The following is a 70,091-nucleotide window of genomic DNA, read 5'->3' on the forward strand; positions in this document are numbered from 1 at the left end:
GTACAATAATAAATGCTGGAGAGGACATGGAGAAAAAGAAACTCTTTTTCACTGTTGGTGGGATTACACATTAAGACAACCACTGTGGAAATCAGTATGGAGTTTTCTCAAAAGACTAGGAATGAAACCACCATTACCCAGGTATATCTCCCCTTGCTATTTATCCTAAAGAATTAAAGTCATCTTACTACAGTGATGTGTGCATATCTGTGTTTATAGCAGCACAATTCACAATAGACAAACTATGAAACCAGCTTAGGTGTCTATCAATGGATAAATTTTAAAAAATATGATATTACATACACACACACACACACAGGAATTTTATTCAGCCATAAAGAAAAGTGAAATTATGTCATTCACAGGAAAATGGATGGAACTAGAGATCATTATATTAAGCAAAATAAGGAAAAATCAGGTCAAGAGTTTTCTATGTTTTCTCTCATATGTGGAAGCTCTTGCGGGGGAGAAAGTTGTGTGTGGGAGACATAAAAATCAAAGGGAGATAAGTAGAGGAAAGGGACCATGATATGGAAGAATTCAGCCATTGATTAAAAACTGTGAGTGAATGTTATGGTTTAGATATGAGGTGTCCCCCAAAAGTTTATGTGAGACACTATAAGGAAGTTAAGAGGTGAATTGATCAGAGTATCTAATCAGTGCATCAATACCATTGATAGGGATTATCTGTAGGTAGGTAAGGTGTGACTGGAGAAAGAGGGTCACTGAGGGTGTGGCTTTGGGGTTTATATTTGTCTGTGATGAGGAGGGCTCTCTCTCTCTCTCTGCTTTCTAGATGCCATGTCCCCAACTGCTTTCCTCTGTCACACTCTTCTGCTGTGATGTTCTGACTCATCTCAGGACCTGAGGAATGGAAGCCATCTGACTTCTGAAACCATGAGTCCCCAAATAAACTTTTCTTTCTCAAAATTGTGCTTGTCAGTTCTTCTGGTCACAACAGTGAAAAAATGTTGAAAAAAGTGAAAAAAAAAAAGCTGAATAAAAACAAGAACAGGAATAATTAAATTTAATAGAGATGGTATAATATGAAAATCAACAACAACAACAGCACACAAGAGTCATAGAATACTCCCCACTGTGTCAAATTCAACACAATTTCCTTAAAAACACAAGAAACACTTTTAGAGATAAGACCTTTTCGAGATACTGTGGGAGTCACAGACTTGTGGAATGCAGGGCCTGAAATGAAGGAACTCATGTTCTAAATGAGCAAAAAATAAGAAAAAATATATAATCAAGATAACATCTTTCAAAAAAAGATGTACTCAGCTGGGAGGAGTGGCAGGCATGGTGGGGCATGTTTGTAATCTCAGTGGCTTGGGAGGTTGATGCAGGAGGCTCACAAGTTCAAAGCCAGCCTCAGCAATTTAGTGAGGCCCTTAGCTAACTTAGTGAGGCACTATTTCAACATAAATATATTTAATATGTCAACATAAATATATTAAATATATGTGAAATATATTTAACATATTGAATATGTCTGTTGACATATTAAAAAGTGTTGGGGATCCTAGAAATGGACATTATTTAGGCAAAGGGTCTATATAAAGCCTTCTGAAAAAATGAATTTTTTTTAAGTTAGTGGCAATTATGACATTTAAATCTAAGTAGACTAAATGTTAAATGGATCATTTCTTTATTAATAGAAAGAGGAATAATGAAATGAAATATACAGAAATATGTTCTAGATCTGGAAGTGTAAATATTGACAATACAATGAAGTTTAGAGGTGAAATAATCAGAGTACCTACTCAGTACATCAATCCACTCATAGGGATTAACTGTAGATAGGTCAGGTGTGACTGGAGAAGGAGGGTCACTGGGGGTGTGGCTTTGGGGTTTATATTTGTCTGTGATGAGGAGAGCTCGCTCGCTCTCTCTCTCTCTCTCTCTCTCTCTCTCTCTCTCTCTCTGCTTTCTGGGTGCCATGTCCCCAACTGCTTTCCTCTGTCACTAATTCTGTAAAAATATATAAATATTGACAATAGTCTTCCAACTTTGACCTCATTTGAGACACATTTCAAAAGCAAAAAAATGAGCACAAGGAGTTATAGTGAAGATTATTTAAAATATAGTTTTGTCTAATGTGAAAAACCTTTTGAAATATAGGCCTCATCTGTTGTTTGTAATAATATTATTGCAAATGAGAGCTTAAAACCTTCAAAATTAAAGAGGCACTTAGAAACTCATAATGTAAAACTTATTTATAAACCTCTTGAGTATTTTTATTCAAGAGAAAAAAAAACTCAGAAAGTTATCAACACAATTTCTTTGTAGCTCTACTGCGTTAGTGAGAAACCTTACTGTCATCATATTTAGTTGTGCAACATGTGGAAAAAAAATGGCTCACACAACTGCTGAAAAAGTTATCTTTCCAGCATGTTTGGATATGATGAATACAATTTTTGATGATAAGTCAGCTGATAAATTAAGGACTATACCTAGTGACAGCAAAATATCTCTTTGAATTTGTACCATTACAGAACATTTTTTGTTGATTTTTAAAATCAACACATTCCTGGGTTACAATCTAGTATAGTTTTTGCAATCCAGCTTGATGAAGTCACTGATATTGGAAGCTTCACAGTATTTTTAGTTTATATCAGATATGTATGGTGGAATGATTTTATGGAGGATTTTTACACTTTTAAAATTTAACCTCGGGGCTGGGGTTGTGGCTCAGTGGCAAAGCACTTGCCTGGAATGTGTGAGGCACTGGGTTTGATCCTCAGCATCACATAAAAATAAATAGATAGAAATAAAGGTATAAAACAATTTAACCTCATATCTAAGTGAATTAGATATTTTTATAGAATTAGTGCATTGTGAGTCAATATACATTTTACATTTTACTTTTTGCTTTCTATGTCTCATGTCTTTTTGTTCCTCTATTTTGCTTTTATTACATCTTTACATTGAGTGAATAGTTCCTAACAGCATTTAAATTTCATTAGTGATTTAATAGATAGTGGTTGCTCTAGTGCTTTTCATGCACACACATACACACATACACACATACACACATACACACACAAACACACACATATATGTATATTAACTGTTGTGCTATAATTGGCAAATATATTACACATATATTTCCCTACATTATAGATATCCTCCTACATTATGTGTATGTTATTTTAAAACCAGTTATGGGAATAATCAGGGAAATATGTATTCATAGTGTCTTTTATAATTGCACAGGTACTTTTGTAGAACTCTCTGAATTCAAATTATTGTCTCAAGTTTCTTTCTTTTACCTGAGGCACTTTCTTGTAAGAAAAAAGTATATCTTGTAGGTCTAGTGACAAATTCTTTCAATATTGGTTCATCTGGAGAAATCTTGATTTTGCCTTCATTCTTAAACACTAACTTTGTGGCTATAGCATTCTTTGTTGACAGTTATTTTCTTTGAGCACTTTGATTACGTATTCAACTGACTTATGGCTTTCTTTGTTTCTGCCAAAATCAGCTATTGATTTTCCAGGAGTTTTCTTGTAAGCCATGAGTCATATTTCCCGCTCCACCCCCTGCTTCCAAGATTTTCTCCCTGTCAGTGACTTTTAGTGTTTTCACTACAATATGCCTGTGTGTCTCTGTTAATTTATTCTATTTGGAGTTCCTTGAGCTTTCTGGATTCTGTTAATATTAAATAGCAACTCTGAGACAGATTATGCAAAACAAAGTCTATTTTGGAATGGCAAGCGATTGCTCTCTGGGAAAGGGGAAGCCTTCAAACATAAAAGAGAGAAGTGCACATAAATTATTTTGAAGCAAACAGAATGTTGGTTACAGGGGCTTACTGTAGAAATTGATGTCAGTTTATTAGTGAAGATAGTTGTCAGGTGAATGCTTTTGTGAAAATGAGTGCACAGCTGTCTTTGTGTGACTCCTGTAGCAAGCTGTAGTTTGGCAAAAACTTTCTGATTATTTTGTGTATAAACCCAGTGCAGGAGTGCCCCTCATGGCTTCCAGTTCCTTTTCATTAGAGTTAGAGAAAATGACATCATTTTGGTGTTGCTAACTTTCACAGTTTGTAGGATATTTTTTTCAATAACTTTAAGAAGGTTTTCATTGTTATTTTTTAAATCAGTTTTTGCTTTCTCCATCTCCTCTCCTTCATGCACTCGCATTACATGTATGGGTGCATTTAATAGTGTTCCATATTTTTTCTAAGTCTCCATTCACTTTTCTTCATCCTTTTTTTCCCATTTTTGACTTGCATGGTCTCTTATTGAGTTCAATAATTCCTTTTTCTGCCACTTCAAACCTACTGTTGAATCCCCTTAGTGAATTTTTATTTTGACAATTGGCCCTTTCAACTCCAGAATTTCCACTTAGCTCTGTTTCATACCTTTCATATCTTTATTGATATTTTCTTTTTGATGCAGACCTTCCTTTACTCCTTATCATTCTCTTTTTTAGGTCTGTGAACATATTTTTTATGTTGGAAAAAAGGGTATATTTAGAATCAGATAGTTGAATTCTGATTAGATTATCCCAATTTTGTTGGCAACATCCAAAGCATCATAATCAGGAGACAGTTGAAGGTATGCTTTTTTCTCTCCATCAGGCCTGATCAGGATGTTAACCTTGGCTATATCAATGTCATAGAGCTTCTTGACAGCTTGTTTGAGCTGGTGTTTGCAATCTTCTTCACGGCTGACTCAGCAGAAGGGGGGGAACTTGATGATGGCACAGTGGTCAAACTTGTTTCTCCTGGGGGTGCTCTTCTGAGGATATATGGGCTGCCTCTGGAGCTGCAATGTCTTGGGTCAGCAGAAGGTAGGTGATATGCAGATCTTCTTTTTGTGGCTGTAGATATCCCTCAACACTGCCTTCTTGACCTTCAAAGCTTTTGGTTTGGCTTCAGCTTTGGGAGGGGCAGGAGCTTCCTTCTAAGCTTTTGGTGCCATCTTGGTGAAAAAGGCCTGTAAGCATATTTATAATGAGCACTTTGAAGCTTTTTTATATTAAATCCATCATCTGGTTGTTATCACAGGCAGTTTTTGTTTGTTCTTGTTTTGGGGTGTATTGCTCATACTTTCCTGATTCTTTGAATGTCTCATCAGTTTTGCTAAACCTGAACATTTTAGGAAATATAGCATTCTGGGTACTGAGCCTCCTTCCCTTGCTTGTTATTTGCTTGTTTATTTGTGTAAGGATTGGCTGGGTTGTTTCTTTTTTTAAAAATTATTTGTTCTTTTTAGATATACATGACCGTGGAGTATATTTTGGTGGCTGGATTATTTCATTGATATTTATTTTCTTCCTCTCACCCCACATTGCTGAACCTCCGAGTTGCTCTTCATGGAGGCCTGGCTTTGGCGATGCCCACAGTGACCCTGGAATGGGCGTGGTACTGGTAGGACTCTCTTCTGCTCTTCATTTACCATGCCTGTCTGGTAAACTTCACTGTCTGCCATGTTTTCAACAGTGCCCTGGGGCAGAAATTCTTCCATAAACTAATCCAATAAAATTGTGACGCCTATGAACTAATTTTTCTGAGGTGTTTACTAATTGTCCTGAGTCCAGGAGGGACTAGCCTATAACTAGCCAACCTATAAAGTCCAGGGTGTATCCTCATAAGATACCTTAATCTCCTTCCAGCTGGCTTTCACCTCAACTTCTCTTGCTCTTGAGAGTGCCTTTAGGTTCAGATTTCTCCAAGCTCTATTACAAATGAAGTCACTTCCTTTGGGAATATATCAGAGGTTATCTATTTCAGAGCCTGCAGTTCCTGACCAAGCAAAATCTCTAAGTCAAAGTTTAGGCACTGGGCATTGGGACAATGGTAAGCTTCTCTAAGTGACCACCTGACTCTAGTAGTTGAGCATTTGGCTGAGAGGATGGCCACCAGCCTGTAGTTCACTCAGCCTGCCTATCCTGGGGTGGAGCCACCACCTTACAAAAGGAGGAAAGAGTTGTAGGCCCCCAGAATCCTTAGCATGCCACACCCAAGGTAGACCCTTCATTCCTCAAGTGAGGGTTCGGCAGAAGAGGGGAACTCTGACTTCTCCAATGCACTTAGCCTCAGCAAAGGGCTGGCAGGTAGCTGGGGCACAATGAGAAACTGTGAAGGCCTGCTCCTCCTAATAATAAGGTTCCATGGCTTGAAGCTGGGGGCAGAGGGAACCTTGTGCTCAAGGCTGCAGCAGTCTAGAGCAGAGTCTGTCTTGCTGAGCTGAGAGGGAGTGAGAAGACTTGGCTTCGATACCATAGAGCCTGATTTTCTTACTAAGTTTTCGTAGATATTCTTGAATAGAGGCTTCACTATTTGCTGTTTGCCTTCAGGATAATGTCAAGAAGTGGCCAGTGGTGCTCCTCACACTTTCATGCCAAAAGTCTACTTCCTTACATGATATTCACGAATGCAAACACTACAGAAATAAAGAACAGTGGTTTCCACAGGTTTAGGCAAGTGTTGGAGCAAGTGTGGGGAGAGAAGTAACCATGGCTATAAAAGGGCAACATAAATCTTGCAGTAATGTTCTGTATCTTGACGATGTCAATGTTAATATCCTGGTTGTGATTTTACAGTGCAGTGTTGTCATTTGGGGATGTTGGGTACAGGGTACATAAGATCTCATTGTATCATTTGCTACAATTGCATGGACATCTTCAAGCATTCAAAATAACAAGTTTAAATGATGTAAAATGTCTCCAATATAGCAATAAATTATAAAATAAAAATAATAATATATTCTTTCTGAATGCAGTTGTCCCTAGGGAATTGGTTCCAAGACCCTCTGTGTATACCAAATCCACTGCCCAAGTCCCTTTTAGAAAATGGCACAGTATTTTCATATCAGCTACACATACCCTCCTCTATAGTTTAAATCATCTTTAGGTTAGATATAATTCAGTGTAAATGCTATATATACAGATGTTACATTATACTATTTAGGGAAAATAATGAGGGAGAAAAGTATACATATTTAGGACAGGTGCAAATTTTTCTGAATATTTCTGATCAATGGTTGGTTGTATCCCACTGAGATGGAGGGTTAACTATTTATTAAAAATGAATATTTATAGAAGCATAATAGGGATGGGGGAATTATTTAAAATACAGTGTTAAGTAACCTGTGCAAGATTTAAAAAATCTTATATAAGTTCACTTTTGTAAAAGCCAGAGATGTATATTTTAGAAAAAAAGACTGAAATATGCATTAAAGTGACCTCAGTGATTGTCTCATAATGAAGACTTCCAATTTTCTTCATTGACCTGACAAAAAAGTTGTGTGATTATTTTCATTAAAAAAAAATGTGACTCACTGTATTTTTTCTGGCCTTGGATTTTATATAACAAAAAACTCAAATATCCAGTAGTCTCACTGAGAGAGAGCAGTTTATTGACAACTATTGTACATGATAAATTCTCTAAGAAGTCATCACTAATTCCTGGTTACATAGAATGTATATGAATATTTTATCCTGGAGCAAGACATAAGTTATGAAATAGAACTTTATCACTTGGCTACTAACGTTTTCTTCCCAGTGTTGAAGACGGAAGATCACTTGGTCTCCTTTTGCCTTCCTTCACAGGTATTCCTTTATTCTTGAGAGATCTATAGAAAACTTCAATAAATCCTATGTAGAATTGTTCCTGTCTGCATAAGGAATGACCCACTTTCCCAACTCCTGATTCATATGTAAAACAAGGATTTCTACTTTTCTGCCCTTACCTGGGAACTGGCAAGTCTAGATTATTTCAAAGTTGTCCACCTGTAATTAGGGGCACAGGCACCATGCCAGGCTTTCTTTTTTTTTTTTTTTTTGCTTATGTGTATTTTTTTTTATTGGTTGTTCAAAACATTACAAAGCTCTTGACATATCATATTTCATGCATTAGATTCAAGTTGGTTATGAACTCCCAATTTTACCCCAAATACAGTGTTTGCCTGGTGCTATCAGGGGGCTGACTAATAATGCCACATACATGGTCATTAATCAGGGCATGAGGGGGGGGGAAGTTAGTGAATATACAGTGATGAAAACTAAACTACAAAATTTATAGTCTAATTTCTAGAAATTATACTTTCTATCCAAAGAGTAGAATCCAAGACTCCCTGTGGATACCAAGGTTTCCATTCCATAATTCTATATTAAGTGACTAAGAGCACTAACAGTGTATTGGCAAGCTCCTGAATTCCAGTGACTTAGTTATGCCTAGAATAACTTCAACAAATAATGGCTTTGCCTTGCTTCCAATATATACTTGGAAAAGAATCCACTACTGGGCAATTTTTTAAAGTTAATATTGTTTAGACATATTGAGAAATTAGTTTTCTCTGGGATAATTAAATGTTTTTATTTATATTTTTGGTGAAATGAGTTTTTCAAACCATTCTGTTCCACTTTCTGTGTTTTTATTATAGCATTGTAGTTATATATAATATTAAAGTTTATTTTGACAAAATTATAGAAACATGAACTAAAATTTCTCCAATTCAGTCCCCAGTACTTCCCCTTTCCCTTTCCTCCTCCCTCCTTCCCCTGTGCCTTTTCCTCTCTTGAAACTTCTTCTATTTAGTTTTTTTTAAAATTAGTGCTTATGGATATACACAATGGTGAAATTCACTGTGGCTTATTCATATATAAAATAGGAAAGTTTGGTCAGATTCACTCCAGGGTTCCATTTCCTGTCTCTCTTCCCTCCCCCCCCCCCCCCGCCTCAATCTCCTTCCTTTACTCCACTAATTTCTTTTTTATTTCCATGGGACCTCCCCCACCCATGCTTTCTCCCCATTTCTTATTAAAAAACATTTGACTTTCTGGCTCTGGTTTATTTCACTTACCCTGATGTTCTCCATTTCCATGCATTTGTCAGCAAAAACCATTATTTGATTCATCATGTGTGTTCATTATTAAACACAAAATAGAGTTTAGCTTAGTTTAGTTTAGCTAATGTATATGTATATATATTATATGTATGTGTGTGTGTATGTGTGTGTGTGTGTGTATATCTCACTTTTTCTTTATCCGTTAGTCTGTTGATGGGCATGTGGCCCATTTTAGTAAAATAAAAATTAATGCTGATTAATATTTATCATGTTCCAGGAAACAGCCAAGTATTAACATAGGTGTTTTCAACACCTCCATTTTGGTGATGAAAAAATAGTTGATCAAAAGAGTAAATACTTGACCAAGGTATGGATTAGGGCAAACTTCTGATCTTATGACCATGAACATAGGGTTCTTTGAATTTCATTATATAACTGTTTCACTAGTTGAGCTCTGGTGTAACTCTGATCAGATTTTTTTTTCTTGGAGGGGTATTGGAAGAGGAAATATTGCATTGAGTGTTTGGAATTCATAGAATGAAGGCCCACTAAACTTTTATTCAGATACTCTGATGATCCCAGATAAATAAATATTTGAAATTCCTGGTCTTAGCACTTAGGCAGAACTGGGTTTAAATCTTAAAAATCTCTTGGATTTATTAAGGTTATTAATTCTTAGTGTACTACACACTTATTAATTAATTTGACAAATATTTATTGAGTGCTAATAATTATCATAGGTGCTGTAGACCGGCAGGTGATAAAAATGCAAGTCTATTATTATCACAATTAATTGCTCCTGGAGGTGTTGCTTTGCCAGAGCAAAATAATCAGTGAATAGTAATATGGCTTTCCCTCAAATTGTCCTGTGACAATCAGCAGGTGTAATCATGGATTTTTTCAGTTTCCATCTCGTGCATCACAGGTACTAATGCATCACTAGCAGGGAGAATCCAGCACCAGAATTATAGCATCAGAGTCATTTCCTTCTCTTTTAAAGCTGACCAGGGACTTCCCACAGACGCATAAAAAATATCCCCCGGCTAACATCAAATACTTGGATCCTTATTCTTCACTCAGCTTTGCAACCTCAAAATGTGACTTCTTGGCTCTCTGTCTGTTATATCTTATTTCTTTCCATAAAGCTTCATTGCCAACAGCTGTCCTGCTCCTTATACCCTTTCTCCTCAAGTCCTGGGATCAGACCATCGTGGCAAATATGTCTGCAGGAAACAAGTGATGCTGCTCCACTCTCCACCCTTATTGGTTGAACAGAAATGTTGATGAAGAAATGGGGATTTCCAGAAAGCTTTTATTTATCAAAATGCATCAGTGCAAAGAGCTGGAATGCCTTCCCAAATAGGAATTAGCCTGAAATGAAACCAATGAGACAGTTTCTGGATTTGAGGATTGAACCCGCATGTGCTGTCTCTGAAAAAAGAGAAGGCATATTTCTTCTAAAAGGATCAGTCTTTCCCATTTCCTCAAGAGATATTTTCTGGTACAATTATGAGAATACTAGTGATCAGTAAATCCAAACCCTCCACTCTATCATCACTTCCTAGCCTTATGATTACACTGGAATTACCCAAATGATATCCTGGTTGATTTTCCATCTTATCTCATTTGCCTTTGTGGGTGGTTCTAGTCTGTACATTTCCTCCCATTCCTCAAAGAAGGCAGGACTCCTCTCCTTGGGTGCATCATTTATCCTTTGATGCTCCTGTAATATAATTTCATTATCTCTTCTTTGCCCCTTTTGTTCCCTTAATCAACCTGAAACATTTTCCCTTTTGATGAATGATACTATCTCTAACATACACAGAGAACTCAAATTTTAATTTTTAATATTCTTATGGGATTGTAAAACCTTTAAACAATTTTGTCAACCTTTGGAAATTTATTGCCCCACCAATTTGTGCTCTTATGTTGCCTTTTAAACACTTTTATTACAGTACTTGTTGCATTGTAGTATAGTAAGTTTATATTGGCTCTGAACTGCTAGGAAATGAGATATACAGATTCCATTCATACTTGTAATGTCATCATCTTAAAGAATGCTTTGTATAATTGTTGTATTAATACATTTGAAAATAAGTTTATATTCTCCAAAGAGAAAAAATAAACGTGTTTTTCTTTTTGACCTCAGGATATGATTTTCATGTTCTTATTATCACTTCCAAAAATGGTATAGAATGTTATATGAAGAGTTGTTATAAAGAATAATGAGATAATTGGAAAATGTCTAACCCAGGACCTGCAACTATTGATTTTACTTTTCATCATTGGCTCTGCACTTCCTTCTGGTAGCCAGCAGGTGGGAGATGATCCTCAATCAATCTCTCTTTTCTTTAAGTCTTCTCACCACCAAGATTTAATTTTCTACAAGAAATGATATACTAGCATCATAACAATTTGCCTTCCATTTAATTCTGGATAGGGGTTTTCCAACTATGCCTGAAAAGGAACAAACTGATTCTAGTACTCCACACCCATCCAAATCATGCTTGAAAATGAAGAGGAGTTTCGGCACTCACATAGCCATATCCTGTTCCTTCCTACAAACTCCAGATATTAGCTCTTCTTCTCACTGCATAACTCTTAAACCATCTACACCATGTTCTCACAGGCTTAAAACCAGACATGCTGAGGTTATTTTTTTCATGCTGGGGTTATTATAACACTGTTATTTTCTGGAAATGATTGAATGACTTCACCTTTGTAGAAAGGAAATGGAAAAATCACAGAGATGTTCATAAAGTGCCTTTGTTCAGAAAACTGACCTGCTTCAGTCTGGGCCTAGGATAGAGAAATAAGCTGAGGATTAAGGATTAAATCAACTCGTCCAATAATGGTACTTTGCATGAATTTGAAAGGGTACAAGGCTTTCAATACTACCAGACTTACCAGTAAATCACAATAACCCCCACCTTCAGTCTTGATGCTCTTCCTATACCTATGTGACACCTGTACCAGTACTAGTCAGCTTTTCGTTATTATAATGAAATGCCTGACACAGGCTACTTAAGGGAAAAAGCAGGTTTATCTAGCTCACATTTTTGGAGAATCAAAGGCATGGTGCCTACACTGCCTCAGTTCTTGCCAAGTCCCCATAACAGTTAGCAGGTGGTTGATGGCAATGTTGGGAAACCATGTCTCAAGCCAAGAAGCAGAAAGAGAGAGAGAGGGGTACATGGGCCAGGCTTGCTCCTTTTATAACAATTTCTCACAAAGTGGTCACATGAAAACTGCTAAAGGTCACAAAAGAGTTGATTTTGCTGTTTTTTGTTTGCAGATTTTGGTTCACAACCTTCCTACAGAAGTCATTGCCCTGCCAGATTCTCAGCCTGTAACACAGCAGGCCCTCCCTGCACGTCTTCCCTGTCCAAAACCATTCTGCAGTCTGTATGTTCACATCCATCAATTTGGGCATCTTAGACTAAGCCACCTCACCATCCCTCCTGAACTGCTCTTGCTCATGTGGTTCCTGCTGGTTCCTTTCCTTCTGCTCTGCCTTTGAATAATGTCTTCCTCTTTTCTGCTTCAAGTCTCACTTCCTCAAATAAATGAGCAACATTTTCAAGTTTTCTCTAAAACTTCAAGCTACATGAATATATTCTTTCTCTCCTTTTCTTAAATTTTGTTACTTTTAAATGATTCCATTTGTATTTTTATTGTAATTTGTGTGTATGTATAATGCTGAGGATTGAACCCAGGCTCTGGTGTATGCTAGGCAAGCACTCTACCACTGAGTTATATTACCATTGTTATAATTTTTAAGTGTCTATATATTTATTTAATGCATTATTCATTAAGTCAACAACTATTAACATTCTATTTTATGAACCAGCTATTTTTTCTAGAAACTGAGGAGAGATTAGTACACAAAGAATATAAAATCTCTGATGTACAGAGTTTGTGCCCTGTGTGTATTCCTTTACTTCCTGGTGGGTATTGATATTATGAGGTCTATTCATGCTGTATTCTCTGCCTCTGGCATGCTTTTTAGAACACAGTTGGTGTTTGGTAAGCATTTGCTCTGTGAATTCCATCTGTTATACCCCATGCTTCTATAGTCCTTAAGGCTATTAATATAATGCTTGGCATTCACATGTGATTGGTGAAGATTTGCTGAATTGAATATTTTCAAATTTGAAAATATTGCTTCAGGAGAAGACTAAGATTGACTTTGAAAGTGGTGATTAGAGAAATAACTTATCATGCCACGGTCTCTCCTCTCCTTTGTACTTGCTTCCTGAAGAAGATGATGGATGTCTGTCACTTTGTGAAGCCCAACTTATTCTAAGTTGATGTCAATTTATTCTAAAGAGATAAAATATGACTTAAAATACAAGAAGGAACAGATTAGTGACCAAAAAGACAGGAACTGGAACTGTATACCAGACCTACCAACCCAGTTTAGTCCTCACTCCTTCCTCTCCTTCAATTTCAATAAATATTCATCAATGTATGTGCTGCTCTTTCCCAAATTTGCCTGCTCTTTCCCCTTCTGTGACTTTCAAAGAATCCGAGGGTGTGGTAATTTGTCATTTTTATTTCTGTTTTTCCTAGCCCAAAATATCAGAGCCCAGCTAGTGAGATGTTCGTGGCATCTGTGTGATAGGCTCATTTTTGGTCCTCATCAGAAACTTTGTAATACATTCCATGACACTCACTGGCATGTGCAATAATTTTTACTGTACCTGTTTAAATATGTTATATTGTGCTGATTAATTTTTTAATGAATTTTGGATTCTGTTTTAAAAAATCTTTCTCTATTTCAGGATCATGAATATACTCTCTAATATTGTCTTATAGAAATTTTATTGTATTGATTTTTATGCATAGATACACAATTCTACTAGATTTAATTGTGTATAGGATATGAGATATGCAAACAGATCCAGCAGGATTGATTGACACACCCATCCTTTCCTGAAGGCTCAACTGAAAACAATTAATCATAAAAGGAAACACTATGTATGATTCAACATATGTAACATTACTAAGCAGGGTTAGAGTAAAGATTAGGCAGGGAAGGTATCCTGGGAAAAAGGGAAGTGATTGCTATTAAGGTCTGGGCACTGAGTTATCTTGGTGGGAAGGGACAGAAGCATGGATAGGAGGAGACTGTGTGGGCTTCTGCCTTTGTTTAGGCTGTTCTGAACCTGGCTGGTGTTTCCATGGATGTTGGTATTATAAGAGTTGAGCTTACATTTGTATTTTATATGGTCTTCTACCTGTGCGTTGTTTTAATATATAGTGTTAAAATATGAAATATTTCATTTCCTGAACATAGCCTCATAGTCAATATTTTTTGAGTACCACTGAATACTCAGTACCACTGAGCGAGCAGTGTTTTTTAGTGTGCCAGGGATGCAGAAGATGGCTGAAATGTACGATACCTACACCCACTACAGGGCTATGAACAGAATTAAATAAGTTATTTGGAAGTGTACAACTCAGTGTCTGTTAAAAAAACAAAAGGAAATTCATTATTTGATGTTACCTTCACTTGTCTTAGCATAAACCCATGGCAGTCAGAGTTGGGATACCAGAGCTCTTTCAGAGTCCCCATCTGTATTCCAAGAGGAATAAGAGGGAGCTAGCAAGCTTTTTATTTGTCCTTTTAATGAGCCAGGACTTCCCACTCAAGTGTGAAAACCCAGGTACCAGGTCTCCAGCACTCTAAATGCCCAGCTCCTCAAAGCCTTCACTCCACATTTTTCATTACTCTGCAAATGCTCTTTTCTCACAAACCTCCTAATTTATTTTGCTATGGAAGTTTCCAGCCATTTTTTTAAATCAGCAATTAACTTAGTCATTCTCTTCTATTCTAACTTCTCTCCAAATCTTTACAAAAGCCTGGCTGGTCAGATGTATCTGCTAGAGATAAGTGATGCTACCTCACTCTCCATACCCATTGGTTATAGAAAAAAAAAAATCATCTGAGGAGCAATGGGGATTCCCAGTAAATCTCTTCCTCTTTTTTTTCACCAAAATATCTCACCCAGAAGAAAAGAAATAAAATAGAGACTGATAGAAGGATTGATCCCCTTGGGTGCTACCTCCCAAAGGAAAGAAATTACATTCCTTCTAAAAGACCTCCATTCCTCCCTCATTTGTGGAATACAAGTTTCTAAAGCACATTTGAGAGCCCAAAGGAACATGGCAATCCTCCCAGACATTCTTGTGGTCGCCATATTGATCTCTGTGTCTAATCCTTCAAAACTGAATTGTGAAAATATTTTTTTTTTCTGCTTCTATTCCAATCTTTCTGAAAGATGCAACTTCTTGGACACATTTTCAGTGCTTTTCCTAATGTACTCTAACTCTGAACATCCAATCAGATCTCCCAGCATTATTTAAGGAGGAATTTTAAATCCAGTCAATCAGATTCCTCACTATTCACTACCTCCTCACCTTCCACCTCTTATAGGTTTTTCATTCCTGTTTCTGCTCTCCAGCTAGTCTCTAATCAACCAGAAACATAAATCATCCCCCACATTCTGAATATCACCTCCCCTGGAATTTATATCTTTATAAATAGTTCTTACTATAAATATAGATGTATAATTAATTTTAACCATTTTGTTTTGTCTTGAAAGTTAATTAAAACAATTTGTATTTTTCATAGATGTCTTGATTATAGATCTGTCACATTATTATAGATTCTATGTCTATATTTACTATAGAATGACTATATTTAGTATACTGTCTATATTTACTAAGTATAGTAAATATATCTGTATTTAATGTCTATATTTACTATACTATGCCTATATTTACTATACTATCTTCTTGTTTCTTTGGAAGTAAGACCTAAATCATATTTATCTTTGCGTCCCCAGAATTAGAAAAATCCTTTGCACATAGACAGCACTCAATAAGCTTCTTGTGAGTTGACTATCCAAACTAGACTGCATATGTATGTACACATAAATGGGCTAGATCCTCAGTTAAAGTCACTGAATGGTGAGTGTTGTCAACACTCTGAAGCAGAAGACATGAAAAATAGATAATAAAAATATTTTTCTTACTACATGAATTTAGATATAGAAAATATATGAAAGAAGGATAGTACCTTCCATTCACAAAACTCTCTTTTCACCAAATTACTGCTTAACATGACTTCCTATGTGACTCCAACAACAACTTCTCCTCTTATATAGAAAAAGGTAACTTATTCCCTCTAGAAAATGGAAGGATGAACTGACTAGTGACCAAGAGGGTTAATTCACAGAATCATGTCTCATATAACACCCAATTGTCATAATTTAATGATCACTCTCAGAAGATCTGGACTGGTTCTTTAGGTTTTCAGGAGATTATTTATACTGTTCCCCACTTCTCATATATCCACTGTCCATTCAGAGCTGGAGCCTGATATCTCATAGAATTACCTGTTCCAGATCCTCTGGAGATCCGCCTCTCATTTCCTCATTTCCCAGATGCTAGAGTCCACCCAGTGAGGAGAGGCTGGCATCAGCCATGTGCTCAGTTAGGGACTCCTGTCCAGAGTTTTCCTAGAATATCCTGTGGGAATTTGTCACTTAGCCCCCAAATTTTCCCATTATTTGGTGTCTCTATTCAATGCTGCTGCTGAGACATAGCTTCTACCTCTGACAAAGCTAGTAATTCTAGCCCAAAGCTCCATTTTAGTTAATTCTCTGTATCTTCTTGTTCATTTATGACTCACATATGCTATGTCCCATGAACCACGTGTTTGTCGCAGAGCAAAATGTTCAACTTTCTCCCAGGTTCTGCTTTGGCTCCCTAACATCTGCTATAATCACAGAAACGTTTCCTCCTCATTGCCCTTTTCTATATGCACCTCATTTTTACTCTTCCAATATCTACAAAAATATTCTCAGTTCTCTTGAGGTCTTATATATATTTTTTTTATTTTATTTTTTTTTAGTTTTCGTCGGACACAACATCCCTGTATGTGGTGCTGAGGATCGAACCCGGGCTGCACGCATGCCAGGCAAGCGCGCTACCACTTGAGCCACATCCCCAGCCCGGTCTTATATTTTTTCAAAAGTACATTTTTAAGTTACTTATGTGTGTATATATATATATATATATATATATATATATATATATATATAAAGAATTTATGTATATGTTTACTTATTTATGCATGATTAGGGATAAATGTGAGAATAGCTCTGTCCCCTAACCCTACTTTTCTATTTGGCAACAATATAGATGAGACCTCTACACTGGGGTGGGAGTCAGTGAAAGGAGGGTGGATCAGCACAGCTGGTGAATAGACACAGGCTCAGAAAACATCCAATTTTCATTCTACATCCTCCATTTCTGCTTTTGGTACATGTCTCACCTCAACTATATCTCAAGAAGTTATTTGAAGGTTTATTCTGATTCTCTCCTATGTTTTATAAAAAAATAATTTTATTTCATTATTTTGACAAAATATAATTGCATATAATGATGAAGTACATAGTGATGTTGTGATAAATGTATGCAGGTGGAGTGACTGGACCAAGCTAATTAACATATCCATTACTTTAAATACTTATAATTTCCTCTTCTGTGCTATCTGCAATTTTGTATCATTTGGCCAAGATCTCCCTATTCACCTTAACTCATTCCTCTGATAATTACTATTCTGCTCTCTGCATCTATAAGTTTGGTTGTTTCAGATTCCACATATAAAAGAAAACATGCAGTATTTGTCTTATTTCACTTAGAAATGCCTGTCTTATTTCACTTACAATGATGTCCTTCAGGTTCATCTGTGCTGTTTAAAATGACAGAGGTTCCTTCTAAGGCTGAAGAATATTCCATTGTGTGTGTTTGTGTGTGTGTGTGTGTGTGTATGTGTATCACATTTTCTTTATCTATTCATCTACAGATGGACACTTAGGCTGATTCTACAATTATTTATGGTTATCATAAATAATGCTGCAATAAACATGGGAGCACAGAAATATCTTCAACATCTGATTTCAAGTTCTTAGGATTATATACCTAGAAATGAGATTGTTGGACCATATTATAGCTCTATTTTTAGTTTTTGAAGACTCTTCATATAGTTTTCCATTAGGGCTGTATCAGTTTATATTCCCACCAATAGTATGCATTGGGTTCCCTTATCTCCACATCCTCTCCAGCACTTTTCCCTCCCTCCCTCCCTTCCTTTCTTCTTTCTCTTTCTTCATAATGGGGAATGAACCCAGGGCAAACACTTCCTCCTATTCCATAGGTTGACTCTGTACTTTGTTAATTTTTCCTTTACTATAAAGAAGCTTTTTACTTTGATGTAATCTCTTTAATTATTTTTGTTTTTGTTGCCTGAGGTTTCTGGATCAAATCCAAAAAATCATTGAGTGGAGCAGCATTAAGTACCCTTATATTTCCCTTTAGTATTTTTAAAATTCCAAGTTTTATGTTTAAGTCTTTAATCCATTCTTCATTGATTTTTATATATGGGTGCGATAAGGGTTTAGTTTCATTCTTCTGCATGCAGCTATTCTATTTTCCTAAGACTCTTTATTGAAAAGACTGTCCCTCTTCCCTTGGCAACTTTGTTGAAAATCAACTGGTCATGAATGAATGAGTTCATTTTGGGGATCTCTATTCTGTTTCTTTGTTAGATATGTTTGTTTTTATGCCAATAGTATGCTGTTCCAATTACAGTAGTTTTGTAATGCAGTTTGAAGTCAATGTGATACTTCTAGCTTTGTTCTTTTTTGCTTAAGATTGCTATGGCTAGAAAGGTTTTTTTTTTTTTTTTTTTTTTTGTGTGTGTGTGTGTGCATGTGTGTAATTCTATAAGAATTTTAGGATGTCTTCCTATTTCTGTGAGAAATGAATTGGAATTGGATACAGATGGCACTGAGTCTCTAGGTTGCTTTGAGTAGTATGGACCTTTTAATAATATTGATTCTTGAAATCCATTAACATGGAATATCTTTCCATTTATTTTTGTATTTTTTTAAAAATAGTATTTTAGTTGTAGATGAACACAATATCTTTATTTTATTTATCTATTTTTATGTGGTGCTGAGGATCAAACCCAGGGCCTTGCACCTTGCACGTGCTGGGCAAGTGCTCTGCCACTGAGCCACAACCCCAGTCCCATTTGTGTATTTTTCAATGTCTCTCATCAATATTTTGTGGTTTCCAATGTTAAGATCTCTCATTTCTTTGGTCAAATGTATTCCTAAGTACTTTATTTTATTTTTTTTGTAGCCACTGTAAATGATATTGCTTTCTTGATTTCTTTTTCAAATAATATGCTGTCAGTATATAGAAATGCTATTTATTTTTGTGTTTTGATTTGTATCCTGAAACTTTACTGTACTCATTTATTAGTTCTAAATTTTCATAACACACAAAAATTGCATCCAAGATAGGTCATATATTAAGCCACAAAACAAGTCTGAACAAATTTTAATGTGCCTAATACCATTTTTTTGGCCTTAGGCATTATATCCCACTGCAGACCTCCAGAACTTATAAATAAAATGAAAAGGAAACATTCAGAATTGTAAAAAACTTATATGTGATAAGGAGTCAATTTTCTAACTATATAAGGAATTCTTAGAACTTAGGAGCAGAAAAGAAATTAAAAAAATAAAACAAAAAAAACCCAAACAAAACAAAACCAAAATAGAACAACCACCACTAACCAAACAAAATCATGATTTAAGCATAGGCAACAGACTTGAACATATAGAAGACGTTAAGATTGAATATTTGTATCCTTCCCAAAATTCATGTTAAATCCTACCCCCAGTATGATGGTATTAGGAGGTGGGACCTTTAAGAAGTGCTTAGGTCATGAGGGTGGAGTCCTCATGCACAGGATTAGTGCCCTGATAATCCTAGAAAGCTCACTCAACTTTTCTATTGAGTGAAGCCACAATGAGAAGACTGTGGTCCCTTACCAGACATGAAATGTGTGAGAGCCTTAAAATTTGACTTCCTAGACTCTCAAACTGTGAGAAATCAATTTTTGTTGTGTAAGCAATCCGTTTGATGGTATTTGTCATAGCAGCCTCAATGAGCTAAGAAAAACAATACAAATGACCAAAAGGTATATAAAAAGATGCTCAACATCATTAATTAGCAGAGAAATATGTTCAAGTCTATAATTTGATATCATTTTATATCTAGTGTGGTTATGTTTAAAAAGTATTAGCATGGTTATGGAGAAATCAAAACTGTTTTACACTGTTGGTAGGAATGTTAAATGGCACAACAGCTATAGAAAACACTTCCAGCAGAAGTGTTGTAAACAATTGAAGTGTCCATCAACAAGTGAATGGATTATGAAAAGTGTGGTACTTACATATAGTAGAATATTATTCAGTCTTTTGGAAAAAAGGAAAATCTTGCCATTTTGTGACAAATTGATGAATATGGGGGGATTTATAGGTGAAATCGTACATTTTTTTGTCATATAATCTCTTATTTATTTTACTATGTACATTTTGGGAAGGCTTTTTTTTTTTTTCTTATTGAGTTTCTCTATTTTTACGTAGAACAAGATTTAATTGATTTTATTCACTGGGATAAAAGACCAAACAGTTTACTGTATTTAATTTTATGGTTGTTTATTTTTAAAATTATAAAATATAACACTAAATACATATCATTTGATAGAGAAAACATAACCTCCCCTGTAGGAAAACAGATTAGAAGAAGAATTTTCTTATTTCTAGATACTTAATGCTATCAAGGTTCATAAACTTTGTGAATAGGAATTTAATTCATCTGTTAATGAATTAATCTCAGACATATACAACCCAATAATTGTTGTGTTTTAAATTTATATATCATATTGAATGTTTGGCTTTGTATTACTTTAAAGTGCATACCAACATAAATGCAATGTGATACCAAAATTAACTTACTGTATTGTATGAATTTCATTAGGAAAGAAAATTATCATATTACCTCATCCTTGGATAAATAGATCATTCTGTGAAATGTCTCCCCTGAATTATATTTTCATTTCACATGCTACTCTTTCATCAAAGGATAATAAAAGATGAGGCCATTTTTAAGTATTTCTATTACATCTAGAAAACAATGTGTCATTCTTCCACATTTATGTATTATTCATTGAGACCCATGAAAAATTTAAATTACTGTCATAAAAATTAAATACCTCTTGAAGAACTAACATATTTCTCTTGATAAGAGGAAATTAATAATCCATCATACTTTCCTATTTTGTTTGATCCCTAGAGTTTCAGAACTAAAAGTAAAGTTTACACAGTAAGTCTACTATTTTTGGTTTCATTAGTCTATAATTCTTCAATCATAAAATCAATACATGTTCACTGCAACATTTTATTTTTGGTGCCAAGATTGAACCCAGGGACACTTAACCACTAAGCCATGTCCCCAACCCTTTTTTATTTATTTTTTTCTTTTGAGACAGGATTTCACCAAGTTACTGAGGGCCTCACTAAGTTGCTGAGGTTCCTTGCAATAATTTAAACAGATCAGGAATGTATGGTTTCTAATCAGCAAGCATGGCTATTAGAAGGAGAGAGTGTCCTTTCAGATATTACATACAATGCACCTAAAGCCCCTCATCCAGCAGAAGTGTTGTAAAAAGAGAAATTTAAATCTTTAGTTTGACATTTTCATAATGAAAGCAAATCATTTTTAATTTGTGACACTTAGAAATGTTTATGCTGCTTTCCTCATTTTATCCCATTTGCTTTCATTGTACATAAAAGATTTATTTTCCCATGTTGCTTCCCACTCCTAGACTTTTTTGACTTTTTCTCCAACAAGTTCTACATTATATAAGCTTAGCCTCTCCTGCCAGATACTTCCAGCATCCTCTGGGTTGCAGCCCATTGACATTTTGCTTGTTTCTCTCAATTTCTAGTGCCGAAAACACAAACCTGATTTACAATACTCCCAAGACATTTGGAGATGTCTTGGGAGTATAGGTAAATGGAATGAGAAAGAATGATGAAATTCTCTTTCAAAGACAGAGTTCCCAGGCTTAAGGGCAACTTCTCAGTAAGTGGAGATGTTTCATCTGGCATTAGCAGAGTCAGTTCTGGGATCAAGGCCCCTGCCTTTGATCTGTGAAACTCATAGATCCACACAATTAAACAAGTAACTTTCTGTTTAAGTTTCTATGCTGTAAATCACATTAATTAGTACTAAAAGGATTTGGAGGAAAATCTGCTTTCTTAAAGAAAATAATCCGATTAAGCTGTTTAGCTGAGATTCATAAAGTACTATTTGCTAATAAAGAGAAAAAAAATCTGTATAGTTGCAGAAGTCATATTATTTGAGGAAATAGAATCAACCATGAAAGGAAAGTTAATTCTCCAAAAAGAGCTTTAAACGGTTAATGAGTTTTTAACTTCAGCTTTTTTTTTTTTTTTTACTGAGTGGCTACTACAAAATATTTTGGTCATGGTTAATGTTTTAATATTCTATGTTTTTCTAACAACATCCTATTATTTTATCCTCCAAAGATCCAGTTATGAATTATAACAGGATATTAAACTTGTAAGATGCATAATTATTCCTGCTTTTTTTTTTGAGGGTAGAGACACTTGGATAAAATTTTAAAAATGAAACACTAAGGGAAGGTTAAATTGTAAGTTTCTGTGACAATGGCTATTCAGGTTGGTTAAAGTTGCTTGTTTTTTTTTTTTTTTCTCTGATGACATCTGGCATTCAGGGAATGGTCCACAGAGGTGTAGAATGCAGTCAGGAAATGCTATAGCTGAGTGATGTAAGTATTTGCAATTCCTTCTTTTTTTCCTTTTGCAAGTTTGTGACTTCTTTACTAGAAATGGCAAGATGACATATTTAGGCCCAAGTAAGATCAGCTTCTCTACTCAACTCTTTGATAACACAAGAGTCTTAGAAAGCTTAGCACCTTTTATATACACAATTTATATATTTTTATTGTGTATTTAATAATATAGCATATTGAAACTCCACAGGATATTATTTATATTGTATTATAAGTTAATATATTTAAGATTTATCCCGATTATTTATCACTTTATTTTAATTTCTCATCTTAGACTTTCTATCTGAGGTCACTTTCCTTATGGCTAAGGTACATACTTGAGAATCTTTTACCTTGGGATAGCAAATGAGTCCCTGGTCACTGGCTGATCCTGTGAGGTCCACAAAAATCAAGCCTGGGAAACATTCCTTGCCAAAGGTGAAAATGTTAACAGCTTTGACACTCAGCTCTGATACTGTTATCAGACATTCCAGTACAATGGACTTGGGTGCAGCAGGGTAATAGCAGGATGTTCTCAGCACTGTAACAGTAAGATAGCTGCACAAATGTTTCTAGCTCTGTTACTTTTTAGTGCAAAAAGAAGCCTCTCAATAACTCACAAGCCTTGAACAATTTACAATGCCTCTATAGTTTTAACTTCCTGATTTTGAGACCTTATGTGATAAACTTGTGGAGCTAGTTCTGGGTCACTGTTCCTTCATCAGAGTGCAGTGTCCCACTTGGCCCCAATTTCACTTGAAAATGTCACTGTATTTTCTTTGTCTCTGTTTTTCTCCATATCCAGTCACCCCTACTCGAGATCCTTTGTTGACGCTGCGTGGGTCATGGCATTTCATTAAAATCTGTTAGTGGAATATGACTTGTGTATTTTTATTATGCACTATTAAAAACTTATTAAAAATGACTAACAATAAAAAATACATTAGTGGCAAATGATCTAGGTTTTGTTGTTGTTGTTGTTGTTATTGTTGTTCATCTGAAAACATTTTCCTCATTCTGAAAGAGACAGTTTCTGGGTATAAAATTTCAGGTGAATAGTTATTCTTACTGAGTTGTTGAAAATATCATTGCATTATTTTTGGCTTCCATTATTGCTGCTGAGAAGTTAGTACTTAGTTTAACTTTCATTCTTTGAAAATAAGTGCATTTTCTTCGCTGTGTTTGCTTTTAAGAAAATTATTTTTGTCTTAGGTATTCTATGGCTATATCAGGATATATCTATTGTTTTTTCCTTTTTATTTATACTGCTTGGGATAGTTTGAGCTTCTTTAATGTGCGAATTGGTGTTTTATCAGTTCTTGAAGCTGTTTTCAGAAGAGATAAGCAGTATATTTAGTGCTCATAAACCATTATAACTGTTTCCATACCTGACACTAGCATCTGAATGGATGCAGCTTCAGTTTTCACTAAAGGGACAATTGACCTCTTACCCACAGGTGTCTCCCAGTGGGATTATGCAACTTACATTACATAGTGATTACATTTGGCTATAGAATATCTCAATAGCAGACTTTTGTGACACTGGGATGGCTCATGGCTCATTTGGGGGATGGCATTATAATGACTAATGGTAACTATATTGATTTTAATGGCTATTTATTTTCGTATTTGTCACTTCCACTATTGTGAAAAGAACAGCATATTGTGACTAAATTACTTTTGGGTTGCAGCTCATTTATAACAAACACTATCAAAATATATGATCTCCAGAGCTCCATCTTGGGATGGGAAATTGAAAATGATGCTAAAAGTCAACTCTCAACTTCATACGTGCCTCAGGAGCTGAGACCAGATTCTGGAGACACTTATATGAAATGTTCCTTTTTGCACAGGGCTTCTATAGGTATGTAACCTTTAATTATTACTCTATTGTCAATCTTATTAACCAATTTTGGAATTTGGAGATAATACTCAGACATAGGTAGGATAATGGTGTACATGCCAAGGATATTTTTCATCCTAGTGATCAGAGTATATGGAAAGTTGATGCTTAGTTTCCATTGAACTTATGCAGAGGCAACTAGAGGGCATCTAAAGGACATAACAATAGTACCTGGTCTCTACAGGAGCTCCATGTGACCCTGCACAAAGATTATAGGGGCATGGGATGGTTGAGGTATATCATTTAAGCAACATTTTCATGAACTTTTTGGGAATTGCATCAGATTGCAACTCCGGAATGTTTCTGAGTTTTTACCTGGGCATAAATTTCAAACTTAGGTCCAATACAGAGAAGATGATCAATTTGTGCCCCATAAAGTCATCATGCATTTTCCCAATTTTACTACATTCACAGGAAAATTTGTACAGTCATATTTCAAACACTCCTTGATTGGCAAAACTGTGGTGAACTCAAGTATATTTCTCATTTTCCCAAGAGAGTTCATATTTCGACTTCATAGGTGGTGTTATAGCAGTGATTTTCCAGAGTTGTGCTAAAGATTTCTGTATGCCACAAATTTCTTCCAATATTTCATGGTCTACGTGATCATTCCCATCTAGAATTTTACAACTCACTTAATGGTTTGTTCCTATAGGCACCTTTGGAAGCTTATCAAGTTACACAAACCAGTGCATTGCCCAGATGGGAGTACAACAAGTTAGTCTGTGAGGTTCTGAAGTCACATAGCTATAAAACTGTGGGTGAAAACACCATGGTCAATATGAATGATATCACACTCAGTATCAGCAATTACACTGAAGGCAACTTTGACAAAAGACTACTGTTTTTTCTGTTCTGGAGGAAAATGAACCAATGCTATGCTTTTTGTTTGTTTGTTTTTATTTTTTTGCCTACATGAGGAATCAGTTGCCCTTAGGATTATTCTTATTATGCTTGTGTAGTTTTTTTATAGCTTCAGAAATTGTAGAAGCAATACTTATGGAGAAGCCTAAATTTTCTGTCAGTCCTCATGCTATCTTCTGCTGTGATTATCAAAAAGCATTTTTATCTCTAGTTAATGATGTAGCCACAGTTTAGGTAATTTTTAAAAATTATCTTGCACCTTTCCTCTTATATTTTTCTTTCAGACCAGTCCCCCAGTCAGACCTGTTGATGCTGACTTTAGCACACAAATCATCTTTAGAATCTCTAATTGAAAGAATTAGTCTACAAATTTTGCTGTTTTATGTTGCTGTGTAAACTATGGAATGAACATATGATCAAAATAGGGATGTTGGCAATAATTAGTTTGAATTAGGTAGAAAGTTGTACTAAGTTTCTCAAGATTACTCCACAATATTGTAAGAGTTGTTTTGTTTGATAGGTCATATAGAAGGAGGTGTGAACCTTACCCTTGCAAAACCTTTTGTAAAATTCAAGTTGATTTTATCTAGGCAAATCTTGTAAATGTAAGAAAGTGCTAGTAATTTTAATGTTGTCAGCTTAGTGGTGGTTGCCTTCTGAAAACTTCTGAGAATATTCTGAAAACATATGAACATTAAAAGATATTCTGTACTAACTGTGGCCAACTGAGCAAACTTTTAAAATGTCATTTTAATTTCTTTTTGTTTTTATTAATTGGTACATTCTAGTTATATGTGATAGTGGGGTTCCTAGAGGCACTTAACATAATATTCTTCATTTCAATTCCTAGTATGTCCCCTTTCTTTCTCTTCCTCCCTCTCACTGATTTCCTACCTACAGAGTTCATTTTTTCAAGGTTTATTGCAATCATTCAATATCAGCCTTCCTAAGTTCAACAAAAGTACATTCTTCTAATTTCACATTTTTCCCCAAGAGTGTTTATTTGTATTATATAACCATAAAAACAAATATATTTATAATATATAACATATAAATGATCACATATTATATATGACATAATTACACATATACATATAATACATGCTTCCATATATGTATACATCACATAAGTATTATGTATATATATTATATTTGTATTGTATATGTATATATTATATATAACATATAACCATTTATAACATATAATCAAAAAATGAACATATGGTTTCATGCATCAACATAGGGAATGTAGGGAAAACATTGGTCAAAGAGTACAAAGTTTGAATTAGGTAGAATAAGTTTTTGAGATTTATTGAGCAGAATGAGAACTAATTAATAATAATGTATTGAATATTCAAAATTTCAAAGAATTGATTTCAGATGTGCTTACTCCAGATAGTATGTGAGGAGATATGTATGTTAGTTTTAACCATTCCTTGTCTGCATATGTCAACACATCACAGAATATCCCATAAATGTATGAAGTTACTATTTGCCAATTAAAATTAAAAAAAAAAACAAATGAAAATTCAAGAGTAATTTGAGAAAAAGATAAAAAAAAAATAAAGAACTTTCATTCTGATAGTCACTTTCTTCCAGAAACCAATTTAACTACCTTTTCCTCAGGAGCTCTCCTTAGGCACCTTCAGAAAACAGCAGTTGAGAGCACTGCTTCTGTTCTTGCTTCCAGTGAAGAAGTTCAGTCCAGAGATCACTGGTAGGATTAATGGTTTGGTGACATTAGTTACATTGTTTTACCTGAACTGTCCTTATAATAATTCATTTTGAAGACATGTGTGAGATATATATTTAACATAACATATCTTTGTTATTCCTAAATGCATACAACAAACAGAATTTAGTTCATAGAGGTTTTTGCTTATTCTTTCTAAACATAAACTTCTATGACATGTAAATAGTTGGTAAAATTTATATGAACAAGATTTGATTGTGTCTGCTTGTATAATTATATCAAAATGGATTCTACTGTCATGTACAACTAAAAAGAATGGATTAAAAAATATTTGAGGGCTGGGGTTGTGGTTCAGAGGTAGAGTGCTTGCCTGGCATGCATGAGGCATTGGGTTCAATCCTTAGCACCACATAAAAATTAAATAAAGGTATTGTGTCCACCTACAACTAAAAACTAAATGTTTTTTTAAAAAAGATTTGATAGTGTTCTCTTTAACCACATTTTAGGATATTCTTAATATAGAATTCTTTTCTCTGCCATCCCTTTTATCCTAAGGTGAACCATAATACCAATATGAGCCTTAATGTGTCTTTCCTAGATTATCATATATTGTAATTAGTTTCTGAATAATATAAGGATCTGGTGATGCAGTTTCTTCTCATATGCAGTGTATAATATCATAGTGAATTCTACGCAACCTCTGCAAAGAACTTAGAACTTCCCACCTTAATGGAAATATATTTTTCCAAAGTAAGCATGATACCATTTCTATTCTCTTCTGGGTTGATCACATTTGCACTATACTATGTTTGAGAAGTCTGAGATAATATTTGAAAGCAATAGGTCAGATTTAGGGGTTGAGGGTACTGTTATCTTTAACAAGGTGAAGATTTGTGCAGGAGCCATGGGTGTCATTGCCTAAGATCAATGCAAACTTTGATCATGGTGGTGATGAGGGGAATCTTTTGATGGAAATGGAATTGCTGCATGGTATCTGTCTCATTATATAAAATAATGTCATTCATTAAGATAGTCTTATTATTAAATATATTCATGAAGTAAAGTGACAAGAATAATTTTAATACAAGGGATATTATACTCCTCAGAAAGTAAATGTGAATAGTATAATGTAATGGCTCAGTTTATGGGGTTTGGAATCACACATAACTCAAATCAATCTGGAGCATACTATTTACCAGCCTCAGTTTCTTACAAATAGTATCTAATACCCATCATTATATTCTCTCTATCTATAGATATGAAAGGGGAACTTGTTTTATTAAACTAGATTGGGTGATATCCTTCATAAGGATATGAGGTATAAAAGACCCTTAGGACAATTCTGAATCTAGAACAGCACATTTATATTAATATAATGTAAAATAATTATCTAAAAATATGAATATGTGTAAAATTACATGATTGCATCAGATGATCTAATTCATAATTTTTCAATAGTGTTCTATTTCCTGCACATTCTATAATGTATTAGTAAAGTTTTCTTATATCTTTCCTTAGGTAAATCAAGTGAAGGGGCATAGTGGAGGGACATATTCTCAATAAAATGAGGGAATCATAATGGGAACCAGGATTAAGGGATTGAATATTGTTTCCCACCCAAAATTAATTATTTTAAATCAGAGATGTATTAAATGATGATGTTTTGAGTCTTTTACCTGTCAGCCTCTGCATGCTTTGATTTGGACAGTGGCCTTATGCTGTCAGGTTGAGAGCTCTGCAGAGTTACTTTTGAGATCTTCATTCCCCATAGAGGGCCTGCTCCATGCTCCTTGCCTAGGTGTATTCTTTAGATGCCACTGAAATCATGACAGTATCAGGACACAAACTTGAAAAACCCTTGTACTCGTGTTAACTGATTGACTAGCTTTCTATTTCCTTTAGCTTATCAGAGTCACTAACTGTAAAGAAGTGCAGATCATACTCTCCAATCAACAGCTGTAATTCTGCAATATCATCAGTTACCAGGGGACGCTGCTGCATGAGGTTTCCACAGAAGCACAACTTTTTACAGCTTGGAAATACATGAAAGATCTTAATGCCTTCATTTCAACTGGGAGAGGTTAAGTAATTTACTCAGATTTACATTAAGTTATGGTTCAATAAGAACCAGATTCAGGAAGAAGATGGCGGCGAGGGGAGTGCATTGCCCCCTTGTGCCGCGTCACTGTGTGGGAGTATGACGAGTCAGGACGGCTAAAGGCTATCTTGTTAGGAATTTCCAGCAATAGTGGGGTGCTCCGGAACCTGGAGGAAGGATTTCCATCGCACAAGGATCGGCTACGGGGACTCAAAACAAGAGAGATTTGTCGCACGGAGGGTAACACTGCTTATTCAGCAAATCGCCCCGCGGCTAGAGTCTGCAGCGCGCACTGTGAAACGAGGAGATAGCAGCGCAGGGATACAGCGCTGCAGTTTCTGCCAGCCGTGCAAGCACCGTACTCAGTGCTGAATTCTGGGTTCGAGACGGGGGAAGGAAGCGGTCCATTTCGGTTCTCCACACCGGTCAGACCACAGAGGAGGCCAGCGAACACCATCTTGGAGAGCTGACGTCACCATCCCTGTTTTCGACTGACCGCAGCTCATTCAGCCATAAAACAGGTAATTTCAGGCTGCCATTCGCCTGCGGCTTGCAGAGAGATTACTCAGGCTCAGTGCCTGAGTGCTTCTTGGAGCCTGCTCTTATCAGAGCATACACCGAGCACGGAGCGGCCGAGTTCCAGCTCCCGGAACTGCTCTGGCCCAGGGCTAAGTAGCCTGCGGAAACTGCTTCTCGGTCCGGGTCATGCTGAGGGCCAGTCAGGAATCACCCGTTGCTTTGGTTACCCGGCAAAGGGAACGAAATGCTGCCATTCGCATAGGATACCAACATGGCAGAGATCTGATGTCATCAGAAAGCGGCAGAGGAGAGAACTTCATCAATACCAGCGGCGACAGAAACAGTTGGTCTCCTGGTAGGGAGGGTGAGGCACAGACACCCGAGTCTCTCTCGATTTGTCGTCGAGCCAGAGGGGAGGAGACGGGCCTCCGCCCGTGCCCGGAGCAGGCCCAGTGGCTCGCCAGCGTGGTGGTCGCGTGACCCCAACTGGAGAGGGGGCGGAGTGGAGCCGCCACCTGCGCCCGCAAGGTGGGCAGACCCGCGACCCAGTGGTACACGGGCGTGGTAGGAGGGGCAGGGCAGAGCCGCCGCCCGTGCCTGCAAGGTAAGCAGACCTGAGACAGATAGGCCGGTCAGGCCCAGCGGCCTGCCAGCGTGGTACACACGTCACCTCAACTGGAGTAGGGGCAGAGCAGAGCCTTCGCCCGCGCCCGGATCAGGCCCCGCCGGTGTGGTGGTCACGTGACCCCAATTGGAGTGGGGGCGGAGCAGAACTGCCACCCGCCCCCGCAGGGTGAGCAGACCTGCAACCAACCTGCAGATCAGGCCCAGCGGTCCGCAGGCGTGGTAGGAGGGGCAGGGCAGAGCCGCCGCCCGCGTCTGCAAGGTAGGAAGACCTGCGACAGACCGGCGGATCAGGACCAGGAGCCTGCCGGCGTGGTACACATGTCACCCCAATTGGAGTAGGGGCAGAGCAGAGTCGCTGCCCGCGCCAAGAACAGGCCCAGCGACCTGCTAGCATGGTAGTCACAACACCCCAATTGGAGTAGGGGCAGAGCAGAGCCGCCACCCGTGCCCGAAAGGTGGGCAGACCTGCGACCGACCAGCGGGACAGGCCCAGGGGCCTGCCGGTGCGACAGACATGTCACCCCATTTGGAGTAGGGGCAGAGCAGAGCCGCCGCCCGTGCCCGCAAGGTAGGCAGACCTGCAACCGACCGGTGGAACAGACCCAGCGGCCAGCCGGGGTGGTAGGCACGTCACCCCAATTGGAGTAGGAACAGAACAGAGCCTTCGCCCGCGCCCGGAAAAGGCCCAGCGGTCCGCGGGTGTGGTAGACAAGTCACACCAATTGGAGGGGGGGCAGAGCAGAGCCGCCGCCCACGCCTGCAGGGTAGGCAGACCTGCAACCGACCGGCAGATCAGGCCCGGTGGCCTGCCGGCGTGGTACACTCGTCACCCCAATTGGAGTAGGGGCAGAACAGAGCCGCCGCCCGCGCCCGGAACAGGCCCAGTGACCTGCCGGCGTGGTAGTCACGACACTCCAATTGGAGTAAGGAGAGAGCAGAGCCGCCGCCTGCGCCTGCAAGGTAGGCAGACCGCCGCCCGACCCTGCAAGGGAGACTTTTCAACTATACAAGAGCAATATAAATATATAGGGGAAAAAAACATTTCAAAAACACAACAGTATCACCAAGCAGAAAGAAACGCAAGCAGTATGAAAAGACAAGGAAAGAAAGGACCACAAGCAATGCAGTTCAACTCAATTTTAGAAGAGGTAACAGCTGCAGCAGATGGAATGTCAGATAAAGAATTCAGGATATACATGCTTCAGATGATCTGGAGTATCAAGGAAGACATTAGACAGCAAAATCAGACAATGAAAGATCACTTCGACAATGAATTACACAAACAAATCCAGGAAGAAAAGGATCAACTATACAGGGAGATAGAGGTTATAATAAACAAACAAACAGAAATCCTAGAAATGCAGGAAGCAATAAACCAACTTAAAAACTCAATGGAGAATACTACCAGCAGAGTAGAACACTTAGAAGACAGAACATCAGACAATGAAGACAAAGTACTTCAACTGGAAAAGAACATAGACAGCTCAGCAAGACTGTTAAGAAACCATGAGCAGAACATCCAAGAAATATGGGATAACATTAAGAGACCAAACTTAAGAGTCATTGGGATACAGGAAGGTACAGAACTCCAAACCAAAGGAATGAGCAGTCTATTCAATGAAATAATACGAGAAAACTTCCCAGACTTGAAGAATGAGACAGAATCCCAAATCCTAGAAGCCTACAGGATGCCGAATGTGCAAAATCATAAGAGATCCACACCTAGACACATTATAATGAAGATGCCCAACATACAGAATAAGGAGAGAATTTTAAAAGCTACAAGAGAAAGGAAGCAGATTACATTTAGGGGTAAGCCAATCAGGATAACAGCTGATCTTTCAACACAGACTCTGAAAGCTAGAAGATCCTGGAATAACATATTTCAAACACTGAAAGAAAATGGGTTCCAACCAAGAATTGTGTATCCAGCGAAATTAAGCTTCAGGATGGAAGATGAAATTAAAACCTTCCACGATAAACAAAAGTTTAAAGAATTTGCAGCTAGAAAACCATCTCTTCAAAACATCCTCGCCAAAACATTACAGGAAGAGGAAATGGAAAATAACAATGAAAACCAACAGTGGGAGGTAGGACAGTAAAGGGGGCGAAAATAATCAAAGAGGAAAACAAACCATGTTTAGTAACAGAAAAAAACAAATATGGCTGGAAGAACAACCCATATCTCAATAATAACCCTAAATGTTAATGGCTTAAACTCACCAATTAAGAGACACAGGCTAGTAGAATGGATCACAAAACAAGACCCAACAATATGCTGCATACAGGAGAGGCATTTGATAGGAAAAGACATACATAGGCTGAAGGTGAAAGGTTGGGAAAAATCATATCACTCATATGGACTTCGGAAACAAGCAGGAGTGTCCATACTCATATCAAATAAAATAGATTTCAAGCCAAAGTTAATCAAAAGGGATAAAGAGGGACACTACATACTGCTCAAGGGAACCATACACCAACAAGACATAACAATCATAAATATATATGCCCCAAACAATGGTGCAGCTATGTTCATCAAACAAACTCTTCTCAAGTTCAAGAGTCTAATAGACCACCATACAATAATCATGGGAGACTTCAACACACCTCTCTCGCCACTGGACAGATCTTCCAAACAAAAGTTGAATAAGGAAACTATAGAACTCAATAACACAATTAATAACCTAGACTTAATTGACATATATAGAATATACCACTCAACATCAAGCAGTTACACTTTTTTCTCAGCAGCACATGGATCCTTCTCAAAAATAGATCATATATTATGCCACAGGGCAACTCTTAGACAATATAAAGGAGTAGAGATAATACCATGCATCTTATCTGATCATAATGGAATGAAACTGAAAATCAACGATAAAAGAAGGAAGGAAAAAGCATACATCACTTGGAGAATGAACAATAGGTTACTGAATGATCAATGGGTTATAGAAGACATCAAGGAGGAAATTAAAAAATTCTTAGAGATAAATGAAAACACAGACACAACATATCGGAATCTATGGGACACATTGAAAGCAGTTCTAAGAGGAAAATTCATTGCTTGGAGTTCATTCCTTAAAAAAAGAAAAAAACCAACAAATAAATGATCTCATACTTCATCTCAAAATCCTTGAAAAAGAAGAGCAAAACAACAGCAAAAGAAGTAGAAGGCAAGAAATAATTAAAATCAGAGCTGAAATTAATGAAATCGAAACAAAAGAAACAATTGAAAAAACTTGACAAAACTAAAAGTTGGTTCTTTGAAAAAATAAACAAAATCGACAGACCCTTAGCAATGCTAGCAAAGAGAAGAAGAGAGAGAACTCAAATTACTAGCATATGGGATGAAAAAGGCAATATCACAACAGACACTTCAGAAATACAGAAGATAATCAAAAATTATTTTGAATCCTTATACTCCAATAAATTAGAAGATAGTGAAGGCATAGATAAATTTCTTAAGTCATATGATCTGCCCAGATTGAGTCAGGAGGATATAGACAACCTAAACAGACCAATATCAATTGAGGAAATAGAAGAAACCATCAAAAGACTACCAACTAAGAAAAGCCCAGGACCGGATGGGTATACAGCAGAGTTTTACAAAACCTTTAAAGAGGAACTAATACCAATACTTTTCAAGCTACTTCAGGAAATAGAAAAAGAGGGAGAACTTCCAAATTCATTCTAAGAGGCCAACATCACCCTGATACCTAAACCAGACAAAGACACTTCAAAGAAAGAAACTACAGACCAATATCTCTAATGAATCTAGATGCAAAAATCCTCAATAAAATTCTGGCAAATCGGATACAAAAACATATCAAAAAAATTGTGCACCATGATCAAGTAGGATTCATCCCTGGGATGCAAGGCTGCTTCAATATACGGAAATCAATATATGTTATTCACCACATCAATAGACTTAAAAATAAGAACCATATGATCATCTCGATAGATGCGGAAAAAGCATTCGACAAAGTACAGCATCCCTTTATGTTCAAAACTCTAGAAAAACTAGGGATAACAGGAACATACCTCAATATTGTAAAAACAATTTATGCTAAGCCTCAGGCTAGCATCATTCTGAATGGAGAAAAATTGAAGGCATTCCCTCTAAAATCTGGAACAAGACAGGGATGCCCTCTCTCTCCACTTCTGTTCAACATAGTTCTCGAAACACTGGCCAGAGCAATTAGACAGACGAAAGAAATTAAAGGAATAAAAATAGGAAAAGAAGAACTTAAATTATCAGTATTTGCAGGTGACATGATTCTATACCTAGCAGACCCAAAAGGGTCTACAAAGAAACTATTAGAGCTAATAAATGCATTCAGCAAAGTGGCAGGACATAAAATCAACACGCATAAATCAAAGGCTTTCCTGTTTATCAGCGACAAATCCTCTGAAATGAAATGAGGACAACCACTCCATTCACAATATCTTCAAAAAAAATAAAATACTTGGGAATCAACCTAACAAAAGAGGTGAAAGACTTATACAATGAAAACTACAGAACCCTAAAGAGCGAAATAGAAGAAGATCTTAGAAGATGGAAAAATATACCCTGTTCATGGATAGGCAGAACTAACATCATCAAAATGGCGATATTACCAAAAGTTCTCTATAGGTTTAATGCAATGCCAATCAAAATCCCAACGGCATTTCTTGTAGAAATAGAGAAAGCAATCATGAAATTCATATGGAAAAATAAAAGACCCAGAATAGCAAAAACAATGCTAAGCAGGAAGTGTGAATCAGGCGGTATAGCGATACCAGACTTCAAACTATACTACAGAGCAATAGTAACAAAAACAGCATGGTACTGGTACCAAAACAGGCGGGTGGACCAATGGTACAGAATAGAGGACACAGAAACCAATCCACAAAACTACAACTATCTTATATTTGATAAAGGGGCTAAAAGCATGCAATGGAGGAAGGATAGCATCTTCAACAAATGGTGCTGGGAAAACTGGAAATCCATATGCAACAAAATGAAACTGAATCCCTTTCTCTCACCATGCACAAAAGTTAATTCAAAATGGATCAAGGAGCTTGATATCAAATCAGAGACACGGCGTCTGATAGAAGAAAAAGTTGGCTACGATCTACATACTGTGGGGTCGGGCTCCAAATTCCTCAATAGGACACCCATAGCACAAAAGTTAATAACTAGAATCAACAAATGGGACTTACTCAAACTAAAAAGTTTTTTCTCAGCGAAAGAAACAATAAGAGAGGTAAATAGGGAGCCTACACCCTGGGAACAAATCTTTACTCCTCACACTTCAGATAGAGCCCTAATATCCAGAGTATACAAAGAACTCAAAAAATTAGACAATAAGAAAACAAACAACCCAATCAAAAAATGGGCCAAGGACCTGAACAGACACTTCTCAGAGGAGGACATACAGTCAATCAACCAGTACATGAAAAAATGCTCACCATCTCTAGCTGTCAGAGAATTGCAAATCAAAACCACCCTAAGATACCATCTCACTCCAGTAAGATTGGCAGCCATTATGAAGTCAAACAACAACAAGTGCTGGCGAGGATGTGGGGAAAAGGGTACACTTGTACATTGCTGGTGGGACTGCAAATTGGTGCAGCCAATTTGGAAAGCAGTATGGAGATTTCTTGGAAAGCTGGGAATGGAGCCACCATTTGACCCAGCTATTCCCCTTCTCGGTCTATTCCCTAAAGACCTAAAAAGAGCATGCTACAGGGACACTGCTACATCGATGTTCATAGCAGCACAATTCACAATAGCAAGACTGTGGAACCAACCTAGATGCCCTTCAATAGACGAATGGATAAAAATAATGTGGCATTTATACACAATGGAGTATTACTCTGCATTAAAAAATGACAAAATCATAGAATTTGCAGGGAAATGGATGGCATTAGAGCAGATTATGCTAAGTGAAGCTAGCCAATCCCTAAAAAACAAATGCCAAATGTCTTCTTTGATATAAGGAGAGTAACTAAGAACAGAGTAGGGACGAAGAGCAGGAGAAGAAGATTAACATTAAACAGGGATGAGAGGTGGGAGGGAAAGGGAGAGAGAAGGGGAAATTGCATGGAAATGGAAGGAGACCCTCAGGGTTATACAAAAGTACATACAAGAGGAAGTGAGGGGAAAGGGAAAAATAATACAAGGGGGAGAAATGAATGACAGTAGAGGGGGTAGAGAGAGAAGAGGGGAGGGGAGGGGAGGGGAGGGTGGATTGTAGAGGATAGGAATGGCAGCAGAACACAACAGACACTAGTATGGCAATATTTAAATCAATGGATGTGTAACTGATGTAATTCTGCAATCTGTATATGGGGCAAAAATGGGAGTTCATAACCCACTTGAATCAAAGTGTGAAATATGATATATCAAGAAATTTGTAATGTTTTGAACAACCAACAATAAAAAATTAAAAAAAAAGAACCAGATTCAAAGTCTCCTGACTTTTAGTTACCTTCCTTCTACCCACTTTACTCCACTTTCACACATACAGTCACTTGTCCAAACATATCTTTCTTCAATTGTGAGGTGAATGCTTCTAAAAGGCTTGTACTTGTGAATATATCACTGACAACTTCAGAGCTGGGTCATTATCATGGCTCAATTAAAATGTTTCAGATGCAACTGGATCCAAGGTTTAAAACACTAAATACAAATGATCCTTTTAATCAAGGAAATTCTGAGTTTGAAAAGAGGACCTTCATACTGTATCTCTGACCAGCAACTGATGATGCTATTCATCAGTGTTGCTAATTGGTTCTTCAGCATCAAGACTGCCCAATCTAGCATCAAAGAAATGAATATCTTGATTCTTATTATTTGGGATTTGGTTAGAGATGGGACATAGCTCTCATTGCTTGAGACTTATCTGCTTTTCTCTAACCCAGTCCTCTCCTGTTCTCCAGTATGGTGAGTCTGTGGCTCCGTGGAAGCTCCTGCATGGCACGTCTGACAATGATGCTGATGGCGCTGAGCCTTCCCCTGGCTTTGACCAGGGACACCAGACGTAAGTGCACTCTTCAGGCATGGAGAGGCCATGGTTGGGGGAAGGAAGGGAATTACTTTCTTAGTTTGTCCAGGCCAAGTCCCTCAAAACTTGAGACATTTTCTTCAGTGTCCACGTTTTCATCATGTGGATTCTAAACTACTTCCAAAAATATGGAGCTAGAGCCTTTTCTATGAGACCTGTTTGAAAAGTCTTCATATGTAAACCATTTCTTTTCAAGTTGTCTTCAGTAAAATCTCCAGTCTCACATCATGTTCTCTCAGGGCCTTGGACGGATTAGAAATAATGTTAAACTAATTTCTCACTCAGTGGTTCCCTTTATATGTTATTATGCCAGAAAAAAAGGTGATTTTTTAAAAAAAACTAACTTTTATGTATAGTTCTATTCTCTTTTATACATGCCACTTGGTTCTTTGTTTAAATTATGAAATATTAAAATACACAAGCAGTTAGAAGATATCAGTAAAAATAGTAGTAAGAGTCAAAAGGAATCGGAAGGGTTTCTCCCAGAAGACACAGGAAGTGTGAAGCTGCTGCCTCTGTAAAGGGTGAGGATGCTCCAGGAGGTGTCATCCACTGTCTTTTCTCTTTGTCCCTGAACTGCACTGTTCATGACCCTGGATCCCTGTGGGGCAGCTGGTCTGGTGGTATTCTTGACCTTCTTCCTGCTGTGGTTGCACCCTTCAGTTGAGGCAGAGATCCCCTGTATTTGAAATGACTGTATAGAAAAGGAGCACCTCTGGGCTGTTCTTTTGTACCTTAAAATATGTAATGCTGCTTCCTCCTCCTCCTCCTCCCCCTCCTCCTCCTCCTCTTCCTCCTTTTCTTCTTCTTGTAATGCATCTTCTTAAAACCTGGCATAGTTTAGTGTTCATTTAATGAATCTGCTTTAACCTTCTTATACAATCAGTTTCTCCTGTGTACGCCTACATTCTCTGGATTGAGCCCATAGGGGATTGAAAGTTCGGATAAAATTGTATGAAAATCTATGTTTTCCAGTCAAAAATGGTCAGTTATCAGCAATTTCGTGAGCTTCAAAATTCTACAACATAATTGAGGGTACAGTGAGGGTGTGAAGTCTGTTAATATTTCCTGGGGCTGAAAACCAGTAAGCAAGTCAAGGGAAGTTGTTGGCTTACTGGGGCCTTAATCCAAATCTCATAGATTTCTCCATGGTGTCTTTTTTCCCTTAATTAGTCACGTTTGGTATTTTCTATCTCCACTCTGCCCCCCTTTTTTGCCCATGTACTCACCATTACTGAATATCCCTGAACTTCACACCTCCTAAGCTCTATAAGAGATTCATCAGAGCAGATAAAACAATATAAATTTCCCTTTTTCTTAAAATTGCCTTTTCTTTACCTGTAAATGCTTTTATATGGATGAGAAAGAAGAAGTTTGCCAGGTGTGGTGATGCAGGCCTGTAATCCTAGTGGCTCTGGAGCCTGAGACAGGAGGATCACGAGTTCAAAGCCAGCCTCAGCAACAGTGAGTAGCTAAGTAACTCAGTGAGACCCTGTCTCTAAATAAAATACAAAACAGGGATGGGATGTGGCTCAGTGGTTTGAGTGCCCCTGAGTTCAATCCCTGGTACCCCCCTCCCCCCAAAAAAAGAGGAAGTTTGTCTCAACTTCTCACAGGAAATTCAAGTGATATAATGTGTCATCAGACTAGAAGAGTGTTGATGTTTGAGCCTCTTATTATTTTCCAGGATACCACAGTGATCAATTCCCAGAACCACAGTAGTTTCATATAGGCCACAGATACTTTTCTGTGTTAAGTACTATATCCTAGGTTTGTTCTAAGCTCCAAAAATTCCATTTGATAAGACAGAAAGCCTCTAGTCTACTGGAACTTATATAATTAAGAGAGAAAGACAATAACCCAATAAACATTTAATGAAGAAAAATATTACAGAGAATAATAAAGGCACTCAAGGGAAAAATATAAAGACATCATCAGGGTGAGAGAGCAGAGAGAAAGGGGACTCACCCAACTTCAGTTTAGGTATGCGGAAATATCCCTGAGAGAGAGGCATTTAGCTGAGACAAGAATAAAGAGATGAGAGTAAGGAGAAGATCTAAGGGAGAAGGGAGAGGCATCAGAGGATAGGCCCCAAAGTGGAAAGCTGTGTGCTGCGCTTAAGTTAGACATTTAGTGACTGAGGGAGTGGCCTGGAGTCCCAGAGGATGAGGTAGATGAAGGGGAAGTCAAGGGCCTAATCAAGTAGGTGCCAAGAGCAAGGGTAAGAAATTTCAATGCTGTTTAAACTGATATTAGAAGCTCCTGGAAAGTTGCAAGAAGAGTCAATTTATATAAAGTTAAAAATAATTCTTTTATATGGAGATTGGATTATTGGGTTCACTTGTGGAGTTGAGGAGACCATTTAAGAGCACAGTAGAATTCTCCAAGGAGAACAGGTTTGTGGTTTCATTTAGTGTGCTCATGATGAAGAGCATGATGAAAATAAGATGGACATTTTGGGGAGGTTTTGCATAAGTAGTTAATAGATTAAACTAAGGAGGGGGTAGAAAATCAAACTTCTTTCGGAGGATTTTGTCTTCATAACTAGGTGGAAGGTGGTGATATTTATTGAGACTGGGAAGACTGAAGGAAGTCAGCACATCAAGTAGGTGGTTAAAAATAAATTTTTTAAACTTAAGATTCAGATGATTTTAAAATGTGTGACACTGTCGAGAAGTCAATGTGGGCATGAGAGACAGAAGTGAGAGTGAAGATAAAACTGGAGGAATATTTGCTGGCAGAATTGACACCATTAAATTCCACAAAATCTGAAAAGATTACACAGGGAAAGAGATTGTGTGTGGAAAACAAGAAGAACAGGACCATCAAAGGGGACTGGGACAGAGGACCAGTGATGTTGGAGGAAAACCAAAGCTGAGTTGCATGGAAGTCAAAGACAGGAGACTTTTCCAAAGAGGAGATAGTGGCCAGTGGTGGCTAGACACCACGGCAGGTGAGGGAGAATGTGAGAGGTGTGAGCCCTGGGTTCTGTGGACTTGATCTTGGCAGTCAGTGGAGTATTCAGTTAGGAAACTGGACTGTCTGTGAGAAGAGAGTCGGAGCTGCAGAGGTGAAGACTGGATGGAGATGACTATTGTGAGTGGCAGGTCTCAGGGGAGGACCGTGTTCAGGGGGCCAGTTGGACCTAAAGTAGGAGAACAAAGAGCCTGAAGAGAAGAGAGAGGACTTGAGAACCAGACAGATGTGTCCATTTATTAACAAGGAAGCACTTAGAGGGTCCCTGTGTATAATTTGCTGACTGGCAATGCAAAAAATCATTAATGAAACAGCCAATATTTGCTAGTGATGTAGAATATATAGTTATTATACTAGGGAGGAGAATAGAGTGATGACCAAATCCATCTGGTGTCTGGCAGCATGGAGCACTGTAACAATACCATCTGGTGGCTGGAGAACCTCAGAAAACTAGATCCATCAGGGTTGTTACTGTCATCACCAGCAAGTTGAGTTGGGTTTTTCATAGTTTCAATGAATAAGATTCACAAAAGATGAAGCAGCATTCTCCAGGTTAACATTTAAACACTCTCTTCAGTGTCTAAGTAGTGTCTCCCTAGGGAAACTCTCTGAGGAAGCCACACTAGTTTCTAGCTCCATGGTGAATGCACATTGTTCAAGGATACTAAGTAACTGATCTTCTGTTCTCCCATGTCATCTTCTGGGATCTTTCCCCCTGTGCTTCCAATGTCCCTACTACAATGTTCCTACCAATTGAGATGTGCCCATCAGGGGCCTCAGTGACAAAACTTAGTACTTTTAGAATTTCAACATTTTCTGACTTTTTTAGATTTTTATCTGATAAACTTTTATCATACATTGAAATGCATGTGACTTGTTTCTCATTAACAGTATGATGGTTTATACCATCTTCATTGGTTAGTCCACTTGCAAACATGAGCATGGCCTCAAATCTTTGCCAAACATTTGTTAAAGTGTTTGTATTAATACAGGCTTTATAGTAACCTGTATCCTGGCTTCTTTCAGAAAGCTCTGGATTTCAAGCCTCTTTAAACTGCATTTAGCATAGAACTTTACAACTATTTATAACTGTTCTTCATGAATCATGATCCCTTGGTCAAAATATTTCATTACAGATGTCATCCTAGGGAACATTAATAGCCCAAACTTCACTTTTGACAAGTTGAAATCTCAACTGGTGTGTGGAGAGTTGTACATGGACAATGGAATTTGTATAGTTTTCCAGTAACAAATTTAAGCTACTGATACAAAATCATTATAGAATAGTCAGAAAATACATGCATAATTATCCATATTTTCTTTTCTGAAAAATTATGCATAATAAATACTGGATTTATTTCAGAAATACTGAATTTGGCTTTCTTCAGTGGTTTCTCTGATAGGGGCATTTGCCAAAGTATCTGATCCAAAATATCTATAGTGCTGAGGTTGGAAACATGCATTTATATCATGCTGCTTCTAAAAAAATCTAGGCTCACATGTTATACAAATTCTTGCCTCTACTTCAGTTCTTTTGGTTTGTTTTAGCTTGTTTCAGCATAAAACCAACAAGAAATCTAAAATAAGGTAGTTTTGAGATTCATTAATTTCTTGCTAAATCCATTCAATGAATGTAAATTCAAGATCTTCATCGTTAATTTTTTAAAATTAGAATATTACAGTTACATATAGTAACTGGCTTACACCCCCTCCAATCATACATGCATTGAATTTGATTTCAGTTCTAATCTTCCCACTTGTCCCTCCCTTGGCCGCTGCTATTCTCCTTCCTTTACACTACTGGTCTTTCTTTCATTCATTTTTTAATTTATTTTTTATACATATATAAATATTAAGGTAAAATTTTATGTTATATATATATATATATATATATATATATATGTACATCACATGAGTTTTTGAGAGTTCATTCGAAATTTCCTCCCCTTTCTCATTCATCCCCACTCCCTTTTGATTTTTCTTCTTCTGCTCTACTGATTTCTCTATATATTTTGAAATCTTATCCTTCTTTCCTTTAGTTAACTCTATCTTCCACATATGAGAAAAAAACATTCAACCTTTGAATTTCTGAATATGGCTTATTTCATTTAAAATAATATTCCCCATTTCCATCCATTGACCAGCAAATGCCATAATTTTATACATTTTTGTGACTGAGTAAAAAAATATTTTTATGTTATGGAATGATTTTCAGTATTTTTGAATTCTTGGTCCCAATCATATATCATAACTTTCATTAACTTGCTCTTATAAGTTATTGGGTTTCTAAGTTTTTTGTTTGTTTGTTTTCTGTCACTGTGACCAAACTACTTGACAAGAACAATGTAGAGGAGAAAAAGTTTGTCTGAGAGTCACAGTTTCACAGGCTTAGTCCAGGATGGCCAAATCTATTGCTCTGGGATTGAGGTGAGTCAAAAACTTTGTGGCTGAAGGGCATTGTGCAGGAAAGCTGCTGAGCTAATGGCAGCCAAGAAGCAAGGGGGTCAGGAAGAAGCCAGGGGCAAGTTACAGTCCCAGGCTACAACCCCCAGGGATCTATTTGCTATGGCCTTACCTTTCTACAGTCGTGACTTATTTTCTGTTCAAATTCAAATGGATTAGTCAAGTAATGGGGTTACATCTTTCAGTATCTAATCATTCCACCTCTGCACATTTCTGCATTGTCTTACTTGAGCTTTTGGGGGGATACCTCATATCCAGACCATAAAAGTCATAAATATTGATGACAATCCCAATAATTTTTTTTGTTAAATGCTTTAGACTTCTGTAATAAGACTCTTGTGCTATTGATCAATTCAGATTCTCCCATTCATTTAACTTCCTCTTAACTACCATTTTTTAAGCCACTTTTTGAAATTTTCAGTGACTCCAACACAGAGAAACATTAAAAATATATGACATTGTCACTGAAGTCCTAGGACAGAGGCTGATTTTGAGGATCCAACAAATCATGTCTGGCCATTTGCCGCCCCCCACCCCAAATCAGACAGAAAAGGTAATGGTGAAAAGTATGAAAGGAATGTTAATCAGTGTAGCTACACCTGGAAGACAAGGGATCTGTGTCCTTAGCCCTGTATTCAAGGGTCTGACAATGTCTTTGAGGTTTTTAGAAATGGAATGAGGACAAGGTTTGGGAGTTTGCCTAGCTGGAGGCTTTTCACAGCTGGCAAAGAGATGATGCGGATCAGGTGTGGTCTTGTCCATCATCATCTCAGGAATGGTCAGGTTAAGAAAGTTGCTGTTGGGGGGATGCAGGGAGGGCATCATTTTGACTCCTCCTAAGGTGTTCATTGGATCAGACCTTGTTCCTGAAATTCAAGGTTACTCAGAGTAAAGGAGATGGATGCAAAATGGAGGTAGAGAGGCCAAGTCTTTCACCCTGCTTTTAGCCACCCATCACACAGTTGCAGGCGAAAGTGAAATCTAATTATGTATCAAAAATATATGTGTATATTTATACATATATATGTATATGTATCTATGTATTGGATTGTTATGGGGAGCCACCTCAGAAAACACTCCTAATTCAAATAAAAGAAAACTTTATTTACTAGCCAGGGACTGTCTCCCACCAGTAAAGACTGATGCTCTGTGGGAAAACAGCAATTTCCTGGCCTGTGTCTTGGGAATTTAATGATGACAATCTAACTTGGGGCTTTTCTCAGGGTCATGCAAGCAAGCAAGTTACAGAGGCTAAAAAAAGCAGTTAGCTTAATGGCATCTTGGGTCCTAACAAGTGTTAGACAACTGTATCCTGAGTTTCAGCTGAGTGGGGGCCATAATCTATTTTAAAGTCATGTAGACCCATAAATGTACCCAGGATGTAGCTCATCACGACCACTATTATATCTTGAGTTGATTACATTCTGTGGAGTATAAAGTATAGGAAAATAATTTTTATAAGAAAACAGCTTTCATTTTAGTTTCTCAAAAACAGCTCTTATAACAATTTTTATAGAAAGCAATAAAATGGAGTCTTAAGCCTGTTTATGACAGTTCTTGCTTTATAATTGTCTTATCTCACTTATAAAAATCTTATATATATATTTTTTACTATATATATTTTTTTACTACTCTATAACCTATAATTTACACTCTCACTCATTTTATTGATTAGTTTACACCACAACAAAACTTCAGAACCACATGTGACTCATAATATCATCACCATCTTAGAGTAGTTTTGATTTGCATTTCTCTGATTGCTAGAGATGATGAGCATTTTTCGTATATTTGTTGATTGATTGTATATCCTCTTCTGAGAAATGTCTGTTCAGGTCCTTGGCCCATTTAATGATTGGATTATTTGTTTATTGGTGCTTATCTTGTGGAGCTCTTTATATACCCTAGAAATTAGAGCTTTATCTGATGTGTGAGGGGTAAAAATTTGTTCCCAGAATGTAGGCTCTCTATTCACCTCACAGATTATTTCTTTTGCTGAGAAAAGACTTTTTAGTTTGAATCCACCCCATAGGTTGATTCTTGGTTTTAATTCTTGTGCTATAGGTGTCTTATTAAGGAAGTTGGGGCCTAGCCCCACGTGATGGAGATTAGGGCCTACTTTTTCTTCTGTTAGATGCAGAGTCTCTGGTTTAATTCCTAGATCCTTGATTCATTTTGAGTTAACTTTTGTGCATGGTGAGAGATAGGGATTCAATTTCATTTTATTGCATATGGATTTCCAGTTTTCCCAGCACCATTTGTTGAAGATGCTATCCTTTCTCCAGTGCATGCTTTTGGCATCTTTGTCTAATATAAGGTAGTTTTAATTTTGTGGGTTAGTCTCTGTGTCCTCTATTCTGTACCATTTGTCTACCAGCCTGTTTTGGTGCCAGTACCATGCTGTTTTTGTTACTATTGCTCTGTAGTATAGTTTAAGGTCTGCTATAGCGATACCACTTGTTTCACTCTTCCTGCTTAGAATTGCTTTGACTATTCTGGGTCTGTTATTAAGATACCATCTCACTCCAGTAAGAATGGCAGCCATTATGAAGACAAACAACAACAAGTGCTGATGAGGATGCGGGGGGGAAAAGGTACACTCGTACACTGCTGGTAAATTGGCACAGCCAATTTGGAAAGCAGTATGGAGATCCTTGGAAAGCTGGGAATGGAACCACCATTTGACCCAGCTATCCCTCTCCTCGGTCTATACCCAAAGGACTTAAAAACAGCATACTACAGGGACACAGTCACATCAATGTTTATAGCAGCACAATTCACAATAGCTAAACTGTGGAGCCAACCTAGATGCCTTTCAGTGAATGAATGGATTAAAAAAATGTGGCATTTATACACATTGAAATATTACTCAGCAATAAAAAAAGAATAAGATCATGGCATTTGAAGGGAAATGGATGGCATTAGAGAAGATTATGCTAAGTTAAGTTAGCCAATCCCCAAAAAAAACAAATGCCGAATGTCTTCTCTGATGTAAGGGGAGTGACACAAAATGGGGTTGGGAGGAAAAGCAAGGGAGAAAAATTACCTCTAGATTGGGAATAGGGATGGGAGGGAAAAGGAGGGAGAAGGGGAAGAGCGTGGATGGTGGGAGGAGACCCTCATCATTATACAAAATACATGTATGAAGATGTGAATTTGTAAGGGTCCGGCGAAGCGTCGGAGAAAGAGACCACCAAGTGACCACTCATGCAACTGGCAGAAGGGGATTTATTTATTGGGGATCCATTCCAGCATGCTGGGGCTCCGTACCCACTCAAGAAATGTGAGCAGCCCAGAGCCCAGAGCAGGGGCTGAGCACTGCTTAAGTACACTTTTTTGGGGCGGGTGGGGACTTACATACATCACAGTCTCCTTTAACAAATCACCATACACCGCGGGAAAGTCAAACAACAATTCTTAGACTTGATTAGTACATACATTGGCGGGAACAGGTCGGGGGTGATAGGTCAGTTCTAAACGGGGTACACATTCAAACTGATTGGTCCAGGCCCTGCAATGCCTACGTGCAAGATCATACAGAGCCCTGAGTTATTAGACAACCAAGCAGTCAGGGGGAATATTTACTGGGTGGTTCCAAGCATTGTCTTAACAGCTACAGGAATTTCAGGTTTTGCATGTAGCATAGAAACCTAACAATACCTAATCCTTTACATTTTAACTCAGGCCTTGCAGCCTAGAAACTTTACAATGCCCGGTCTTTTACACTTTAACTTCAATTTCTTTTACCTTTACAAATTTGGTGTCAACATAGCTTATATACAATCAGAGATATGATAAATTGTAGAATAAAGAGTTTAAATGCAAGAAAAAATAATGAGAGAGCTCATGTATAATGGCAGAATTTGGCGTGAACATACTTTATATACAGAGTTACGAAAAATTGTGTCGAAAATGGATAATTATGATTGTAATGCATTCCACTATTGTCATGTATGTAAGAAATTAAAAAATAATAATGATATCATCACCAAAGGAATCTCCAGAGAAGGGGACCTCATCTCAGAAAAATATGTCCTTTATATGAGAGAAAAGAATTTCAGCAAGTGCCTGTCAGAGACATGAGATTCATTCAGGAAAACAGATAAATATTCAATGTAGAATGAGGGTGATTTCCAGAGTGTGCTGGAGTTAAAGCAAGTAATGTAGGCCATCTCCAGAGGAAGAAAGAGCCACCCTTTGGTGCTAAGGCTGGTCTAGTGATGGAATCAGGGTGGAGTTGTGTGATTTTGAGTCATTTTCCCCTTGACTTGTGCACGGACCCATGTTAACTTTTGTGGCAGGGAGAACAAGGGCTGAGAACAAGGGCTAAGGATGTGGGCTTCTTGAAGGTAAGTTGCTTACTTTGCATAATAAAGCTTCATGGGTAGCCCTGCTTCATGGGTGGTGCTGCCTAGGGGCTGAAAGCTTATCTTTGTTTTGGATGGAGGACTCCTGACATATTTCACACTGAACAATTTCAGTCAAGGTGAAGGACTCTGTTTTCCCAGAGGCACCAGACCAGTTGAGATCAGTCATCATGGTGAACCTTGGCTGCTGGATGCTGGTGAATTTGCTATCAACATTGTTTAAAGATGTGGTTTCTTAAGGTTTCCGGACTTGGAAAGTCATACAAGGGATTTTAGACCTGTATGTAATCATGACTGTAATCTCCCCAAACCTCTTTATATAATTCAAAAACCCTGACATCCACCACAGGCTTTCAAGTGTCCAACTCCCTGTGACTTCTCCAGTCTGTCTTTAACCTTTTCTGCCTCTGTGCTTTGGTGCCCCATTGTTTCTATTTATTGAAAAAGTTAATTCCTTCAGCTTTATCACAGGGTATCACTTTTACTTGAAATGTGCCTCCCTTTCCCCCAAACATACACATACCTACTCCACACTTCTTCAAGCTCACATCAGTTTAAACTATCATGGAATATTTTCCTATTGTCATTTAGATATTCCTGATGTTCTCTGTTACTAGAACTCATACTCTGACATTTCTCATTCTTGCATAACCTCTTGTGTGTTTGTCTTTTGTCCCTCAATTTTACTAATTGATGTCCCAGGAACATATGAGTGGTGGTCTTGGTGATGAGTGGGTGTCAGTTTTTCCTTCTTTGGGTTCTAGGGGCATCAGAGGCCTGGTGTTAAACCAAGACACAAAGAAAAGACCGCCAACTACAATTTTAAATCAAATTAAAACAAGCTTGTAATTCTGACTAGCTGAGACTGTCCCTCTCCCCAAATCCGTGGGATAGAAGACAGTCCTCCAGCTCTCTAGGAGCGCAGTTTTATAGCACAGAAAATTGCAAAAGGGGGGTGTCTTGAGAACTTACAGATAACAGGATTTTGGCAAGCATAATACAAAGGCAGGTAGTAGGTTAATGGTCTAAATGGTTCAGCACTTAGGGAGTAAATTTAGATCCCAACATCAGAATTTATGAGGCACCATTAGGGTTTCAGAGAGGGTTGTTATCTGGCCAGGGAAAGCCAGGCGTGGGTGAGTTCAACGCATGGGCAGGCATTCCAAGCAATTTTAAAACATCAAAATATAGCCAGGCCAAACAGAGATCCTAATATTTTACAGAAAACAGAAATGGATCTTTTATGACTTTTAAAAAGATGGCTCCTGATCTTAAGAGGAAATTAGGCTGGGTTTATCACCTGGCATAGCGTTAGCACTAAGGAAGAATTTACAGAATATTCTAGATGGGTCTTGTTTAAGGAAAGGGTGAGAGTTGTGGGCATGAGAAGTGGGAGCAGAGAGTGTCTTTGGGTGGAAATTTCCACCAGGAGCTGGTGCTGGTTACCATGAGGGGCAATTCCTGCCTGTTTTTTGTTCCCCAACCCTGTACCTGAGGGGGACCAGGTCCTGAATAGAGTGGGTCAGAGGAATTTCTCTGCCCTTGGCCCACCTCCCTATGGTCCCTCTGTCTCAGGCAGATGGAAGTAGAAGGCCCAGTGTCTGGGGTGGGGAAATCAGTCAGGGGTGTCCTGATGTTTTTGTCACAGTGTCCAGTTGGGTTCCAGGTCCATAGTGTCCTAAACAAAGAATTGAGCTACACACACAAGTAACAGGTAAAGTACAGATTTATTAAGGGTGGAAGTGGAAGTAGACTCCATAAGCTAGAGCTGAGTGGGCCAAGAAAGGGGGGGGGGGGGGAGGGCTCAAGGCCCTGATGTCTGGAAACCAGTGTCTTGTATACTGAGCTGTGATGCGTTATGGCCCTCCTGAGACCTGATTGAAGACCTAACCCAACTTACTAACATGGGTCACCTCATGACACCTGATTAAATAGTGTCCAATTCCCGCGTTGGTCACTGTAGAAAACCTAATTAGAATACTGCCCACTCTGCCCTCAGTGGTCATTTTAAAATATCGAGAATGTGGTGAAGTTGTCCTGGTGTCCTGGTGATAAGTCCTCAGGGGCGGAGTTGTCGTGGTAATGAGGGACACAAACAAGGACATGACTTGTGTCCCTGTCTTGTCCTCTATGGGCATCCTTCTTTATGTCCTACCGCCTCCATCTTGGTGTCCCATCATCCCCGCCCCCGCCCAGGTCTCCCTGTGTGTCAGTCTCCTCCCAGAGGCCGCCTGGTGAGAGGGTTGTTCCTGTCCCCACAGCACGTTTCCTGGAGCAAGTTTCACATGAGTGTCATTTCTCCAACGGGACGGAGCGGGTGCGGTTCCTGGACAGATACTTCCACAACCGGGAGGAGTTCGCGCGCTTCGACAGCGACGTGGGGGAGTTCCGCGCGGTGAGCGAGCTGGGGCGGCGGTCAGCCGAGAACTGGAACAGACAGAAGGACTTCCTGGAGGATGAGCGGGCTGCGGTGGACAACTACTGCCGACACAACTACGGGGTTGTTGAGAGCTTCACTGTGGAGCGGAGAGGTGAGTGCTGGGCCGGGAGAGAGAAAGGGTGTGTGTGTGTGTGTGTGTGTGTGTGTGTGAGAGAGAGAGAGAGAGAGAGAGAGAGAGAGAGAGAGAGAGAGAGAGGAGGAGTAATAGAATGTGTGTGTGTGTGTGTGTGTGAGAGAGAGAATGTGTGTGTGAAAATGTGTGTGTGTGAAAAAGAGAGAATGTGTGTGAGAGTGTGTGCATGAGAGAGAGAATGTGTGTGAAAGAGTGTGTGTTACAGAGAGTGTGTGTGTGAGAGTGTGTGTGCATGAGAGAATTTGTGTGTGAGAGAGTGTGTTTGTGTGTGTGTGAAAGCATATGTGTGTAAGAGACAGAGTATGTGTGTCTGTATGTGAGAGAGTTTGTGTGTGTGTGTGAGAGAAAGAGTGAGAGAATGTGTTTGTGTGAGAGAATGTGTGTGTGTGTGTGTGTGTGTGCGCGCGCGCTATGAGAAGTTAAGGGTGCCTGTGAGGTCCCTGTGTTATTGTCAGTGTCCCTGCAGGGACCTGGGGAGCCAATGCTGCGCATGGGGCAGGAGAGCTGAGGAAATCCTGACCCCAGAGTGAGGGCAGGACTGGAGAAGAGCTTGAGGTTTCTGTGAATTGGGTGTCATTTAGCCCTGGTGGCCCCAGAGGAGCGGAGAGATGGGAGAAGGCAGTTGCTGGAAAGGGAGGGGACTTGGCTTGGGGAGAATGGGAGGCAGGTGAGGAGGGGGGATGCAGGAATCTGTGGTTGGGTGAAGGTTTACATTTACTTGCCAAATGCTGTTACCATGTGAAGAATTCTCTTTTATCTCTGGGGTTCTCACTGTTTTTGAAGTGATTTTATGGATTCTCTGGATAGTGAGATTCTGAAAACATTGTTGATTTATTTTGTTTACACTTTGCTTCCGTTCATGACTTTCCATGTTAAGAATTTTAGCATTATATTTAATGTAATATTGTTAGTAACAATTTAGCATCAATATTAAATAAGTCCTTTAGCAGTTTTGTGACAATGTTTTCCCTTAAGCATTCCTTGAGGGGAGAGGGAAATGGTTGTGGATGATGTGAGGAGGCTGGTCACACACTTCCTTGACATACGCCATTTTTAATCCAGTAGGCCCTGATATAAAAGAGTGCGAGGTTTGTTTCCATAGCATTTTACTGAAAATCAAATATCAGACTTTTTGTGTGAATGGGCTGTGGGATGACCTCTGATCTTTTTGAGGCTTACTTTACTTCTAAATTTCCTAATGTTTCCTGCCTTGTTCCTTTGCTTTCCTAGGACATGGATTTTTACATATTTGAAATGGTGGTGAAACTGGATTTTGAGTTACAATTTTGTTACTTAAATAACAATGTTGCTATTTTTATATTTTAAGTGGTTGAACATTAACTCTATGTGGTTATTACACAATTTACCTCACATTCCTCTTGGTTACATCTTTTTTTAAAACTGTCAAATACAGTCCTCCCTGGGTGTGTTAGCTTTCTGTCATGGTGACAAAACACCTGCCAACAACAAAAAAGTTTTTTGTGAAAAGTATTGTGTCATGCATGAAGTTCACATGTTATGAAACTCAGACTCTGTCATGACCACAGATACCAGATAAAAGTTATTTTGTCTCATAGTCTCAGAGGTTTCAGTCCTTGTTTCCTTGACTACCTTGCTTTGGGCCTGTGGCTATGGCTACACAGTGGAGTCAGAAGGACATGGCGGGGGGTAGGCTACTTACTTCATGAGGACTACAAACCAAAGGGGGAGGAGTGGCCAGAGTCCCAATATCCCCTTAAAGGACATGGCCCCAATGATGGAACTTCCTTTCAATAGGCCCTACCTCCTAAAAATTCTACTGACTCCCAGTAGTGCCCCAGACTAGTGACAAGGCCTTAGCACATGGCCTTTTAGGAGCATTTAATACAAATCATGATATTAGGTATGGAGGAGAGGGTAATTTAGTTCTAGGATCCCAGTGGATACGGAAATATGTGAATGTCAAAGTCCTTTATACCAAATGACCTAGTAACTGCTTATAATTTATGCATATCTTCCTGTGTACTTGACAGAACCTAGATTACTTGTAATACCAAATGTAAATGCTTGGTAAATAGTTGTAACACTGAATTGTTTATGGAATAGTGAGGAGGAAAAAAAGTACCTACAAATATAGAGCAAATACAGTTTTTTCCAGCTGTATTTAGTTATCTGCAGTTATTTGAATCCTTAGATGCAGAAGTGCTGATACAAAGGGCCTACTGTACTCCAAAAGTTTTATATTTTAAAACTTAATTTTCTCTTTCTTTGATTTCAAAGGTTCTCAAACATTTTCCCACGTTTATTTGCCAAATGTTGGTAATACTCTGAGAATTCTCTTTTATCTCTGGGGTTCTCAGAGTTTTTGAAGTGATTTTATGTGTTCTCTGGATACTGAGATTCTGAACACATTGTCAATACATTTTTTAATATTTTGCTTCCATTTATTACTTTCTATGTTAAGAAGTTTTGCATTTTATTTAATGAAATATGTTCCATTATTGTTAGTAATGATTTAGCATCAGTATGAAGTCAATCCTTTAGTGCTATTATGAAAAGGTTTTCCCTCCAGCATCCCCTGTCTCTTTTACTTAAAGGCATTTTTTGATGTCGGTGGTGAGAAGTATTGTGTCATGCATGAAGTTCACATGTTACGAAACCCACACTGTCATGACCACAGATACCAGTTTACAAGGAGAGACAGTTACAATATGATAATAATCCTAAAAATAGATATGCATGTTATATAAAGGAAGAGGGATTCCTCAGTGGAGTGTAAATACAGGGTCTTTTGAAGACAGGACTTTCCTTGCTGCCTTCCCTCTCCTCAGGCCTCCCGCATTTCCTGCATTTCAGCCTTAGAGAATCACCTCTGTCTGTCCCTGCTTCCCAGAGTGGAGTTCTTTCAAACACTGGAAGATAAGGGCTTGCATAGGGAGCATTCCCAAGATCCCATCTTCCCTGTGGCTCTTCTGTTGTCCTCCCATTTATCCATTCAGCTTTGACTCATATTCTCTTAGAGAAATCAACAAGAATAAATTGGTGAAATAAGTTGAAGGCTGCAGGTATTGCTTTATATATTATAGATGCATTAATCCTTCTCTGACAGTGAGAGATAAGTCGGTATTACCCCCATTACAGTGAGAGGCAGAGGCACAAAGAGAAGTAAAAATCTTTCCCAGGATCAACAACTAAGAGGTGGAGCCTGGATTTGAACCTAGTTGATCTGGATTAAAAAAAAATCACACTTTTCACTAAGGTCTTGTATGCTTTGCAAAACATTGTAAATACTTTACCTCAGTAATGAATAATTGTTTCAAGCTTTGAAACAAACGAACCAATAAACAAAAAAAGCAAAAAAAAAAACTGTCTCTCAGCTCTAATGGGTCCTGGCTGAAGGCCTGACACTCTCAGGCCTATGGCCAGCTGAGGAGGACTGCCAAACTTGAGGCTGAGTATGGAGAGAGGAAAAAAGGGATGCAACCAGGAAGATACCTCTGCCTTCCTGATTTATTCTTTCTAAATTTTCTCTCCTAGTTAAGCCGAAGGTGACTGTGTATCCCACAAAGACGCAGCCCCTACAGCACCACAATCTCCTGGTGTGTGCAGTGAGTGGCTTCTACCCAGGCCACATTGAAGTCAGGTGGTTCTGGAATGGCCAGGAGGAGCAGGCTGGGGTCGTGTCCACAGGCCTGATCCAGAATGGAGACTGGACCTTCCAGATGCTGGTGATGCTGGAAACAGTTCCTCAGAGTGGAGAGGTCTACACCTGCCAGGTGGAGCACCCAAGCCTGACGAGCCCTGTCACAGTGGAATGGAGTGAGTGAGAAGCTTCCTGAACTTATAAATTCCTCACCCACCAGGAAGGAATTAGTTTATCCTGAGTGTCAGGTTTCTCCTCTCCCTGCCCTGTGTTTTCATGTACTGAGTCATGGGTGTAACTTTGTGATAGTTTCTAACACCTTGTTATAGTTTCTAACACCTGTACCTCCCAGGGAACAATGACAAAAGAGAAGCTCTACCTGGTTTTTACCTTCCCGTGCTGTCTCAGGGCATGGTCAGCCCGATTGCCCTGTCTCCAGATCCTGCCTCTCTGGTCTGGACCTGTGTATCTAGGCTGAATCTCTGGGTCATTCATTACATAATCTGTGAAGAAAAGGAACCTGAAGGCCTTGCTGACATCCAGGAGTCCAATCATTCATTAGCTTCATCACCCTTGATAGGCCACTAACACAGTTCCTACATCAGGTGTTATTCAGGGCTGTGATATTTTAATGAATTAAATGCATGAAGAATTTAATTTTCTGGGAATGACTAGTTATAGTTCCTGTAGTTCAGGCTTCTTCCCCAGTCTTAGAGCTCTGAATCTCAGTGTCTCAATGAGGAAAGTTGTATTGGGGGTGGGGAATTGCTAAATCTGGCTTCTTCTCTCAGGGGCGCAGTCTGGATCTGCACAGAGCAAGATGCTGAGTGGAGTGGGCGGCTTTGTGCTGGGTTCGCTATTTCTTGTGCTGGGGATGTTCATCTACTACAAGAATCAGAAGGGTAAGGAGCCTGCTGGAGCTGAGTCTCCATAGCTTTTCTGGAAAAAGAAATAGGACCTTGCTGAGGTCAGTTCTTATGTCAGTGGTCCTGTCTGAACCTTTTCTTCATGTGATCTCAGATAGCCTGGAAATTCAGAAGTCAATGTCTGTGGTTACTATGTCAAAACCTAGAGGGTTGTGGCCTATATGGGTATGGAAGGCTAACCAGAGTAGAGGTATGGGTCAAGTACCTTGAGCAAATGAAGGAAGAGCCAGTAACCATTGGATTTGTGTGACAGAAGCTTCCTGGTCACATATTGTCAGCTTGTGCTCCCCTCTCTGCCTTGGCTGATGTGGGCTGTGGTGTTGAAGGAATCAAAGGTGGCAGATCTGAGGCTGGGAATATGGTGTTTGGGGTCAGATTTGCTTCCAGGTCTTTAAGTATCCATCTCCTCTTCTCTTTCCTAGGACGCTCTGGACTTCAGCCAACAGGTGAGGTCCTTTAATCCTCTCTCAGAGATGGATTTGCTTTCCCTACAGCAGAAGGTAGAGGTGTTAAGACCCGAGACAGAAATACTGAGAAAGATTTTGGATTCGATTTTCTGATCAGGCAGTGTGCACTAAACCTTCTTTCCACTTAATGAAAGGCCTGGGCTCTGAAAGAGCTTCGGCATGGAGAATTGATAATTTGTTTTCTTCAATGCTGTCATGATAGACCCTGAGGGGGAAAGGGGGCCATTTGCAACATTAGGACTGAAACAACACTGTCCTCTGCCTTCTGCAGGACTCCTGAGCTGAAGAGAAGGTGACAACACTGAAGGAAGGACCCATGTCCTGCCTCCCCAGGTCATGAAAGGCTCCTGCTTGGCTCTCCTTCTTCCACAGAGACAGGGCTTTCTCAGGACTTGGTTGTTCCTGGTTCAGTGACCCCAAAGAACATGTCCTCCCTGCTGGCCTCCTGAGCCCTTAGCCCTGACCTGAAAGCCCCAGTACAGATACCATGCTGAACTTGTCTTCATTTTCCCCTGACCCATTTTTCTTCAAACCTCCATGCCTCCCATGAGTCTGAAATCACTTTGTGCCACTTTACTTTATTCCATTTCTTTTCAAATAAACATGGGGGTGAAAATCCTCTGCTTCACAGAATTTCTTGTTTGTTTTATTATGGTACTGGGGATTGAATCCAGGGTTACTCTAGCACTGAGCTACATACCAAGCCATTGTATTTTTTTGTTTGTTTGTTATGAGACCAGGTTGTTGAGGCTGGCCTTAAAGGAAATTGTAGTCCTCCTGGCTCAGCCTCCCAAGTCACTGGAAATATAGGTATATACCACCATTCCCAGCTGGTTTATGCAGTTTTAAGGAATAAACAATAGAAAAAAGAAAGGGATCCTTACTTCACAATACAACTGTATTTTCATTTGTACGTTTTATGCATGTGGGGTAATACATAAGTTTAGTTTGGTTGATTTAGGTATTCACCAATGTACATCAATCAAACATCAGGCTATGGACCATAACTATGATTTTAACTTATCAATGTAAAATCAAAAAATTAAAAAGGCAACGCCTAAAAATTCAGCATAAGCTAAACAATTGAAACAAATGTAACAATGGGAAATAAGTAAATTTACAAATAGGAAAAGTAAATCAAACATTTTTTTTTCAAATTTTACTTATACCTAAAACACAGTATTACTGTAATCGCATACCAGTGTATGGATGTATTCATAGATTTCACTTATATTCTATTATAAAAGAGGCAAATGGGTTTCTGAGAAAGTCTTTTAATTGATGGATTTGGGGGTTTCTACTCTTGTGTTGCCTCTGAAGAGCCAGTTCAAATGTAAGTCAAGTCATAATGCAAATAATCAATTCAGAAGTTTATCTCAAAGTAATAATCATTTGGACACAAGTTTTCCGCTGTCAGAAACACCTTTTATTTTCAAGCAAATTTAAAATTTATATGATGTATATTTTATTGTAAGTTCTATTGCATAGTATTTATGCAAAGCAGATTTTCCTATAAGATGTTGCTAAGTTGATAGTGATACCTGTTCTAGTTGATGCCAGGACTGTAACTTTACTCTTATTTTGTTTCCTCAGATGAAGATATAATTTGTCTCATTCTATTGGAGATGTGAAATGTAAATTATAAGGTAGAATTAAAATCTGTTACATACATATTTCAGTGACAGTTCTTTGTACTGAGAATAGCAGGAAATCCAATGTAATTGGTTGTATTTTCTTTAACTCATGATCAGGCAAAGCAGCTGGATGCAGGGCTGCGCAGTTCAGTTGGTCAGTGGCATCTGCATCATCCTGTAACTTCATCTCTGTGTCACAGCATGTCAGCCTTCCTGAGATGACAGGAGGACACCTGCAGCAGATTTAGGCTTCCTGTTCTCTCGCAATAGCTCCTAAAGACATGAAACAGAAACTGTCTCCTCCTGTGTGCTCTTGGATGGAGCAGTTGCACTTCTCCCAGGCATCCCAGACTCCTTCCTCACACATGGGAAGACAGACCATGTGATCACAGGGGCAGCCAAACAACCCATAGTTCAGTGTTTGTGGAGTGGGCCAGATGCACATGTTCAAAGAAAAGACTATTGGGTTGGGTAGGAAAGAATTATTTTAGGGTGGGGAGTTGACAGTTTCTGATACCATTATTTTGCTAGTGTTTTTAGTTAATTTCTTCAGGAAGGCCTGTTGATTCCTGTTTGGTTGTTGTTTATTTAAGCTTTATTTTTGGCCCGGGGGATTGAACCCAGGGGCTTTTACCCAGTGAGTTTCATGCTCAGCCCTTTTTATAACTTTTTATTTTTCAACATGAACTGACTATTTTGCTGAGGCTGGCCTTGAACTTGTGATTGGTCTGTCTCAGCCTCCCAAGTAAAAAGGGGAATATAAGTGTGTGCCCTTGTGCCCACTCTTGAATGGATTTGAGTGTTTTTCTTTTTCTTTTTTTAGACATATTGAGTACTAAGTACCATCTACTAATGAAACAAACAAAAAACTCAAAAAAGATTATTTGTTTTTAGAACTGAAGATACTCATGTGTAATTTTATAGGAAAAAATAAGTTTTCCAAAGAGATATTTGAAAAAAGATAATTATAAAAGAGGGGCTTTATAAAATGCTAGGACATATTATACATCTACTTTAACAGACACAGTGTTGATTAAATATGTGTGTAGCTCTGTAGCTATAACAGTAGAGATTTAGTTAAAAATAAAAGGAGTATTTCACATCAGTAGAGTATACTCCAAACTCTTTAACAAAATGAATATCTGGTAAATAAAAATTGAAATAAATATGGAAAGTAGAAAACATTTAAAAACATGTTATTATACCTATCATTTTCATAATAACAGTAAATGTGGTGGAAAGTAAAATGTCTAAAGTCTTTTTTGTTGCCTTGCTAATTGGGATGGATTATGTTATAACTACTGTGGTAAAACAAATGGCAATTTCATAAAAAGTTAAACACCTGTTTGCCACATGATCCAGTAAATCCACTCCTTTGAATCCATCCAAGAGAACTCAAAACATGTTCTCATAAAGATAGGTGGGCCAATGAGAGCAGCATTGGATATAATGCCCCCAAACTAGAAAAAATCCAAATACCTGACAACTAGTAAATGGATGGTCAATGATATCATTCAACAATCAAAATACAGTTCAATAAAAAAGAACAAAATGATTATACTAGGTACAAAACTGACAAACTTCCAAAAATTAGACTAAGTAAAAGAAACCAGACACAAAATCTCCATAATATGAAATTCAATTTTGTTCCATGTCTAGAAAATATCAATTTGTAAACACAGGAAGTAGATTAGAGGGTGGGTAGCACATGGGGCAGGAGTAGAAATGAACTGTAAGCAGAAATGTTGTGACTGATAGGAACTTCCTAGATTCTGGAGAGAGATGCACAATTTATTAATGTATGTACTAAAATAATTCAATTTTTCTTACAATGAACAAATTTGGTGGTATGTGAACATGCTTCAATAGGTGTGTTAAAATGATTTGTGGGCTGGGGTTGTGGCTTAGTGGTAGAGCACTTGCCTAACAAGTGTGAGGCACTGGGTTCAATCCTTAGCACCATATAGAAATAAATAAACAAAATAAAGTTATTTTGTCCATCTACAACTAAAAATATATTTTAAAAATCCTTTAATAAAGAAAGATGATCTGTATGGGAAGAAGTCTGAGCAAGTCAGAAAATCCAGAGGACAAAAAGAGAATCTGCATAAAATTTGAGATTTCTTTGTACTAGGAAAAAGGCAAAAGAAGTGTGTAGCTCAGGAAAATTGTTGAAAACCACAAGGAAGACATTAGGCTAAGTGTCTGATGATATCACATTGTCAAAGAATGAATGAATGAATCAACAGAAAGTTGGGCAAAGGATAAGAAGACTATTAACCAAAGAGAAAATCCCAGTAGTCAATAAACATAATTGCTAAAACTCACCAATAATTTGAAAAATACAAGTTCAGTCTATAATGTTAAACTGCTGTCCCTGACCTGCGTGGGCAGCTGAACTTAAGGTCACTCTGTAAATTTCCAGGGACACCAAATAAAACACAGACATACACTTTACTTTTAACCAAGCTTCAGGAAGGCTTCTCAGCTCTCTGTCTCAGGCTCCCTAAATGGAGAGCAAGAGAAAGTCACCAAAGGCTGGTGAGAGAGAGTGAGCATGCTCAGAAGTAGGCTTTTATTGGGGGGACCCTTATTCTTAGAAAGTTCCATACAAAAAAGGTCAGAAGGGGCAGGGTTACAAGGGTCAGGTGAGTGTAATTGGGGAGTGCCCCCTTCATCTGAAGACATGCCATCAACTTCCAGACTGGGGCAATGTCCAGGTCACTACAGATGTAGTGAGGGTCAAAGCCTCTTCACTCCAGGGTGGAAGACGCAAATCATTCAGAGTGGCTCCCCATGTTTGTCGGGTTACACAGGACTAAAACACTCAGGGGTCACTCCAGGGGAACTGGGATAATTGGGCTGTGTGAAATAACCACACAAAAGACAGAAATATCTTTTTCCTTTGGGGTCACTGTAATGGCTCCTCTGACCTTAAGGGTCCAGAGAGAGAGAGAGAGAGAGAGAGAGAGAGAGAGAGAGAGAGCACAGGAGCTGACCCCTTTTATTGAGGAGAAGCTATTCAAAAGAGGCAAGGGGTCAGGTTTCAGAGGGCTGAGTCTAGCTTCCTAATTTCTGCTGTCAGCAGATTGACTGACATATAGGTAGCCACACCCAAGGGCAGAGTAAGAGAAGGGGACACACAAAGGGTGTTTCCATGGAACATTCTATCCCCAACAGGGCAAGAAGTAACATTACAAAGAAACAGGTGAGCATAGCTCCACCCATGGGGATGTAGGAAGGCACGCCCATGCAAGAGGACACAGTTGCTCACACCGTAGAAGACTGGGCTATCCAGATCACAGCGTGACCCCTAATGCCACACTGGGCAGCAGGGGAATAAGACACAGTCACATGCTAGTCAGCCCCCCACATATTCCCCCTTTCTTAATTAAAAAAAAATTGGGAAATTCTATCTTTCATTCACTGGATTCTTGATCCAAGGTCATCACGATCTGCTATTAAAACAGAAAAGAAATTAGTAGAAAACATCATTTTAATAACACAATCAACTTGGAAGATCCAAGTTATTATTATTATTCTGCCAAACATTCATCAGAAGATTCTTAATCTTTTCCCAATTTTATTGGGAGGCATTGCCTTTGGCCATAGTAATAGACATTTTTATTGACATGGCATTTAAGCCTCTCCATAAACCATAGAGTAGAGGGCTCATTCACATTATTCATTACATTGTCTTCTAGAGCAATATAGTTCTCATCCTTCTATCAGTACTTATCTGACCATGAAGGATCTTGGATGTAATTTAAGTCAAACATTAAAAAAAATCCATACATTATAAGTTTTAAGACATAGCGACAAAGACTGCAATTGAAGAGCAAGGAATAATATTTAAAGTAGGCACTTCAGGGATCAGGAGACCAGCAGTTTGCCTAGGTATGGTTAATTGACACACACCTGTTTTAAAGCCTGAACATTAACTTCAACATATTATAGCTCTGAAATATTAGCTGGCAATACCTAGTGATACAATACGTTGTATTCTTACAGGCTACAGGACATTTATCATCCTTTCTCTTAATTTTTACATTTAAGGAGTCAATTAGATCTGCAGTAATGTAAATACTCTTAGAAAAATCTATTTTAATAATATTTTTGGTAATTATCCCGATATAGTCTTAATCACTAAAGACCAGCATAATTGGCTGGTTTAGGTTTCTCATATGCTGTCTTTTTCTTGAAAGATACTTCCAGACTGCCTGTTCACCATAGAATTGACATATAATTGACCATTACAGTCAGGAAAATTAATCTAGTTTCAAGGGTGGACTTTTCAGTCCACACTGCAAGGCACATTAAAGGTGGATCTGGGAAATGGGTCCATAGAAGCCTTTTCATAATTTTTACTTACCTGACAAGCTCATGAAGCTGTATGGTTGTAAACTCTGTAGCTGGAAATTTACCTTCTTGTGCCATGTTTTTCAGTCATTATCATGATGACTGTTTAAACTCTCCTTTGAAATCTGATTTAATTTATTGAATCGTGTTCAGTAACATTAAGACTCTCAATATTACAATTTTTAAAAAAATTAAAAATATTTTGTAAGATCTAGTGTGTGTCTCTGGGGTCCTGTATTCCCTGTTTTCTTTATTTAATAACATTGAGTAAAAGCTTGGTGTAAGCCATAGTATCATCAGTTTAAGTTATAGATAATAGCACAAGTATTTAAATGATAAGAATAGATTTACCTTTTATGATTATTGTAATTTTTTATTGGTTGTTCAAAACATTACAAAGCTCATGACATATCATCTTTCATACATTTGACTCAAGTGGGTTATGAACTCCCATTTTTACCCCAAATACAAATTGCAGAATCACATCGGTTACACATTCACATTTTTACATAATGCATATTAGTGACTGTTGTATTCTGCTACCTTTCCTATCTATCCCTTACTATCCCCCTCCCCTTCCCTCCCATCTTCCCTCTCTACCTCATCTGCTGTTGTTCAATTCTCTCCCTTGTTTTTTCCCCCCTTTCCCCTCACAACCTCTTATATGTAATTTTGTGTAACATTGAGGGTCTCCTTCCATTTCCATACGATTTCCCTTCTCTCTCCCTTTCCCTCCCCCCACTCATCTCTGTTTAATGTTAATCTTTTCCTCATGCTCTTCCTCCCTGTTCTGTTCTTAGTTGCTCTCCTTATATCAAAGAAGACATTCGGCATTTGTTTTTTAAGGATTGGCTAGCTTCACTTAGCATAATCTGCTCTAATGCCATCCATTTCCCTGCAAATGCCATGATTTTGTCATTTTTTAGTGCTGTGTAATACTCCATTGTGTATAAATGTCACATTTTTTTATCCATTCATCTATTGAAGGGCATCTAGGTTGGTTCCACAGTCTAGCTATTGTGAATTGTGCTGCTATGATCATTGATGTGGCAGTATCCCTATAGTACGCTCTTTTAAGATCCTCAGGGAATAGTCTGAGAAGGGCGATAGCTGGGTCAAATGGTGGATCCATTCCCAGCTTTCCCAGGAATCTCCATACTGCTTTCCAAATTGGCCTCACCAATTTGCAGTCCCACCAGCAATGTACAAGTGTACCATTTTCCCCACATCCTCGCCAGCACTTATTGTTGTTTGACTTCATAATGGCTGCCAATCTTACTGGAGTGAGATGGTATCTTAGGGTGGTTTTGATTTGCATTTCTATGACTGCTAGAGATGGTGAGCATTTTTTCATGTACTTGTTGATTGATTGTATGTCTTCCTCTGAGAAGTGTCTGTTCAGGTCCTTGGCCCATTTGTTGATTGGGTTATTTGTTTTCTTATTGTTTAATTTTTTGAGTTCTTTGTATATTCTGGATATTAGGGCTCTATCTGAAGTGTGAGGGGTAAAAATTTGTTCCCAGGATGTAGGCTCCCTATTTACCTCTCTTATTGTTTCTCTTGCTGAGAAAAAACTTTTTAGTTTAAGTAAGTCCCATTTGTTGATTCTTGTTATTGACTCTTGGGCTATGGGCGTCCTATTAAGGAATTTGGAGCCCGACCCCACAATATGTAGATCGGAGCCAACTTTTTCTTCTATCAGGTGCAGAGTCTCTGATTAGATATCAAGCTCTTTGATCCATTTTGAGTTAACTTTTGTGCATGGTGAGAGAAAGGGGTTCAGCTTCATTTTGTTGCATATGGATTTCCAGTTTTCCAAGCACCATTTGTTGAAGATGCTATCCTTCCTCCATTGCATGCTTTTAGCCCCTTTATCAAATATAAGAAAGTTGTAATTTTGTGGATTGGTCTCTGTGTCCTCTATTCTGTACCATTGGTCCACCAGCCTGTTTTGGTACCAGTACCATGCTGTTTTTGTTACTATTGCTCTGTAGTACAGTTTGAAATCTGGTATCGCTATACCTCCCGATTCACACTTCCTGCTTAGAATTGCTTTTGCTATTCTGGGTCTTTTGTTTTTCCATATGAATTTCATGATTGCTTTATCTATTTCTACAAGAAATGCCTTTGGGATTTTGATTGGCATCGCATTAAACCTGTAGAGAACTTTGGGTAATATCGCCATTTTGATGATGTTAGTTCTGCCTATCCATGAACAGGGTACATTTTTCCATCATCTAAGATCTTCTTCTACTTCTCTCTTTAGGGTTCTGTAGTTTTCATTGTATAAATCTTTCACCTCTTTTGTTAGGTTGATTCCCAAGTATCTTATTTTCTATGAGGATATTGTGAATGGAGTGGTTTTCCTCATTTCCATTTCTGATGTTTTGTTGCTGATATACAGGAATGCCTTTGATTTATGCGTGTTGATTTTATATCCTGCCACTTTGCTGAATTCATTTATTAGTTCTAGTAGTTTCTTTGTAGACCCTTTTGGGTCTGTTAGATATATTATCATATCACCCGCAAATAGTGATAATTTAAGTTCTTCTTTTCCTATTTTTATGCCTTTAATTTCTTTTGTCTGTCTAATTGCTCTGGCTAGTATTTCAAGAACTAAATTGAATAGAAGTGGTGAGAGAGGGCATCCCTGTCTTATTCCAGATTTTAGAGGGAATGCCTTCAGTTTTTCTCCATTTAGGATGATGCTAGCCTGAGGCTTAGCATATATAGCTTTTACAATGTTGAGGTAAGTTCCTGTTATCCCTAGTTTTTCTAATGTTTTGAACATAAAGGGATGCTGTACTTTGTGGAATGCTTTTTCTGCATCTATCGAGATGATCATATGGTTCTTATCTTTAAGTCTATTGATGTGGTGAATAACATTTATTGATTTCCGTATATTGAACCAGCCTTGCATCCCAGGGATGAATCCTACTTGATCATGGTGCACAATTTTTTTGATATGGTTTTGTATTCGATTTGACAGGATTTTATTGAGAATTTTTGCATCTAAGTTCATTAGAGATATTGGTCTGTAGTTTTCTTTCTTTGAAGTGTCTTTGTCTGGTTACAGGATCAGGGTGATGTTGGCCTCATAGAATGAATTTGGAAGAGCTCCTTCTTTTTCTATTTCTTGAAATAGCTTGAAAAGTATTGGTATTTATTCTTCTTTGGAGGTTTTGTAAAACTCCACTGTATACCTATTGGGTCCAGGGCTTTTCTTGGTTGGTAGTCTTTTGATGGCTTCTTCTATTTCTTCCTTTGTTATTGGTCTGTTTAAATTTTGTGTGTCTTCCTGACTCAATCTGTGCAGATCGTATGACTTAAGAAATTTATTGATATCTTCACTATCTTCTATTTTATTGGAATATAGGGTTTCAAAATACTTTCTAATTAGCTTCTGTATTTCTGTAATGTCTGTTGTGATATTGCCTTTTTCATCCCGTATGTTAGTAATTTGAGTTCTCCCTCTTCTTCTCTTCGTTAGCATGTCTAAGGGTCTGTGGATCTTATTTATTTTTTCAAAGAACCAACTTTTAGTTTTATCAATTTTTTTTGTTTAAATTTCATTGATTTCCGCTCTGATTTTAATTATTTTTTGTCTTCTACTGCATTTGCTGTTGTTTTGCTCTTCCTTTTCTAGGGTTTTGAAGTGTAGTGTGAGTTCATTTATTTGTTGTTTTTTTTCTTTTTTTGAGGAATGAACTCCAGGAAATGAATTTCCCTCTTAAAACTGCTTTCATTGTGTCCCATAGATTCCGGTATGTTGTGTGTGTATTGTCATTTATCTCTAAGAATTTTTTTTATTTCCTCCTTTATGTCTTCTCTAACCCATTGATCATTCAGTAACATATTGTTTATTTTCCAGGTGATGCAGGATTTTTCCTTCCTTCTTTTATCATTGATTTCCAGTTTCATTCCATTATGATCAGATATGGTGCATGGTATTATCTCCACACCTTTATATTTACTAAGAGTTGCCCTATGGCATAATATATGGTCTATTTTTGAGTAGGATCCATGTGCTGCTGAGAAGAATGTGTATTCACTTGATGATGGTTGATATATTCTATATATGTCGCTTAAGTCTAGGTTATTGATTGTGTTATTGAGTTCTATAGTTTTTTTATTCAGCTTTTGTCTAGAGGATCTGTCTAATGGCGAGAGCCGTGTGTTGAAGTCACCCATAATTATTATGTTGTGGTCTATTTGACTCTTGAACTTGAGGAGAGTTTGTTTTATGAACATTGCAGCACCATTGTTTGGTGCATACAAATTGATAATTGTTATGTCTTGTTGGTGGATGGTTCCTTTTAACAGGATATAGTGTCCTTCTTTATCCCTTTTGATTAACTTAGGTTTGAAGTTGATTTTATTCGATATGAGTATGGCTACTCCTGCTTGCTTCCGAGGGCCATGTGAGTGGTATGATTTTTCCCAACCTTTCACCTTCAGCCTGTGTATGTCTTTTCCTATCATATGAGTCTCCTGAAGGCAGAATATTGTTGGATTTGTTTTTTAAATCCAGGTTACTAATCTATGTCTCTTGATTGGTGAATTTAGGCCATTAACATTTAAGGTTACAATTGAAATATGGTTTGTACTTCCAGTCATGTTTATTTATTTATTTATTTTAGTTTGGCTAGTTTTTCCTCTTTGGTTATTTTTCTCCCCCTTTACTGAGATACCTCCCACTGTTAGTTTTGGGTGCTATTTTTCAATTCCTCTTCTTGTAGTATTTTGCTCAAAATGCTTTGCAGTGCTGGTTTTCTGGCTGCGAATTCTTTTAGCTTTTGTTTATCGTGAAAGATTTTAATTTCATTGTCAAATCTGAAGCTTAATTTTGCTGGATACAGTATTCTTGGTTGGAATCCATTATTTTTCAGCTTTTGAAATACGTTGTTCCAGGATCTTCTTGCTTTCAAAGTCCGTGATGAAAAATCAGTCGTTAACCTAATTGGTTTATCCCTGAATGTAATCTGCCTCCTTTCTCTCGTAGCTTTTAATATTCTCTCCTTGTTCTGTATGTTGGCTATCTTCATAATTATATGTCTTGGAGATGGTCTATTATGGTTTTGAATGTTTGGGGTCCTGTAGGCTTCCAGGATTTGGCAATCCATTCCATCTTTCATCTCTGGGAAGTTTTCTAGGATTATTTCATTTAATAGGTTGTCCATTCCTTTGTTTTGAACCTCTGTACCCTCTTCTGTCCCAATGACTCTCAAGTTTGGTTTTTTTATGACATCCCATATCTCTTGGATAGATTGCTCTTGAGATTTAAGCATCCTTTCAGTGTTGACTATATTCTTTTCAAGTTGATAAACTTTTTCTTCATTATCTGATGTTCTGACTTCTACTTGATCTAGTCTATTTGTAATATTCTCATTTGAGTTTTTAATTTGGTTTATGGTTTCCTGCATTTCTAGTATTACTGTTTGATTTTTTTAAAAAATCTCTATCTCCTGGTAAAGCTCGTTCTTTGCCATTTGAATTTGTTTGTTTAATTCGTTTTCAAAATATACTTTCATTGCTTGGACTTGCTGTCTCATGTCTTCTGTAATATTCCGTTCCATCTGTGTTAGGTATGCCTTGAGTTCTTTCCCTGTCCATGTTTCTGATGCTTCTAGGTCCTCCTGTAGATTTAAGTTGTCCTGCATTGTTTGTAATCCTTTTTTCCCTTGTTTTTTCATGTTGTTCACGTTACTTTCCAGCTCTGTTTGACTGCTGTGTTTCTGCTCTCTCCTATAAATTTGTTTTGGTTTTGTATATCTCTGTTGTCTCTCCTTTGTGGTGGTAGACTATGCATAGAAATGTTGGGCTTTATTGTACTTTAAAGCTGATTCATTCAATTCATAAAAGGCTTCCGGATTCTGTATGTATATAGTGATTTGTTGTTTTTTCTTAGGACTTTATGTTTAGGTTAGGTGCTATGATGGTATGAGGGTTAGTATGTCTTGGGTACTTTAGAAGATTGCTCTACTGATGGGGGATACTAACAGGTTATTGGATCAGGGTGTTGGTAGTAGCTAGGTATTTAGGAGCCCTATAGACAGCTTTGAAACATTCACCTATTTGCATTTACACAACTACACGTAATGGAAGACGTAATGCTTGGGATGAAAGTTGGGGGGTAGGGGAAGGAAGGTGCTCTTAAAAAGAAAGAAGGAAAGAGAGATAGATAGATTAGAGGAGAATGGAAATAACAATAAAACTTGAAACAGGAAAGAAAGAAAGAAGGAAAAGGGGAGAAAAGAACAAAGAGAGAAAAAAAAATTGACGTCTTAGAGATCCATTTTCTTCTCTTCCAGTAGGTGGTGCTGTGCCCTCCAAGCCGAGCTTCTGCCCTCTACATGCCGATAGCAATTCCTGTAAGGCGGCTCCTGAGAGTCTCTCAGTCCTGTTAGTCCAGAGCCTTTTCACTTCTCCAGCCCCTCCCCCCTTCCTCCTGCCAGCCAGCCAGCCAGGTCCTGTTCACCGGAGGCGGTTCCCCAAAGAACCTGTTACACTTGTAGCCCCACCGCGTGTCCTAATTCCCAAACGACTGAGCGCTCTCTCTGTCATTCATCTAAGACCCAGTGCTGTGGTGCGGTGATCTGGGGACCAATAGTTTTAATTTTTCTGGACCCCTTTGGTGGGCCTGCCCCCGGAAACTGGCGGCTAAGACCTTGGGTGTCGCTGCTGGTGGTAAGGGGAGTTGGGGATCGGGAATCCCCTCTGCTTTCCTACAGACACGCCCCCAGGGAGATTCCTGAGGTTTCCTGGCTGCTTGTATCTGGAGGGGGTTGGAGTCACACACCTGCTAAAGTGGATTCCACTGGGAAGGAATTCCTTCGGCCAAACTCCAGTGACATCACCTCTCTGCTATGGCGGGCCCCAGGCTCCTTGCCGGAGTGTCCGAAGGGAGGGGTTGGACTGGTCTGTCTCTGGTTGGTTACAGCTCCCGGTTCGCTACTTCATGAAGGCCTGGCTAGAGACCTCTTCCTAGAGTCCCTGCGCCACACCTGCTGGGCCGCGCCTCGGGGTCTAGCCGCGCAGTCACAGGTTGGCGGGCGGTCTCTAGATGCCCAGTCGCGGGGGCCACGGGCGGGCGGTCTCTGGCGGTCGCCGAGTCGAGTTGCGCGGGCAGCGGCTGTCAGGTCTGGACCTCTACACTGCGCTGCGTCGCGGAGATTCACTCATGTGGGGCAATCTATCACCTCCAAAAATCCTACCAATTGCCAGCAGGTCTCTCTTCAGTGGAATTTCTGAACTATATTTTCAAAAGGCTTTTTGAGAAGCAGTATTCCCACTGTTTGAATCCCAAGCCATCGAGCAAGTAGGAATGCAGCCTTCCTCTAGGCCACCATCTTGAATCTCTTGTTTATCGTCTTATAAAAGTTTGTACAATAACTTTGAGAATTAGAAATTACTTGAAGTTTGTATTTTCTCCTGAAAGTAACTTAATAGTAAAATACATTTATCTCAAATATCTGTACTATAAGGCAGAGTATCAGATAAATGTATGTATAAAATGTATAAATTATGGGTTTTCTGTTGAAGAAAAACAATTAGACAAATATACATTAACTAAACAATTAGACATATATGTTAATTATTTTATAGATTAACAACTATAGGTTATCTAAATAACTAGAAAAATATATATTAAGAATAGGGGCATAACTTATAATCGTATTAACTTTAGGTGACCACATGGTTTTTAGATATTTGGATCCATTTCAATTTATTTTTAATTCGGAATGCACTTTTATATGTAACGTCACTTGATGTAACTGAAATAAGATCCTTATGTATATATATTTATTTACTTTTTGTAATTATATAGCCAGGAATGAGAATAAGGATTTTTTGTTCATCACAGGAACATTGCTGCCTTTGTTCCTGTGTTGAGAAAATATATCCTCATAACCTCCAAAATTAAAAGTAAAATTTAGTATCTCTCATTAATACAACATTATTTAGTAACACAACTATAGAGAAAAGTCAGGTTATTGAACTCAAAACTAACTTAAATTTAGGGCTGCAACATAGAAAGCTGTGGAGTTAGATTTTGCCTGAAAAAGATATTTTGTTAGCATTTATAGGTGAGCATTTTTTAAAAATGTAAGCTCTGAGCAGCTCCTGTAGTAGGTCTGAAACAGACAGTACAGGTTAGTGGCTGGAAGGTGGGACCAGAAGTCCTGTCTGAGTGACAATGGAAAGACCAATGGGAAGCCTGCAAAAAGGCAGGAGGCAGGACCAGGAAGGCTACACCTCTTGACAGGCGTCAGGTGGTTACCATGGTGAAGGAAATAGCATGGAATCTGTTGCCCATTGTCCTTGCAAAAATTTCCTGAGATTTTCTAGCTGGTTGCATTTCCTTTGATTTGTCTGTATTCCCCAGCCTGGTCAGGATTCTAAGGCGGGTAGCAGCTAGCTTTGTTTCTGCAACCTGCACTTGCAGCTTGTGTCCTCCTGTGTTTTGTACTTTTTCTTGTAGCACGTGGGTGCTTTAAAAGTGAGTTTTAATGGTAGATGCCAGTGTTACCATCAGATCTTAAGGCAGTCTGCATTAGGCATTTAGGACAGGTCATTTAAGAGTTAAAAGCACTGTCCTACTCTGCTTTATCCCCAGCAGCTGAGCTACATCCATTCTAATCCAGTAGACAGGAATGTGGCAAAGGCATTCAGAATAAATTTTTGGAGTATTCAAAAAACAATAGAAAATTAAAATTTACTTCTTTTCAGATAAACTTCACAACATCTTCTTTCCCTTTTTCTCACTCTTCACTCACAGATTTCTAATACATAAAACCCAAAAAATCTTTTATAATGATTTACAAAAACAATCCAAAAAAGTCCATAAAAGCACTCTTTCCATGGGAGAGAACTCAACTTAACAACATAGCCCATTAATCATCTTAATAACTCTTACATTCATTTAAAGTCTCTAGAATTTTAAAAATTATTTTTTTCTTTCTAAAGACAAATTATTCCCCAATATTAAAAGTTTAAAGTCACAGATTTTCCTTCTGTCTAATTCTCTTACTTTCTACAATTCAGCCCCAATACTCTGCAATCCTAAGCATGCTTAACTTCTGGAGAGAAATTTCAAACCCATTAAACTTTTAATATTTATATTGGAGTTCCCCATATGGGCCACCATTTGCTTTCCCAGCAACTTAAACACTCAGACCTTTAGTTCACACAGGAATGCTGCTTGCCAGGTTGCATGTGACTAAAACACTCAGGAGGTCACTCCAGGGGAACTGGGATAATTGGGCTGCCTGAAATAACCACACAAGAGACAGAAATACATGACTGCATGACCAATGTAATTCTGCAACTTGTACACTCAGAAAAATGAGAAATTATATCCCATCTGATTCAATTGTATATGTCAAAATCATTGTGC

At 38.2% G+C, this 70,091-nt stretch overlaps 1 protein-coding gene and 1 pseudogene across 1 annotated transcript; one reads left to right on the top strand and one right to left on the bottom strand.

The window, feature by feature from the left end:
- Window positions 1–4,511: 4,511 nt before the first annotated feature.
- LOC114099270 (large ribosomal subunit protein uL23 pseudogene) lies at window positions 4,512–4,937 on the bottom strand (annotated as a pseudogene).
- Window positions 4,938–37,098: 32,161 nt separating this feature from the next.
- LOC114099245 (HLA class II histocompatibility antigen, DRB1 beta chain-like) lies at window positions 37,099–55,334 on the top strand. Its single transcript, XM_027943486.2, has 6 exons — window positions 37,099–37,283; window positions 49,375–49,644; window positions 53,203–53,484; window positions 54,100–54,210; window positions 54,657–54,680; window positions 54,973–55,334. The coding sequence occupies exons 1-6, from the start codon at window positions 37,184–37,186 to the stop codon at window positions 54,984–54,986; spliced, it is 801 nt and encodes a 266-aa protein (XP_027799287.2). The 5' UTR covers window positions 37,099–37,183; the 3' UTR covers window positions 54,987–55,334.
- Window positions 55,335–70,091: the final 14,757 nt, after the last annotated feature.

The sequence above is a fragment of the Marmota flaviventris genome, chromosome 6 (assembly GCF_047511675.1).
Source record: "Marmota flaviventris isolate mMarFla1 chromosome 6, mMarFla1.hap1, whole genome shotgun sequence".
In the NCBI taxonomy this organism is placed as follows: domain Eukaryota; kingdom Metazoa; phylum Chordata; class Mammalia; order Rodentia; family Sciuridae; genus Marmota; species Marmota flaviventris.

Coding starts and splice junctions, on each gene's coding strand:
- LOC114099245 (XM_027943486.2), top strand. CDS start 37,184: ATGGTGAGTCTGTGGCTCCGTGGAAGCTCCTGCATGGCACGTCTGACA. Junction 49,645..53,202: donor CTTCACTGTGGAGCGGAGAG/GTGAGTGCTGGG, acceptor TTTCTCTCCTAG/TTAAGCCGAAGGTGACTGTG. Junction 54,211..54,656: donor CTACTACAAGAATCAGAAGG/GTAAGGAGCCTG, acceptor TCTCTTTCCTAG/GACGCTCTGGACTTCAGCCA.